Raw genomic sequence first — 71,878 nt, forward strand, 5'->3', positions numbered from 1 at the left:
TGACTAGGATGAGGAAAAACCTCCAAAACACAGAAAATATGCAGAAAATAAAATAAAATATGTCGTCTCCAATCATTTTAAGAATCCAAACTGTTCTCGGACTTGCCTTAAAGTGCATCTGAAATTCCAGATAGACAAATTCTCATTAGAATAAACTGGACGTGAGCTGATTATCATCCAATTCAGTTTCAAGATGTAAGTCACATTCAATAACAGTTTTATTATATGACATGCTTTGTAGTTTTAATTGCTGTTCTTTTACCATATTTTCTTCAGATTAAGCAATTTGTAATTTGCTATATGAATAATGTTTATTAAAGGAGTGTCACAAAGGATGGAAACAAGCAAAAGTGCAAAAATGGTTATAGTTATCATCACCGCAAAGTTTTCTTTGCAATATTTTCTGCTTTTGTAATGTTTATTATTATTAATAGATTTTCTTGCCTCACAAAGATTTCATCACTGTTACAGCACGAAGGCAACAACACATGATACAGACGTGAACTAATCTTCCACATTTAAACTCATTATACGTTTTTGTTATAAAGGGGATAACAAGATGAATGTTTACTCCTCTGACTGTCTTCATGTGTTGAAACCGTACAGCTTCTATTGGTCTATAGGTTTAAACCATGACTGTATATAGAAACTGTTTAAACATGCTCTAAACAAGAAACTATGATGTAACAGACAAGTCCAACAGTGGTCACCATGTGGCATCATTTTGCTCCATCTAGTGGCAGCTCTGTATTCTGCACAGCCATATAAAAACTGGATGTTGCTGTCATTTGTTCTCATCCACTTGTGGTGAATGCAACTGTACAGAAATAATAATTCTCCATAGTCATATTTAGAGGTATTTTGAATGTGTCATACACATGTTAGATCCAGTTCACATGAGCATCACTATCAACTTATTCAACCTCACATTGCAAACAAACAGGTCCTCTGTCCAGAGCTTGGCAAATCAAGTTTATTATAAACGTCCATCCACAGGAACCCAGTGTTGTTCATAAATTAACAAATAATGAACAGTAAGAGGACTTTTTCAAAAAGTCACCAAACCAAAGCTGATAATCCTCAGACTGATATTACGCTTATTTATTACTGTTTTAGAACTTTCCAGATATTTTCATGGTTATTATTAAAATCATTTGATAATTTTGCTAGTGTTTTCAGTTTCTATTCTACTCTAATCTTTTTGGGGCTTTCTATTTTTGCTTACCCTTCCTTCTCTTATTTTATTGATATTTTTCAATAGTATTTTTAAAGATGTCAGTGTTTGTGTGGACTTCAGGGATTAAGATTAAGATTCCTCTTTATGGTCCCACACACAGCATGCAACATGCAAACATGGGGAAATTTGACCTCTGTATTTAACCCATCCGTGTGAACGGAGCACACACGGAACACAGTCCACACAGTGACCACACACGGAACAATTGGGGGGTTCAAGGGCACCTCGGCATTGCCCAGGAGGTGAACTGGCACCTCTCCAACTTCCGTCCATGCTGGACTTGAACCTGCCACCCTCCGGTTCCCAAGCCAAGTCGCTATGGACTGAGTTACTGCCTCCCCTAACACTTTTAATACATTAGACAGCATTTTGTGGCAGCTAATGAAAGTAAATAACAAAGAGAAACTGATATCAGATGTTTAATGATGCTTAAAGCAAAACAAGCCAACTCTGATATTATTTTCTGACTATGTGCAACATCACAGAACTACTTAGAATACAGATGAATATTGGGGTGACAGGTTGTTCTTCTTTTTCTTCACGTTGGTGGGAATTGATTAAATACTGATTACACTGTCTTAAATGTTCAAATGTTAAAATGAGGCAGGTAATTGCAGTCGATGCCTCCAGTCCTACCAGACTCAACCTGTTTGTGACACACCCCTCCTGCCATAAGAACAGGTTCTGTTGCTCTGCAGCTTATCAACACTGAACCTTCATGGACAATATGCTTTACAGTCACATGAACCCACTATCACCTGCAAACTTTCTACATCTTCTGCAAAATCTCTATAATATTGCACACATTTTCATGTTGCACATATCTTTATACATTTTTTACATTTATTTTTAAACACTTCATTTTTATTATACAGCTTTTATCACCGTATTGCTCATGCACCTTATCTTTCTCAGTACTTGCTCCTTAATTTGCTTTAACCTTCCCATATGTTCTACTAAATTAGTTTTTTTGATCCACAAAAGACCAAAACAAATTCCCTGTATGTTCATAACCTACTTGTCAATAAATACAATTCTGATTCTGATCGACTTGGTTGTAATTGGCCTGTCCTGGAACAGATGCAACATGCCAAATGACATGTTGTGACACTGAGATCAGAGAAGGCCAAGGTGATCCTTTGGGATTTTTTATAGTGTCTGTACACACTTTCTGGCCATTGTTTTTCAAGAGAAGACCATGAGCACTATGTCCCTTTTCACATTGCCTACTTTCTTCCAAATGAGCAGTTCTCTGTCACCAATTTCAGGTACTGGAAACCAAATCTTGTGTAATTTGCTGACTTGTGTGTTTGTTGAGTCTTATCAGTGGCTGCAGAGGCCAGCTACTAGGCTCTCTGCAAATGATCCTTCAGCTTCAGCTCATATTATGAGTGGTTCTCATTTTTCATCTGGAGATGTTCCAAAACACAGCTATACAAGTCTATCTCTTGTCATCCTGGGCCAGAAAAACTCTTCACCAGAGTGTCGCTGGCTCAACCGATGAAGTAGTCCATCCTTCATGATCAACTTATCTTTTTCTCATTTACATAGAATGTTGACTTTGTGTATATTACGTTTAATGTAAAGTGTTTTTGTCAGGGACTGAGCAGGTAGGCCAGAGAGCCACAGTTTCTTTGAAAAAAATGTATTTTATTTTTGTTTTGTTTTTAGTAGCAAAAATGCAAAGAAATAGACTTCACACATTTGACCCAATAAAAGGTCAACTAACAAAACTAATCTTAGATAACAAGTGAAGAAATGTTAACAGCACAAAAAAACCTCCCCTCAACTGACACACAGAGGAAACATATATAGTGGCTGATCAAGCCACTCAAACAGCGATAACTATGCATGAGTTTTCTTGTAAAAAAAGAGCTGAGTTTGTATTTGTATGTTCAATACGGTGAAGACCACATGCACAACTCCCCCAAAACCGTTTAGGTTCTTGTAAAAGCAAAACGAAGTTAGGCCAATTTGGAAGCGCCTCAGAGCGTGCTGACCTTTGACCTCCAACAGACCGAACAAAAAGCGACAAGAATCATCCTCATACAGCGACTACGCGGTTTCATCTGTTGCAACACATGCAGATTTTTTGTGGTTGTGATCGAACTTTCACAACTCTTTTCTCACAGATTTCTGTTGATGGGCATGACAGTTACAGCAGCGTGCAGAGTCTTGTCAACTATGCTTCATGTAAACCCCCTTCGGGCAAAGTGCCTCTTCCCACCAAACAGCAAGAAATATTTTTTAGATGCAGGCACATAAAGTGCTGCAGGGACAAAAATCAGATAAATCAGTTTGTGTGGCAAAACAGGTTTGTTGCTTTTTTCCTAATTCTCATCTCGTAACCTTTCAGATTTATCTTGTGACACGACTGAGACGTCCTGGGTTGGGAACAACATGTACACATGGAAAAATCCAAGTAACTTGTACTTAGTTACAATATCTATAGAAATTGTCATAATACAGCATTACTAATTAATTAATATTATTGTATTTTGGTATAATATATTATTTTTATTTTATACAGGTATAGTTTTTGTATAATCTATTATATATGTATATTACATATACAGGATATATAATAAATTAAATCTGAAGTGTGTATCTATCTATTACTATGCCTATTTGATTTATTACACACACACACACACACACTCAAATATATGTATGTATATATATACAGTTCAGCTTTGACCAAACCAGCAAACCAAATTTCATTAAGATCTGTGAAGGTGCAGCACCCAGAAGACTCTGCACTAAGTTGACTCAAAATTTTGAGTTTTAAAAACCTTTCCATTTGTTGCAGTGAACACTGACCTCTCAAATGAAAACTATTTTGCATTACTTTTCTTCCGAAGTGAAACCTGCAATGCAAAGCTGTTCCACATATGCTGCACCACAGATTATTGAGCAATTGATTTGATGGCCCATCTTGATCCGACTTTAGCAGGGTGTTCAGATATGTTACACACTCCCCCTCCCGATGGGCGGACTCAGAGTGAGTTTAAAAAGGCACAGTGACTCATCTGACTTCACCCCTTTCCTGCAAGGATCCTACAACTGCCGTCCTTCTCACTCAGTACCCAACAGCTGAAATGGCTCTGAAAGGGAAAAATGCGGTGGTGACCGGGGCAGTGATGGGAATAGGAAAAGCAATAACAGAGATTCTTCTGCAAAATGGTGCCAAGGTAAGGTTTTGTCAGTTGTTCAAGAGAATTTCTAAACCGAACTGTTTATGTAATGTGACTTCATACGAATGACAATGTAAAGAAAAGACTTGATTTGTAATTTACTTCTCTCTTGAACCCAGGGTTTGCTGCATGGTCTGTAATGTAAGAGAGAATAAAATCCTGTTCAGCAACATTCATCCCCAGCCACCATGAATGTGTTTGAATATTTACTGGTGTTATAGCCAGTGGGCATGCTGTGACAACAATGTGCAGACACATGACAGATTCACTTTTATTGGGGACGTTGAGCCTTGATAACTCACAGGGGGGGGTCGACTGTATGGCCAACGGGGTCAGTGTTGGGTAAATAATAGCATGGTTACATTATTTTCTAAACCACTGATGGAGAGATGGGGTCCAACATGTTCTTCTTGCATCCATCCTTGTATTTGCATTTCCTTTGCAAACTGTTGCCTTACCTTTTTGAGCATGAAGTGATCCCTGAAATTTGTGTGGATCAACATGATTATGTGGAAGATAAAATATGGAAGAATACTGTCCTCCAGCTGTGGCTGAAACTGCTAATGAAAGATTCATGAGTGTTCCTGGTGCTACAGAAGTCAATGACCCAACTTGCTTCAACCCACAATTGGCAGTTGACTGTTGGGTCTGTGTGTTGGACCAGTTTCTGTCCCAAATGCTATCCGGGGACAACATGACTATGCATGGATGTTGAGTAATGCCCGTGGCTTCTGGCTTCATGATGGAAAGGGGAGGCGATTTTATGCTGAACCAGTTACAGTTTACAGTTACAGCTTCTCTCAGTGCCTCAACAAGCTTAAGAGGCAAACGTTTTTAGTAACGTGGGTATAGACTGAAATAAATCTAAACAGATACTTGATGATGATGATGATGTTTATACAGTCTGGTAGTTTTCTGTGACTGAGGAGCTCGACTTCTTAAAAAGACTTTCCTCCAATTTTACACATTTTGTAAAATATCCTCTCTTTGTCAATCCCTTAATTATGTAAATACTGATCATTTTAGTACCTCTTTACATTATTTGTTAAAAAAAGGAACCATTTAGGTTTACGTTGCCATGTGGATTTTTGGTAAAACCCCAGTCAGTCTGCAGACTGAGATACAATGGTTTATGAAGGGAGGCTGCTGTTTGGTTGTTTTTGGGGCACTCTCAGGTCTTTTCTATTGAGTGTACTAAGGGGTGTTTCAATTTTCTTGTCCACTTCATTTATATCGATGGGGGTTGCATAAATATGACCTGTCAATACAACACAGTACAGTTCAACAGCACCATAAACTACAGCCTCCAGAATGATCATGAGGATGAATCAAAACATTTTCAATAAAAACTTGCATTTATTTGTTTGTTGTGACTGGATAAGAAAACAGCAGCTTTAGATAAGTGGAGCTTGTAAACGAACTCACCTTCACCTGTGCAGGTGGCTCTCCTGGACGTGAATGAAACTGCAGGAAAGAGTCTGATGAAAACCCTCAGTGAACAGTATGCACCAGAGAATATTTTGTTCCTGAACTGCAATGTGGAATCAGAGAAGGACATTAAAGGTAACACACACAAACACATACGCACGGTTTAGGATTCTTCAAGCATTGTGGTCCTGAAAGCAGCTGGCAAACGGAATGAAATTCATGCGTAGAAACACATGAAGTGAATCAATCCCACCCACACGTTATGATTTGTTTTGCCAACAGATGTTTTTTCTCACCAGTGTGAGAACATTACATTACCACATCTGTTCTTATTTTAAATACACCCACTGATTATTTTCTGTTTAAATCGTGAGCATTTTCATCAGAAGACTTCTTTTGTCCAACATATTTTTGAAAACATAAAGATTTGTTTTTTTTGATTTCTATCTGGCAAAGTGTAAAAACCAGAACATATCCAAGTGTGAAAAGATGGAAGCAGCCAAAAATCGTTTTTGCATTGAAAATCACTTAAAGTGGGTATTCAAAATTGTTGCAGATAAAATATTTTTTGATCAACTCATTAGTTTACAGCTTTACAATGAACGCTGTCACTAACTATGTAAAGAGGCTGCATAAGAGCAGGAGCTCAACTTGGTTGTGAAATTGAAAGATAACTACTCACTGTTTGTTTCCTGCTTAAAAGCCGCCCTTCAGAAAGCTGCAGAAACCTTCGGAGGGATAGAAATCATGTGCAACAATGCCGGTATCCTCGATGAGTCCACTTGGGAGAAAATGGTCTCCATAAACCTTGTAAGAGGCCAAAACAGCAACATACACATTGGTTGTTATTATGCTTTATTTACTTTGGTGTACTGGAATGCACCACCCCCACAGGGGAAATGAAACTGCAATGTACAATTTTCTCTGTCTACATATGTACTGCAGCAAACGTACCAACCTAAATTGTGCATCCTCTGTTTAGTTTCTCAACATCTGGAAAGAATAAAAGATTTCCGCTGTTACAGTCGACACCAAAATAAACTGTGTGCTCTGTGTTGCAGATGGGTGTCATCAGGGGGACTTACCAGGCTCTGGACCACATGAACAAGTTAAAAGGAGGTCGGGGAGGGGTCATCATCAACATATCATCTTTGGCAGGTAAGGTCCATGTTATCTGACATTTCATATCAGAATTAGAAGAATAAGCTTTTTCTTTTCTTTTCTTTTTTAAACAATAAGAAAATGTAAAAACAGGATTAAAGCTTTTTCAGGAATAAGATAAGATAATAAAACAAATCTTATAACCTTATAAAGCATCACAAATCATCAGTTAATTCATTTCCATATACATAAGAAAAGATATAAAATATGGACAGGAATTTTGTGCAGCCTCATAACATTTTGAACCTTAATTTGAACTGATGGGTTCATATCCTATAGGAATTGGCCCTCTTCCGAGCTGTCCGGTCTATACAGCAGTCAAGCATGGAGTGGTCGGCTTCACTCGAGCCATGGCGGTAAGAAAGACTTTCTGTTAATTATATTTATTCATTTATCAATTTATTTCAAATAGAATTTTTTAGGTTCATGTAACATTTGTGTCAAGACAATTATAAAGTTTTCTTATGATGGAGTCAAGGAGGAGGTAGAAAACAATTTACACTGTCACAGTTTCATGCACTTGATAATTATTGGCACATTTTTTAAATTCACAATTACTAAGTAAAGAAGTGAGTAGCTGAAGATGAGTGTGAAACATTTATCAACAAAAAAAACCCAGCTAAAAAAGCTGCGAATATTATATGATGGGGAGAGAATAAAATGGTAATGTCACCATGAGATTTCTGAAGGTGAAACTCTATGGTTTGGTATGGTCTTCTGTCCCTAAGAGACCATAAAGAATCAATAAATGCAGCTTTAAGAACTTTGTATGAATGAGTGAACAAAAAAAGAAAATAAATCAATGGTCTGTTTTCTTTGGTGCTCACATTACAAATACATGAACAGCTGAAGTCTAATTGTGTGTGTCTTTTACTAGGCTGCCTCTGCCTCATTAGGCTACGGTATACGGTTCAACACTCTTTGCCCAGGTTTCGTCAAAACTGAACTCTTCTCCAACATCCCAAAGAAACTGGGACTCTTCTCCGAACTCACCGTCGTCACCCAACAACTCGTTGAAAATTTCGGGGTTTTAAAGTGAGTCTTTGTATATTATCATCATGTATGATAACATGCATATGAACATTCACTGATGTCACTGTACCTTTTTGTTTCAGTGTGTCTGAGGTTGCTGAGGCTTTCCTTGAGCTGGTGACAGATGAGACAAAGAACGGTGAGGCTCTGCTGGTCCTCCCAGAAAATGAAGAAGGGAAAGGAGGAAATAAATACATAACTTTCCCTTCAGCCCTTCAACAGTAGCTCTTGGCAGTGACAAACTACAACAATTCTGACAGTTCCAACCTTTAAACTGAAACCTGATACCTATTTCTTCATTCTCAAATGTGCACAATAAAGAAATAAATCCATTAAAAATAAAGAATTCAACTAATGGGGGAAATAATTATATTGTTGATTTATGTAATACATTGTTCAAGTTAAAACTGCAGGGTTTTTCATCTGTGCTGACAGCAACTGTGAGCAGAGGATAAACAACAACCTGGAAAACCTGTTTGTCAATTCATCATAAATACATCTGCTCCACTCTTATGAACTTGAAATTACCATCATGCCTTGAGGGACTCTCTTTAAATTTGGCACAATCGTTTGCTCGGACTCGCAAATTAACTGATCAGAATTCAGTCATCTAAGGTCAAAGTTTCGAGGTCATAATGACCTCATGATACATTATGTCTGGTGAAGACATTTTCTCAGCAATGTCTTGAAATTCTGTGACTGCACAAAAAAACGTGCTAATTGTGACAAATTATATTTGATAACTTTTATTAAACTCCTTTAAGGTCTTCTCTGTGTTTTTGGTTGTCCATTTGTCCATATGTACATCCATAGGGTTGTCCCATTCTTTAGGACTCATCCATCATCGCTCCACTGATTAGTTTTGAGGTCAAAGCTACTGTAATTTGACTTAACAAAAAACTTCTTTGCTCATAGCTCAAGCATTCATATTATAATGATGAGAAACAAGTTATTTTGTGAATCACTCATTTGTATATTCTAATTTACCCTCACCTGACTCCAGGCTCTTAAAGACTCAGTTCATCCAGTTCACCTTGTTTTTCTCAGCACTTAAGTTGATTAAGTTGTTATTTCACCATATTACCACATGTCGTTAAAAATATAGGCTCCTATCATGAAGTTGTAGTTTCTCAATAATATCATTGTGCTGTTGATTTTTTTTTTCTTTTACAAGGAGTTGATTATCAAACAGGAAAACAACATCAATATGAATTTAGAATTTCATCTCATATGTTTAATGTGTATTATAGAAATGTTTAAGGGAACACACACACACACACACACACACACACACTTCAGGACTAGAGACTATCCTGGCACTATGTCCGGCAGGAGGGAGTCTTAAACTATCAGAATCAGAATCGGAATCAGAAATACTTTATCAATCCCCAGAGGAAAATTCCAAAAGTCACATAGCTCCTGAGCAAGCGATGAAAAGGCAGGTATAGCAGTAAGAGTAAGAATCAAAAGCAAATCAAATTAAACAAGTAGACAAAAGTAAAAAGTAAAAGATGTGCATAAGTAGAATTAATAAGTTAAAAGGTACACTGTGTAGAATCTAGTGGTGAAGTTACATGTTGCAGCTGAATACCCCTCACCTCACCCTCCCCTTCCAAACATGTAGGAGAACCTGTGAGCTTCAGTTGTCATAAAAACTCAAAAGGTGTTTAGTTTGTCCAGTCTGGACTAGTGTTAAAAACATGGCGGCCTCCGTAGAGAGGACCCCCTTGATGTAAATATAAAGTATTTAAATATAAAGGGCCTGTTCTAGGATAAAGAAAACAACAATTCGTACAATTTTGATTAAACACACTAGTAAAAACATTGTGAGGATTATTTTATATTAAATTTTTGCCAATATATCCCTTTCATCTAAATCTTAAACACTGACTAACTAAAATTACCACATCAGCAGCTAGCAAAGTTGACAGATATGATGTTCTCTCGCATCGCTGCCTTTTGGAAGGTTTTAGCAGTCTGATAAAAGCAGGCCTGCTTGGAGGTGGGAGGAGCTTGGGTAGGGAGAAGGAGAGGTACCCCTCTCCTCCAGGAGGTGTTAAGAAAGAGAGGGAAACTGGGGTTTTATTGGCCTGGTGACCTCATGGGTTATGAGGCACACAGTAACCAATAGTGGTTGAAAGTTGTGTCCAGGGGCAGGTTTAACACCTAGGTGTGAAGATGAAGCACCCTGGGAAACTCAGTTCTGGAACCCCACCTTTGTCCTGAAGACAAAGGAGAGGTGATCAGATTTTGGCTAGACATGTAGGTCCATCTATTGTTCACCAATTGTAGGTCCAAACATCCCCCCTTTGGTCTCAGGGTCGCACTTGACGTGCGTTTCTAAGAGGGGAACTTGAACATGTGTAGTCCACAGCTGGAAAAGTCTGTTTTTCAGTTCATTTGGGTTGTATACATTTGGGCATTTGTCTATACTAACTGTATTGGCTAAGCAAGAGTCAAGTTTGACATATAATTCAGATTACAATGTCATTACACTCTGAATAACCATTGTTCTTTGTTATTCACTGGGTAACTGAGAAAAGGGAAGTTAGACATGTTAATTGTTAGGTAAGATGCAAAGAGACTGGAACCTACAATAATAACGCCCTTCTTTTTTGTCCAATAGTTTTGTGATCACTCATTGGATCCTACTCAATCAGAATCAGAATCCTTTATTGTCAATGTTTAACATTGTCACCAACATTAAAACAGTGAAAATTGTTTTAGCAGCTATTCTTGTTACAGCAGCATTTATCAGATTTTTAGAAATCAGAACAAGAATCAAGAAGTAGAAATCTAAATGTACATTTTTTTAAATAAAAACACCACTAAAGAGAATAAACAGTGCAATTTGTACAGTAGGACAGTCAACCTGACAGTCCACCTGAGTATTAGTGCATAATGATTCTGTGCAAAATTACAGCTTCAGAAAAAAATTCACAGTTAATTTTTTCTCATTGGGTAGGCTGAGCGTGTGTGTGTGTGTGTGTGTTGTTTAAAATAGTTCTTGGATAGAATGGGAGAGGGGGTAGGTGTGTGTGTTTGTTGTTTAACAGTCCTTGGGAGGTATGGGTGGGGGTGGGGTGATGGCTTTGACGGCCTGGGGGTAAAAGCTGGCTTTGAGGGAGAGGTATCTCTTACCAGAGGGGAGGGGGGTGAAGGATCTATGCTAATGTTACTGGCCTTCTTGTGGCCAGTGTAAATGTCTCTGAGGGGGGGCAGTATGGTCCTGATGATTCTCTCAGCTGCCCTCACCACCCTCTGCAGGTCCCTTAGCGATGCAGCTGGCAAACCACACTGCACAGCAGTAGGTCAGGGTGGTCTCTATGGTGGCCCTGTAGAAGTTGACCATCAGGGGGGGGGGAGGTGACCCTGCTATAGCTTCCTGAGGTGTGGACAGACCAGGTGAGGTCAGTTGTTATGTGGACTCCAAGGAATGAAGCTCTGTAGTACTCAGCATGATCTGACAGACTTAATCATTTTGACCTTAAGGCAGGGTGTCGTCATATTTTGTGACAATGTGCTCATGTCCTAACATGTTGTGAGAGGACATATATGGACTACATTATTATTACTACATTATTAACGGAAGTAAATGGTCCAAACGTATTTACAAAGTTTTGACCGAATTTTGGTTTTTGGAGTTTGCTGCTGTTGATAACAAAACAGTTTGCCTATTAACTGCAAGAAACTTAATATACACTGTCAGTACATGGGTTGACTGTGTTGGTTATGGCCGTGAGAAGCGAGCTCTGGATCGCCTGTGCCGTGGCTCAGGGCTGTAACACTCCAGGGAGCCAGAGTCAAAGAGGATTTCAGAGGCACTGTCTGTACATGTGTGTGTGATGTTTTGGTGCCAGATTGGAGGAAGTAGTTAGTTGCATGCAAAGAAAGCATAACAGAACTAACATTAGCTTTCAAAAAACTTTATTCCAAATGATCACAACACAAATAAAACTTATATAATTAATAGAATTTAACAGTCCTGTGCATAGCCTTTAGTGTAATTAGCCAAATTCTGTTACCTGTTCATGAAAAGTGGGAAAAGGCCCAAGTGCTGTTGAACAACAAGATTTATTTTACAAGAATTGCTGAAAATAAAACAGATAGGTGTGTTGGTAATAAATTAGTATACTAGGATAGATAGACTTTTTTAAGAAGTGATTTAAAAGGTGTCAATGAGTCTTTGACATGAGTATGATGTTTGTCGTTCCCATAATCTATTGGGTTAATGAGGGGAATGTCCTGTATTTCTTGAAAATGGGTGTCACCATGAGGGCCTCTCCATTCTTTGTCTCATCCAGCACCAGCTCCAGAAAACACTCGGCTACCTCAGACACACTGAAACAAAAAGGTATAGAGAATCCCAAGTGCTTAATTTGAATCAAGTGAGGCGGACTCTGCCAGAAACAATAAAAACTACTATATAAAGAGAAAAAGCCTAAAATTTTATAAAAAGACTTACTTTAACACCCCTTTGTCTGCAGATGTTCTCACTTTATCAGCCAGGTGGGAAAATTGTCCTAATCTGTCTAACATGTGAGAGAAGAGATCGGTTTGGACCAAACTTGGGCAAAGGGCATTAAAACGTATGCCATAGTCAGAGGCACTAGAAGCAGCCTGGTAAAAACATACATACATACACACAGTTAGTCATCAGCTGCTCAGGGGCACAGTGTAAAATACAAGCAACAAAGTAAAATGAAAGTAAAGAGTGTATTTTTCATTATCAGAAGAAATCCTTCTTTACCGCCATGGCTTGAGTAAAGCCAACCACTCCGTACTTGGTGGCCGTGTAGACAGGACAGCTCGGGAATGGACCAAGACCTGTAAGATGTGGGTTATATCAATTATCATGGAGGACATTTTCCCAGAAACTTTCAAAATCCTGACAATAATAGGGATGAACAAAATCATTTCCTGCTCCCAAATTTAAAGCAGTGGTGAACCAGCACCAAACAGCTTTGTTTGTTATGCTTCTGTGTCAGCGAAAGTCAGTGACCGGAGGTTGAATGTGTACTGGTTTTTCGATCGTCTGTACATATGTCTATCCCATTCTCAAGAACACAATATCTTGGTGGGAATTTCTTGAAACAAACATTCACTTGGAAGTAATTCGATGTTTGTGGTCAAAGGTCAAGATCACAGCGGCTGCAAAAAGCCAATTTTTTGCCATGTGCCTTTATATTTAGCACAAACATTTACTTGGACTCAAAGATGAACTAATACAATTTTGGTGGCTGGAGGTCAAAGGTCCAGTGTCATAACAAAACAAATGTCACAGTGTCCTAACAAAACACATTTTCTGGAACATGTGGACACATGTGTTCTTCAAATTTGGTGAGCTGAACTGATTATATTTTAGCACTTGAAGATCAAAGGTCAAAGGTAACTGTGATCTTACACATTACACTTGGCACAAACATTCACTGCAACTCAAGGATGAACTGATAGAGTGAGGGTGGTCAGAGTTCGAAAATATTTTTAACTTTTAAATTTTGCATAAATGTTCACTTATTCATTAACTGATTAGATTTGAAGGTCAGCAGTCAAAGGTCACTATGACCTCATATGAGTCTGAAAAAGAAAACTTAGTTTGTAGACTGAAACTGCACTGGATGGCAGAGGCATACAACCATAGTGTAGTAATTCTAGTTTATTTACACAATGCATCTTGGGCCATACCTGCCATGGATGCAATGTTGATGATGACTCCTCCACGACCTCCAGTCATCTTGTTCATGAGCTCCAAAGCCAGGTAGGTTACTTTGATAACACCCACCTATGTCAGATGATTATTTTGTTGTTAAGTTTTACAACAGAAAACACCACAAAACATTTTTCTCCTTCTGTACTCATCAAACAAGTGATAGTAATGACACAGCAGAAATGAGGAGCTTTGCCTGATTGAAGATTTTATTAATAATAACCTGAAGGATGACATCAGATTGTAAATTCTTACGAGGTTTATGGAGACACTTTTCTCCCATGCACTCTCATCCAAGATGCCAGCATTGTTGCACAGGATGTCCACTCCTCCAAAGGTTTGCACAATTTTCTGAAATGCAGCTTGACAGCAGAAAAGTATTCAATTTTGCTTAGGTTGATTGTTGAACCTCCACTGAGGAAGTTATGTTTCCACTGTCCACATTTAAGACACAGATCCAGACAGTGGCTTTTTTTTGTTGACAATTTTACTGTCTCTGATTAATTCATGGATTTTGATGGGAAAAAAATCTGGCACATTCTGGGCATGATATCTATGAGTGTGTGAAATTTGGTGCAGCAGGATTTAATTTAATGGGACTGGGCTTTGGTGGAGGAATGCACTGTCTTTGTTGTTATGTCCTGCCTTTAATTACTGGACATACTGTAAATCATTCCCTCAAGGTCACATCTCATATCAAATTTAAAGCCACAGGGCATTAGACTAGGTCCCAGGACTGACTGAGGACTCACTATGCCCACAGGTAATTGTTAATCTTGGGAAGACTGCCATCCAGTACTTTGGACCAAAGAAAATGTGAAGAACAATCATTTCTTAATTAGTTAAAAATTAAAACTTCTATGAACTCTTCTCCAAATTGCAGCACCCAGACTCCTCACCAAATCTGTTAAAAGAGCATATAACTCTTTTAACTTTTATTGGCATCCAGTAAATATGAAAATTGATTTTAAAGTTTCTTTCCTGACTTTTAAGGCCTGTTCTAGACGTGCACATTTTTGGATATTTTGACAACATATGTTCCTGGTCAGTGAAGGCCCTACTCGCCATTACACAGTCCTGGCTGAGAACTAGAGATGAATGGGCCTATTCTCCCTGAGAGGACCTGCCTGGCAAACTAGAGAGGACCCAATCCCAATAAAAATATTTAAACATAAAGGGCCCATACTAGGGTGAAGAAAACAATTCATACAATTTAGGTGATAATTATTTTCATTATTATTATTATTAATGTGTCCTATGTTTGTTTTCTCTGCTGTCCTTAAGTGTCCTTAAGTATCTCAATCTCAATTAAGTAACTGATTAATCATTTCCATGGTAACAATGATAGATGAGACTCAACCTCTGTCTTGTGAGTGTGTGTGTATGTGTGTGTTACCCTTGAGCTGCTCCTCTGACTCAACGTTACAGTTCAGGAACAAGGTTTTCTCTCGTCCGTACTGCTTGTCGAGGGACCCCTTTAAACTCTTCCCTGCATTTTCGTTCACATCCAGGAGGACTACCTGTGCAGGTGGAGGTCAGTCAGGGAGCTTGCCAATTTTTTCGTGGCTCCATTTTCAACTGTTTGCATAGATCGGCTAAAATATACAGTGGTAAAGCTGGCCGGACAATATGCAGAAAGATCTTACCGTAGCACCATTTTGTAAAAGTATCTCTGTTATTGCTTTTCCGATGCCTAGTGCTGCTCCGGTTACTACTGCGATTTTACCATTCAAAGCCATTTCACCTGTTCGGTCTATGGTTCAAATAAGTGAGGAGGAGGAGGCCAGCTGTAGGATCCCTGTGAAATATACAGTATTAAATCCAGAGGTGCGCTTTTATATTGACAGAGGAGAACACAACATGTCTGTCAAAACCAGCTGACAAGGAGGGCACAATATGTGCAGCTATTAAACTGTCCTGAGTTAAACATCGACATCATTCAAAGGTTAAGAGGTAGCAGTAGTGAGTAAATGAATGAATTCCACTGTAAATCATCATCCTTTTTCACTGCTATATTTGACAGTGACAATATTGGTAGAGGACTATTCGACTGTAAATATGCTAGACATGGTGCTGTCATATATGAATGATTCTGACATTCTCGGCCTTATCACCAAAAGGTCTCTTGAGGTCTTCGTCTGTGTTTCCTATGTGTGTGGCACCGCTTTTTCATCCTGAGATGTATGTATCCTCCTTGCTTTGTTTTTTAATTTTTGCATCTGCCGTGTATTAGAAATGTCATCAACACACACACCCAGGGTGAATCCTGCGGAGGATCTCCTGTTGTATCCTTACTACTGACGGGAGAAATTCTGGAGAAGGTCAAGAACTGCTCACTTGGACATTTAGAATAGAATAGAATGCCTTTAATGTCATCACACAATGAAGCAGCTACCACTGAAAGGTGCTCAGTGTTCTGACAGCCCATGAATAGAAGCTGTGACTCAGTCTATTGGATCTGCATTTTAATGACCTGAGCCACTTCCCAGACTGCATCAGGTTAAACAGTCCATGGCCGATGTGTTGGCTGACCAGGTGAGGTCCTCATCGATGTATGTCCCCAGGTACTTGAATGAGGCCACTCTCTCCGCGCTCGCTCTGTTGATGGTCAGTGGAGCATGGACCCCACTCTGTCTACTGAAGTCAAGGATCAACTCTTTTGGCTTACTGGTGTTCAGCTCCAGATTGTTCATCGAGCACAACGCTGCCAGCTGCTGTATGTCTCCTCTGTAGGCTGTCTTGTCACCCACCAAGATCAGACCTACCACAGTGATGTCGTCAGCGAATGTGATGATGGAGATGGAGGGGTGGATGGGAGTACAGTCATGAGTGTAGAGGGCGTACATTTCTCACATACAGAACCTCGGAAGTTTATGTCTGAAAGCAGGTTGCGTGGGAGCAGTGAGACCGACCAGATTATCTGACTGCAGTAACAATACAAGGACTTGAAGAAGAAGTGACACAGAGATGATAAATCTCTGGAATTTGCTTGTTCACCTATACTGCTGCAAGAATGCTGAATTACTCCCTCAAAAAGAAACAAATCTGACAAAGAAGAGAAAGACAATGAACAGAACAACATTGTGCTCCTTGTGTGAAAGTTGCAACTGGAACACTCCCTTAAATTGGGATTCTGTCTATGAGCTCTGAGATATAATGGAAAGCGTCATTGACACAGGGTAATTCAAATAAATTTCTGCGGGGGACACTTGAAGGTTTTAGAACAGCAAGGAGGCAGAACGATACAAAACATAGGAATTCAACATAATCATCACTGCTGCATAACAAATATGCCAATACAGATTTTTATCGATGTCTGCAAGGTATTGATGAAACTTGTGGATTTGGGTTCTGATACACTGTACGATGGTAGTTTTTACCACCCATTTCTGAAACTTTACTCGCTTGCTGTTCAAACCTTTCAGGACAGTCTGGAAAATGCCCCTCGCTCTCTTCAAACTCAGACAACCGATTATCTCTAAAGTGAGTCCATCCATAAAGTTTTTCACCATATGCGATGTGTCCTTGATAAACTTGTCGCTGACGCCCAACAGAGCACCATGTTTTTTTCTGCACCTTCTCTGCCACTGCTGTGATAAATAGCTTTCACCCTTTCCACAAGATCAAAGGCGATGTGGTACAAGGAAATATAGCATCAAAGGAAATATAGCATCAGAGAAAAGCTAGGGAATTTTTCACACACACACACACACACACACACACACACTTCAACTTCAAGTAAAATTCCTGCATTCTAAACCTCACTTGAGTAAAGGTGTTTGAATATTATCAGTAAAATTGTAACATCTGTACATATATTTTATTATTTAATATTTTCAGTTCATGCACTTCTTGTTTTAGTTTGTAACTCACCATGTCTCTCGTTTCTTCACTTCCGGCCTTTGTTTTTTTCCTGCCACATTGATTAGCTGCTCCGCCCTCATTACATACACTTGTATCTTGTTAGCTCCCTCACCCACAGCTTATAGCTTGCCCTCTCCCCTGGTCTTCCTGGTCTGACTGATGTCCTTCGTACTGAACCATTACTGCAGTAAAGACTTTGAAAACCTGGAACTGTGTGTTGTGTCTTGCTCTTGGGTCTACTCTCTCTACTCTAGAAATCTACCCACTCGTTCCACAAACTGTCTGTCTGTATGTGGAATGCATATCTTGCAAACTGTGTGTCTTATCGGCTTCACAGCTGGCATGTGTATTGTAAATGGCCCGAGGTAGAGCAGTGTCGACTTTGGTGCAATAAACACTTGCCATATGTTCAATATTGATAAAATAAATCTTAAACAGGTGACCAGCTCTCTGCAACAGTCAGTGGTAGCAGGGCAGTGCCTGCAGACAGCAACTGGGATAAATCATTTGACCGGCTGTTTGATTAAGAATAGTAATTTTCTATAATTCGTGTGTGAAGAATCAGCTGCTTAGCAAGTTGTCCTTAAAGTAAAAGTTCAACATTTGTTTTGGTTAAGGTTCCTTTATCGTTCCCACAAGATAAATTTATTTTGGAATACAGGTGCTGCTGCATCAAACCAGACATTAAGTAAAAACATAAAATACATTAAATAAAGGCATAACATTTGCTTGAGATAAAACAACAAAACAGTTTAGTTTCAGAACATTCACACTGTTAAGTGATGTCCTAGATTTCAAAGACGTACTTGTCAAAGACATACACATGTCAATATTTAAATCACAGACAACAACACATCACACCTTCCACAGGCCTATAGGCTATTAGAGGAGCCTGCAGTTACTAAAGAGCTCCCCCTGCTGTTATGTCTGCTGTTCCCCTTGAGCAGCCCATAATTAAGTTTAACTGACAGTGGTACGAATGAATGTTTTTAATAGTTATGTTTACACAGAGGGACCCAGTACCTCTTTCCACAGATCATTAAAACATACTCAGAATACAACACATGAGAGGGGTCAATCAGTGGCGGCTGGTGATAAAATTTATTGGGGGGGTGCAGTTTTTACAGAGATCATCTTCACTGGTCAGCTCACAGTGCAATAACTCAGTGATGGTGGATGTACCTGAGACGGCATCAAGAGTCAATCAGTAACGCAGAGAGTTGCGTAGCATGGAAAATCTGCAACAACCAGTTAAAGAGCAGCCTCAGGTCCCATGGTTTCCAAAAGTATCAGGACCCACATTCACATCCATTTGGCCGGCATCCCGCACCAGGAATATTATTAAAATAATATTTACAAAGAAATTATCCAAATACAATTTGAAAACAACTTATTGTGGATGCTCACAGACGCTTGCGGTCAACCAGGAGCATTATACGAGTAAAATATTATTATAAGATAAAATTATGTATAACATTTTTTTACAGGCTTTTTGTCTCAGGATGTTGGAGTTGGTGGCGACCCAGCGCCCTGTATTAATCAGCTGCCACTGGATAACAGACATGTCAAAAAGGTTTTTGTTGCTGCAATGCTTTATATCGAACTGAATTATAAAGCATTAACTTTGAAAAGTTGTGACCTTGGGACTGAAGATTGTGTTGATTGCTTAAAACACCTCTGAAAAAGCTGATAAATAAAAAAAATCCCACGGGTTGAGTAAATCAAACTAACCCAAGCCACACATATGAACAGCAATGAAGCATATTCAGTTTCATTTTCTGAAAAAAAAAATGGACTATCACATCTTCATTGCAGGTGAACCAGGTGGGATGAACGCAAAGTTTATTAACTTCACTCTGCAACATAGACTGTTTATAAAAGCTCTGCCCATAAACAATAAAAAGTGACTGTATATTGTGAGGAGGACTCACTAATTACAAGAATTAACTTCAGAAGTAGCTCCAGAGCATCACCACAGGCCAAGAGAACAGAACATTACACACAGGCAGGTTCAGAGCAGGAGCTGCACTAATGAATTTAAGGTATAAAAAATTAGTGGAATAAAATGTTCCCTTGTTTTATTATTCTATCTGATGTTTTGGATTTATATAACTGAAACAGGCCTTCTGCATTGCGCTGCGGTACATGTTTGTGTATGACTTCACATGCTGGTGTGTAGTTCATCTCAGTTTGGCAAAACAAACAGAACAAAAAGAAAGAAATACGACTTCTTGGGTTCTAACCTGTGGGCGTGTCGCCGCGCTGGCGCAGACAGGAAGTCCTCAGATCTGCTGCGCATGCTCAGTGAGCCGCCGCTGGTTTGTGTGTAGATGTTATGGCCGTCGCGATGCAGACGGAGGACTTTCCTTACTTACCTTCGGGTCTGGCGGAGGGTATGGCCTGTTTCTAACCTCTTACCTAATGCTGTGCAACGCGGTGTTGACGACCCGGTCAAAGCCGAGACGCGCCCGGCTTAAAAATGCCAGTGTTGTTGCTAATTTCCCGCGAGCTAACTGTAGCCGGCAGCGCGACTGGAGCGCACAGAGCGGTTTTGCTAATCTATGCTAAGATAGCCGTAGCCGTTTCGGCTCCAAGGTCGACGACAGCATGTCTGCATCTGATTCAGGGTCCGAGTGACTGTTCAATCCCTGTGACTGTGCACCAGTGGAGACTGAGGGAGGCATCTTTAGGTTTGCTGCAGCAGACATGCCACGCTTTAGCTCAGACGTGGGTTGCACTATAATCCCGCTGTATCTCTTGTAGCTGGTGTTTTTTTTTACTCATGAAGTTTTGGATGTCAACCCATGAGCTAAACTGTGTATTATGAGTCGTCTGAATGTAATCCTTAAAAACAACCTCAGCCTTGTTTGAGTGGATCCTCCGTTTCTAGTTGACGGTTATGTTGCTACTACGACTGTGATGGTGGAAGTGATGCCAAAACAAAGTGCATACAAACATAATGTGATCTCAGTAGTTAATAAAGGGTCTGTGGCTTTAGATATGACAGATCAGATATCAAGTCACAATGCTCCACTATTCCCAAGAACAATTTAAAGTGCATACCCATTAAATCAAAACAAATGGCTGTGAAAAGAGCTGAACTCTTGCATATCCTACAATGATTGTCTATAACGGCCTGGACAAAAAAGTGCTTCATAAAGTGATAATGCACAAAAAAACACAACATAATACTTTGTTTTTTGTTACATTTACAATTTTTGAAAATTACGATATTGAAAACAAAATAAAACACAGAACATTCTTTGCTGCAACACTTCTTTATAAGGCTCAATGAACAGAACAAGCTTTACTGATCTAGAGTGTCTTGAGAATTTGTAGAATTACAGCAACTGTATTCTGCAGTTTTGGGGATTTTCTGGCAAAACAATCAACAAATCAGTCAAGATTCAAAGCCTTTGAACGCCTTGACTCGCACACCCAGGTTGCCTAATCTCTCATCAGTTATGGTGGACCTGAGGTAAGTTTTCACCATCTTCAGTGTAGAAAAACTCTGCTCACAAGAAGCAGCACTCACTGGGATCGTAACTGCTATTTTGCAGAGTCTGAAGAGCTCAAAAAACACTTCTTTGTATGGCTCAATTAACAGTACCAGCTGTACTGTACTAGAGGGTCTCTGCATCCTGGTCTGTATTTTCTTTTCTAAGATTCTTGCTTCTCCTTGCTTCTAGTCGGCTGGAGCAGCAGCCAGTGAAGGTGCACCACTAAGAGATCTGACATGAACAGTGGCGTCAAACTCCACCACACAGGGCCAAAATAAAGAACTGGGATACGTCGAGGGCCAAACAGGGTCAACATTTATTAAAAAGGATAGACAGGATATTGGATAAAGTGCAAAAAGAAAACATATTTAGGTAGGCTTGTCAGTGAGACAACTCCTGTGTGGGTTTTTGTTCATCACAGAGAAAAGCGTGTGAGTGAACTTGACGGGGCACAGACAGCAGCACACAGACACTGGGATCTCTGGAACACTGTAAAAATAATTTAATAACACCAAATAGTTGGCAGGTGGGGAGGGGCACTTGTTTTGTTCGGTCTAGCCGGGCATTGTGCACCGTGGCTAGGCTATTGGATCCTGTGCATGCCGCCTGGCTCTCTGGCCAGAACGAGATGGAGAGAGAAAGACATAAGGAAAAACAGATAAACATGAGAGACACAGTGAACTTGATGGGGCAGGCACTGGGATCTCTGGAACGCTGGAAAAATAATTCAATATCATCAAATACTCGGCGAGTGAGTGGAGAGGAGCACTCGCTCCACGTGCGTCTAGCTGGGCATTGCACACTTGCTCGGCCTATGGAGCTTTTTTTTTCACAAAAAAAGTCTGCGTTCTATTTAAGATAGATATATTTTTACCTTGAGTTTGACATCTCTGGACTAGAATATTGAGCCACACACATCTATTCCACCCTTCACATCAGCATCATATAATCACAAGAGAGCGATAATTTTATTATTATTATATATATTATTCGGTCGGAGGGTGGCCACAGGGGGATCCAGGCCCAGTGTTACAGAGGCTCTGACCCCTGATGGACCCCCTCCAAAACCACCACAGCTCAGTTGCTAATATAACCTCCTTGGACAAAGAGGAAAACTTACTAGGTTGAATACGTCTTTCGACAAACTACAACAGCTGGCAGCCTGCGCCCAATAATGTCTGTACCACAAGACCATTTTGATGATTTGATTATTTTTACTTCATTCGTATATAAAAAAAATTATGTTATGGACACCTATGTATGACAGGGAGATGTGACTTAACAATGCTGATACAAACAAACTCAGCAAGCTTAAGACATGATATGAGTGATGAAATTTAATCTCCCGAATTGATACTTGTCTTAATATTATCTGAATTCTACTTAATATTATCTGAATTATATCTCTACACGTAATGTCAAAATGTCTGTGAGTCAATGCATTAAGGTAAATTAATTCTGTAGACGGTAAGAGCCACCAACAATGGCTGAGACTCAGCAGTCAGGCCTGAAATATGCTTCTGTGTCTGAGTACGTTGCTCACAAATGTCTACACAGACATTAACATGTGCGTAAAGTCGATAAGATGCTCTTATGTTCTTGTTTCTGATAAGAGTTGTGGTTGAATTCCTGTTTGAACTGTTGCCATGTAGAGATCTTTCTTTTTTAATTTGCATTCTCCCAGATGATGTAACCTGATTTGAAATCTCCCCTTCCTCCACCTGCAGTAAATAAGATGATAAAGGAGCACGGTGACCTGTTTTCTGACTCCCAGTGTAAAGTCTGCAGCGCTGTCCTCAATTCTGAGTCTCAGAAGTTGACTCATTATCAGGTCAGTGAGCCCATAGTCTGCTGATGCTCTCTCCACATCGGTTTTATTTGATGGTGCTACTTTTCTCAGGGAAATATGGGGAATACTTACTTGTTATTTTGTTTATAATTGTTGAATGCACTTGTCATATTAGTGGCTTTATTACTTATACAGGAGTAAGGCAGCATACATGTCTTCATCAAATCACTACGTTCTACTCAAATATAAAAGACAATGATATTAATGGGGAACAACTAATCTTACATATTTGTCTTAAATGTCAGTGTAAATTTTGATATTTCTCTGTCGCCTTTTACTGGCTGCAAAGATACATACAAAACGTTCCCGTATGAAGTTTATAGCAAACATTGACTAGAAATTCTCCAGTGTTATCCTTTCATCCATTTTTGCTGCTTATCCAGGTGATCTTTGATAATATAATAACTTACAGTAGAGTTCCCAAATGCTTTCTGGAAACTGTAGTTTTGACTTCACATCTTTTTCAGGACAGAAAACCAAAATCAGCTCACTCACCAGCCACAAAAATATGCTTCTTGAAAATGTGTTTCATGCTGTGAATTGTGGTGATGATGTTTGTTTTCCACCATGTGATAAATGTTTGTACTTCTCTTTGCAGAGCAAGAAACATGCCAACAAAGTGCGACGTTATCTTTCGAACCCAAACGAAAAGGAGCCAGTGTCCAAAAAGTTAAAGACGACATCTGAAAGTGTGAGTAAGGATGTTTTCAAGCCAAATCCAAACAGCAAAATATCCTCAAACTAACATCAGGAAAAGTTATAGGTGAATGAAAAAATGTAGGCACACATGCGTAAATCATCTATTTTGTGTTTTTTTTTTAAATGACACATACAAAATGCACCTTTTTAAAATGTTAATGAAAAAGTGAGCAAACGTTTGGGTTCTGTACTAAGTCGGGCCATTGTGAATATGCTGAACTGGTTTTCTTTTGACTTAAAAAAATCGAATCTTCTGTGTAATTTCCCAAACTTGCGTTCAGTTGAACTTTATCTATTGTAAACAGACAGTTTAGACTTTTTGTAGCATAAATGATTCATGTTCCTGTGTGTGACTGTTTCAGGAGGACTGTAACAACAGAGATCGCTATAAGGCGTGTCATATATGTAACATGACATTCTCTGCTCCTGTGGTGGCTGAGTCTCACTACAACGGTAAAGTTCATGCCAAGAACCTGAGGTTGAAGGCAGTAGGTCCCCAGCCCCCAGGTATGTGGGATTCTATTCAGAACCTTTTTACACTTCATTTTCTTTATCTGTTTTGTACATTTCTTTACACCGAAAATAGAGAATAGTCAACTTAAAAAATTTATTAATTTGTGTGCTTCAGATTGAAGTATTTTTTGTTGGCAAACTAATTTTCAGTTTTTCTTTTATCGGAGTATCTTATTTAAGCATGAGTCCATCATTTACGTGTTTTTCAATTTGTTATTAACTGGATGTTTGTGAAGAACTACACAATTTAACAATTTAACCTTTTTAGAATTGTTTTTGTTGTATCGCCTCTTCAGCAGTCGCCTCCCAAACTGCACCAACGGCTCAGCCCAAGAAGAAACCTGCAGATGATTCGATCGCTGTGGTGGCAACGGGCGGCGGCAACAACAATGACCGTTTTTGCTCCATCTGCCAGGCCTCCTTCAACAACCCACTCATAGCCCCGCAGCACTACGTGGGCAAGAAGCATCGAAAACAGATGACCAAGCTCAAACTGATGGAGACGTATGGTCCCTCCACAGCACCAGGTCAGAGCGCAGAGTCAGGAATTCATCAAGCTGCATTTGGAGAACTGCCATTTTAATCGCTCTACTTACAGAAGTCATCTCTCCTGTGAAGATAAATAATGAATTATGTAATAATTCTATATTCTTCTATATTATGTGGTGAGATTTAGACGTACAGAATTTATGAAGATTTACTTTTCTCTTCTGTCTACAGGTTCCACACTAAAGGGCTACCCATGTACTGTCTGCAAGATTGAACTAAACTCGGTGGAGCAGTACCAGTCTCATATCACTGGTGCAAAACATAAGAACCAGTACGTATAACACATCTTTTTATTTTTAAAGAGAAGAATTTCCAGTTAATTACATGGAAGTGATGTATTGCTTCTCATTAAATTCCTTAATTCTGTAATACATAGGTGTTAATTTTAGTTTTGACCCCCAAAATCAGTATCTAGTGAGGTATGCCACATATGACTTGATTTTGTCTGACAAGTAAAATCTGAGTAGGGATCAGTGAGGATGAGGTCGTATTTAAAGGAACCTCTTTGGTGAGAGAATGGGCTGTGATTGGTGGGTGGCTGACGAGCACCCATAAACCTATCGGTAGCTGACAGCTGAGCACAGGACTGCGTGTCCTGCATGAACTAACACAATGCTTCATTAAAATAAAGATGTCTTAAATGTTTTTTCCAAGAATAAAGAAGTCAGGCCTGAACACTACAGAGAAACAACAAGCAGTAGAACAATCACAAGGAGGCAACAACCAGGTCTCCAGCGGAGATGGAGACCAATGCACTGCTGAAGATGACCAGTTTGCCCCCGTGGACGACCAGTATGCCGCTGGAAATGATCAGTATGCTGCTGGAAATGATCAGTATGTCGCTGGAGATTACCATTATGCCGTCGGGGATGACCAGTACACAGGCGAAGTAAACCAGTATACCCCTGAGGACACGCAGTACTCAGAGGAATACCAGTTCACCTGAGGCTGGACTGGGTCAGGACTGCTGAGGTTTCAGTCAGGACTTGGAATGACACACAGCAACCAGCCCCTTTAACACATTAACCAACCATCACCATCCACAGACCTCCAGCTCCAGTCTCTTCTCAGTAGGTTTTCACCGGGAGAGTCATCTAAACCGTGGGTTTGATTCCTGGAATTACCCCGTAGTATTAAGTCCTTGTGCATTTTCAGCTGGAACGGTTGAAGAAAGTTTTTTTTTGTATTGTTTTCTCATAATGAAAAAAGTTTGTGGTACAATGATGGTAAGAAGTTCCACCCTTCATCATGTGATACAGGGCTCAGAAGTGATGTAGCTCCACTTACAGTCACAATGAAGAATGTATGTGAGGGTTTATCTTCTGACTGAAAACAATTCTGCATTTGTACATTATGTCTGAGTATCATCTGAAATATGTCAATACTGATGCTGTTTTTATTTTCAGCACTTCAGTGCTGCTGTCAGACACATTTCAGCCAGTACCAAAAAAGTGCTGAGTTTTGAAACTCAGCCATGAGGTACACACACACACACACATATATATATTATATATATATATATATTATATATATATATTCCTATTGTCCCTTAATACCACAGGGACAATAGGGAGTCTAAATGCATTCATTAAACTTGACTCAAAGTTTGGTTTGTTGCATTAGTCACATACAATAATGTAATTTACTTGTTCAGCTTTTACTAACATCTAATCAGCACTAACAAAGTACAGTTCAATGAAACTACAGTTGGTTTACTGTCATCTCCAGTGAATGTATTTGAAACATGTCCTCACCTCAGTTCTCTGCTTTCTTTGTATTTGACTATTTCTAAATCTGGCACTGAAGATGGAAAGGAGGTGAAGTAAAAAGCCAGATCCGTCACTGTTGCAGTTTTGATGATGTCATTGCTGTCTACACATGGAAAAACTGTCAAAGGCTTTCTGTTAAGATAAATCTGTTACCAATCATTTTTCTAAATGCCAAGAAAAGTTTATTTTTATACATTTTCCTTTTATTTATATTTGATGCTCAAATATCTGGAAGTTTTTTGAATTGTTTTGATTGTTTTGTGTAAATCACTAAGTCACACATGATCGTTTCATTATTTTTCTATAATGTGGCAATATAGACCAGGCGGACTCTTTTCTGGAGGTCCAGACTCCTTTTAGTTTAGCAGTTTTTATTATTTGCTGCTGCTTATTGTTATTTTTATTATTTCTGTAGGTAAAAAGTTGCATGATTTTCTGCACCCCAGAAATAATTGTGACGATGGAAGTCTTCATCAGAAGTTTGTTAATTGATGAAAGATACAGATGACAGTGGAACAGTTTCAGGCTGTAGCTCACACTAAGCTGCTAGAACCTAAATTTCATCCTCTATGCCTTTAAAAACGTCAATGATTGTCAAAAATGACTATTTTCCAGAGGTTAATGGAATTTTTTTAAATATTTGTTTTAATTTTCAGGCATCTGGAAAGTTTCAATTACAAAATGGAGATTAAAGGGTTTTGATGAAGAATATTAACAGCATCCTCCCAGTGTAAAGCAGTGGATCTATAATAAGTTCTGGGTTCATGCTGATATTAACTGTTTTATACTGTTAGAGTTATATTCTTTGTTTTCTGAAGGGTGAAAGATTTTTAACACTTTGTCCTTAGAGCTTGTCCGCAATGGGGCTTTATAAACTCTAGCGGAGACTAATAGATGCTTTCTGAGCTCTGTCATTGCTGTCAATAGCAGAGGTTTTCAAAGAGTGATGTCAAATTAGGAAGTGATGTCAACATAACAAGAGCTTCTTTCTTTTTCAAATCTGTTTGTCTTCATAAAAAGACGTTTGAATATTTTAGTATTGAATGTCTTCAGCGCTCATGGCTAAGGAGAAAAACATAATTTTTGGATGTAATTTATACCAAGAGGGCTCACGCATACTGTATAGCACATGATGTACAAAAGACAAATGGCCATTTTATTTTCATCATCATTCTTTGTGTGTTCAGTGTTTTGTGATATAAGATTTACTTTCAGTATGTTATGTGTACTTGAGGGAAAAATGCCGTGAAGATGTCCATCAAGTAAAGAAATGTTTTACCAGAGTTTATTAGTTTTTCATTCAACAGAAGATCTGTGTAAACATGTTTTTCAGTGTGAACAGAAGAGCTTATTGCAGATAAACAGATGATGGCTTTCAATAAATATATCAACTGATAAGAAAAAAGGAATGTGGTAGTTTAGAAAGTATCCCATTTACTTTACAGCACAGACGAGATGGTTTTCCAACACTTTCGTCTGTATATACAGGGTTTTGTTGAGTCTTAAAATTTTCTTCGTCCTCAATATTAATGCCAGCCTAAAATGAATCAGTAAAGTTCAGGCAGTGCTCTGAAGGATTCACCAAACATAAATGTATCCAAAAAACAAAAGATCTGTGATATCTAAGGGCGTCATCTCTCCAATAAGTCAGTTTGTCTTTTATTTGTGCTGCTTGATTCAGTAGCTGTGTGTTTTCTAAGCACAACAAAACATCATTCAACATTCAAACCTCAGTCTTTAAGAAAACTTACTGATCCTCGATCTTATGTGTGCTGATCATTTGGTCCACATGGTGGAGCACTTACTCTTCCTGGTGCTGGATCAGCTCAGGGGTTTCTGGTCCCAGCTCATGATAAAGACTCTTCAGGGTCCAAACTCAAGTGGCTTTTTCCTCATATGACCCATCAACAATGAGCTCACACATAACTCCATCAGTTTTCTTTTTCATTTTTACATGACTCAATGTCTTTCTCCAGATTGATGTTGTGAAATGTTCATTTCCAGAGGTCACCTCTGATTTTCTGTTACAAGAAATACTCTTGAGTGCAGTGATAATAGAAAGAGGAAGAAAATAGAGGAATAAGAGGCAGAATGAATGAAGACAGAGATGTTACACTAAAAGAGTCCTGATCTTTGGAAAAAAACATTTCCCCAGCACAACTGTAAAAGGCACATCTGCTTGATGTTTGTGGATGAATTGCATAATTTCCTATTTATACAAAACAGTAAAATTGGTTTACATTGGTTTCCAAATGTGACAAAATGTCAACCTCACAAGCAAATAGACTTCACAGCTGAGAAACAGTGATGTCCCCAACCCTCAAATCTTAAACGTTTTTCTGTAACATGAGATATTCATTATTAAATTGAATTAATAATTAAACACATTAAAAAAAAACAATCCTTGCATGAAGAAACCACCCTCCAATTGATCAGTGGTCCACCCACATAAAACCAGTTAAAAGAGAAGACGCACAATAAAACTCAAATAAAAGTCATGATTGTGAAATAATCAAAACTATTTAGACTTTTTGTATTCTCTGTAGGAAACCATTGCAGAGGCTGACTGTGTTTTCAGGACAATCAAAACCTCTGTATATATGTAGATTTACAGACATGGGTTCTTCATGTGAAACACACTGAGGCCTTTGAGCTGCGTTCAGTGTTTATTCTTCAGTCTTTGCTCGAGAGCGGCTTGTGCGTGTTTATCCACAGCTACATTAATACAAAGGTGAATACATATAAAACACATGTGGACTGTTTTATCGTCGACACAGTTTGGACTCAGTCGCTGTGAATTTCCTGGCTGAGTTTTCGCCGCTGCTGAGCCCCTGACAGCCTTAAATCTTCCAGGTTACATCCCAGAACTGATGCTCTGGGTCACATTTAGAAAAGAGGAACAATGAATACTTTATTGTGTTTGTGTAACGTACAGAAGGTAGTTTGTCACACACAAAGACAGCTTGTTCCTTCTTTATTTTCTTCCTGGTCCCAAAGTGGAGGTCAGTGAGCCCAGTTTGGCTTCAACAAAAGCTCCTTGACTTTGAGGGGAAAGTAATTTTCAGACATGGAATGTTTCTGTTGAATGTTTGTTTTAAGTGAGTGTTTTGGATGTGATTTCAAGTCAACTATTCTTATAGGATGCAAAATATTAAAATTTAATTTGAATTGTTAAAATTGTCACACGATTGGTTGTTGCAGGGATGTAAAGATAAAACTAAACTATGCTAAAGGTTATAGTAGAATGGAAGAATACATGGAATATAAATATTGTTTTAACATTTCATTCAAAGTGTATCTCATTAAAACTAAGAATAAAACTTTGACCATTTGATCATTAAACAATGAAAATCCTTGTTGAGAAATTTTGGAAAGTGGTTTTGTTTGTTGGTTTATTTAAAACAGGACATTGAATAATAATGTAATGCACATAGACTGAATTAAAGATGGTTAAGTTAAAACCTGTAAATATAATAACAAATAATCGCTCTAGATTTCTGCATTTCTATGCATCAGACTATATACCTTTTTTATCATATAAACACACACACACATACCTCACATTAATTCCACATATTCTCAAGCAGAGTTTCCCCCTCTTCCTTCTCAACCCTGCAACTAGGTAAATAGGTGCTTTCAAAACTTATAAAAATACTTCCATATCTCATTGAATTGTTTCGAATCAGACTCAATATAAAACCAGGAATATAATGAAAATAGACACCAGGGATGACGGAAAGAAACTTGAAAAAAAAACAACTTTGAAGTGCTCCAGTCACTTTATTTGTTAACGCAGAGAATAAACAGGACTGTGGCTTATGAAATCTTTGGCAACTGTATTTCTTTTATCAACACTCGGCATCGTGCTCATAAAAGCGTCCACAGTTCATGAGTGCAGCTGTGTGTGTATCCAGTGTGTGCAGCGCACAGGGTGACATCAGGATACTCTGTAAGAGCAGCCACAAAAACACACAATTTGTCTTGGTCCTCCGCAGGTTGAATGGACTTCACCGTCATTGTAATTCAATTAAGAAGATGAGTGTCAGTATTAAAATGCTCCCAGTCTGAGCAGCAGTGTCATCGTACAGTCTCTACTAACAAGTGAGAATATATTGTCAGTTGAATTTGCCTACTCGTCTTGAAAACAGGTTCTGGTTGCCAGAGCATGTTTGTGAGTAACTGCTGTGAAACACACAGAACTCCATATTTCTCATTGTCTGCACGTGAACCTCGCTGGACTGTGATGTGACGTGTAATAAATACAGAGGATGTATTGTATCCAGATGTCTTTTTCTCCTCTTTCCTGATCCTTAGAGGAAAACAGATGCAGTGGATCATTGATTGTGTTGATAAATGCACTGGTTCGCTTTAAATGAAGCATGTGCTGGATGGTCAGTCTGAAACCACGTCCACTTCAGGTGTGTGGGGGTTTGAAAATAAACTGTCAACCTCTCTCTCACAAATACATCTTCATGTGTTCAACTCTCTGTATAAACAGATGGATGACATGATGGCTCCCCAAAATGTCTCGATCACCCCCTGGTGTCTGGCTGCAGTATAGGTCCCGAGTCTCCTCTATGTAAGTGGATGGGACATAGGTCCAAACAAAAAATATCAACTTCATGTCAAACACATTTTTCTCAAAGATGGTTTCTGTAATTTCAGGTGGTTCTTATCACTGTGATTGTTTGTTCAGGTTAGTTTGTTGGTTATCTGATGCTACAACAACGGGGGTGAAACGTCATGATTGACAGATGAGAATGGCTCGGATTGGTCGAGTGCGTGTATCGGTGGGACTTGGATATCACGGCTCCTTCCCCTGTAAACTATTCTGCGCAGACTCTTGTTCCACATGCACAAGATGACAGCGTTTGTATCTGTTTTAAATTTAATAATGGAAGGAAGTGAAGACGTATCGTCCATGAATCCTTTTGAGGAGAGACTGTCCAAGCAGGTAGGATTTACAACCCTCTGTCACCTGTGGCAACTCAAACTTAATACTTATTAATTTCAAGCTTAGTTGAGCCTATACTTTTATCCAAAATGACTATTTGCCAACACTTGACATAGATCGTAAAGGAGGAAATACCACAACTGCCACAAACTTGCCAGATTTGCACATGTTTTATCATCGCTGCCATAGGGGATTATATTTTCACACATGTCCATTGGTTTGTTTGTTGTTCAGCAGAATTACTACACAGATTTGGACAAACAGGTGGATTAGTGGACATCGCACCCCCTGAGTCAGTCTCTGAGTTGGTGACCCACAGCACTATGGCCACCTATAGGTGGTCATTCAATCAGAAAAGTGTTCAGCTTTTAGAGAGCACAGTGCTCAGTCAAGCCAACACTATATTGGGTATTGGGTCACGAGGAGGAAGCACAGAAAAGTCCATAGCTTTTCTTTACTCTGGTGTCTTGTTCCACTTCCTGTACTTTGACTGCAGCCCATGTGTTCAGAGGATCAAAAGGATCAATCGCATGAAGTTACTGGAAGTTTTATTGCATCTGATCTTTGTTTAATCTGTCTGCAGAAAAAAAGAGGTCTCTGATTCACATCTCAAATCTGAAAGAAAACACTGCAAGGAACCGACATTGCTTTATTTAATCACACAGAACAAAATGCTCAGGAAGGAAGGAAACTTATAAAACCTTAAACACCTCATTCAACTGAAGACATTTGAGCAGATTTATAATTTTTTGAAACAGTTAGAAAATTAATAAGGTCTATATAAAAGGTCTTTCCGTTCACATCCATGTTGCCTGATTCTTTGCATCTCCCTTTGTTCGCTAGGGTTTTCTCCGGGTCCTCTAGCCTCCTCACACAGTCCAAAGACACGCATTCAACAGACTGTAGGTGTGAATGTGACAGTGAAAGGTTGTTTGCCCGGCAATGGACTGGCGGCCTGTCCAGGGTGTGCCTTGCCTGTTGCCTAGTGACCGAAACCTGACGTTTTCATGACGTGTGGAGTTGTCATGTTGTATATTCTACAATTATTCCACTGCCAGCTTACTGGACAGAGAGAGAAAGGAAAACATGAAAACAAATAAAGGAAGATAAGAGAAAGGGTAAAAAAAAAGGAAAGGATAAAAACAATGTGGTGGACAGACAAACACTGTGACATCTTTCAGGGAGATGGTTGTCTTGAAATAGAGACATCTGGAGGCCAAGGCTTCTCTGTGTTTGACCAAGGAACAACACAATGTCCCTCTTCCTCCTCTTCTTACATGGCGGCACAGGGGGCTCAGCTGCAATGCAAAAAAAAAGAAAACACTGTCTTAGCACTTGGCTCCCACAGTGATGAAATAATTGTTTTTTCCTCATTCAACACTCTCAGGACTTTATATTTTATTCCCACCACTGCTGAGGCTCTAATAATAACCAAGTATGTTTTAGGTTTTATCCAACACTGTAATGATCTGCATAGTAAAGCAAATCTTTTTATACATGCAGGATGTTGAATAAATTACACTCTGACAGCATCTAATTTATCACATGATAGTCCCACAGAGAGCGATCACAGATCCTTTCAACTTGTTCTGGTTCAGTTCCATCTTCAGACTCATTTCTATCAGCGTCGGAAGAAAACTCTTTAAAAGACTTTACACTTCCTGTCCAGCACCAAACAGCACATACACAAAGTTAGTAACAAGCGAGGCCTCACTGGAGACTGTGTTGTGCCCCCTTCAATTTGCCTGAATGTTTCCAATTGCCACCTCTTCCTGTGTTGCCTCCAAAGTTGTGAGCTATAAAAGGTACTAGCTGTATGAGCTATCATAAAAAGTACACAACATGTACACTGTTGGTGAATACATTTTAATCACTGAATTCTTAATGGAAATTAATACATTACTTATTGGTATTAATATAAAAAAATGTTGTGTATGTATGTATGAAAGTCTCAAAGCATTAGCCACTATAGAACTTCAGGAAATCCAGATGAATGATGCTTCTTCAGGGGCGTTGTAAACCAAGCAACGCCTTGGGGCCCAAAACCAATGTTGGCCTTCAGCTTGGTAACTGGTGAAAATGTGGCCAAATAGAACAAATCAAAATTCGGGCCACATCTGGGTAATATGCAGTATTGCTATTGCTTACTTATGGCCCAGATCTGGCCAACAGGAGCAGACTAGTGCCATGCGGTATGTGGGTTGGCAGTGGATGTGGCAGTGAGACAGTGTCAGTCAAATCTGGATCAAAACAATTTTGCGATGTGGGTAGCAACAATTATTTTGTGAGTGCCCCCATTCTATCTACAGGAGACCTGATGAAGCTCGGTGCCACGACCTCTCTGCAAAAAGCTTTTAGAGGTTTGGTTGAAGATTAGAACGCCTAAATGTGCGTATTAAAGAATCTCAAGGCCCTCTCTGTGAGATCAGGGTGGGAGGAAGGATCTACCTGTCTGTACTAGGGGAGGAGTTTTAAAGGGGAGGTTATTTAAGGTCTGGGTGTAGCTGGGAAAATCTCTTTGTTTGAGACCATGTGGCCGATGAACCAGTAAGTTTGTTGTGCCAATTGTTTGAGAATTTATTTTCAATCCTTTGCATTATGTTCCTCTATTATGCACCTTAACTCACTACATGTTTCTGATTAAGATTTCAGATGCTTTGTTAGCTAACTGGATCCATAGTTTATGTAATCTTATGTATTTATATTCATTTTATTTTGTGTAGTGATGGTATGTTAACGATAATTAGTTAATTTGTTTGTTATCCAGAAAAATCATCCATCCATCTTGTGGCCAATAAAAAATGGTTAAATGGCTCTTGTATCCATGTGTCTCACTGTGCACGCCAGCTTGGAGATCACTGACTCAGTCACCTTTAAACTATTTGAACTAGACTCAGTAAATTCAGGAAGTCTACAATTTAAACTCCCATTTTTTGAATTTTGAATCAATTATGAGTCTATGAGAAATCAGTTTTATTCTATTAAACTTCTAGTAACAGTATAAGTGGCCCCAACACTGCAGCAAACCAACGGCCAGTCAAAGCAGGCAGGAAGATCAGGCTGTCATCAGCTCATTTCCTTGGCTTACAGCAGGCCCATTTCCCATCAGCCATCAGTCAGTGAGCCACTATATTACTGACAGGCGGCCTGCTAGGAAACGCCAACATCTGCTTTATGTGCTACCTGACGGCTGCTGCAGGTGTGTGCTGGGGGAAGAGATGGAGCGCAGCGAGTGTGTGTGTGTGTGTGTGTGTGTCTGTATTGTGTCTGTTCATTATTTCATCACTTTGCCTCATCAGTCATGTCCTTAGATGTGTGTGTGTGTTGATGTTTTGTCTCTGAACGTATGAATGTGTATCTTATAAAGGTTATTGGATCAGTGGCGTAGCAAGAAATACTTCAGTGGGTGAACCTTTCACTTAACGTTGTGGCACAAGTAGAAAGTATAATCTATATATGTATATTTATGTATATATGAATGTATATTCATGTATGTATGTATATGCATATTTTTATTATTAAAATTGTATTATTATTTTAATTTATTAAAGTGAATGGAAAGCAAAGGGCCACCACTCAACAGTCTCATATTTGTTAGCGTGCCCTATAGCAATTGTCCATTATCTCTGTAACTTGTGACAAATAGTGAACACTTGTGTACATTGATGCCTTTGTGTGTTTTTCCTTTTTTCTGTTTATGGTGGAAAACTACTGGAAAAGCTGATATATCTTGAGAAACGTCAATCATTACTTCAATCACATGGATGAGAAGTTCCTGCATGGCCTTGTCAATCACTAATTTTGAAATAACAGATCTAGGACATTTTTGTCCATTCACTGGCATGTTATTGTTTACAGGGCCACCACCTGAACTGGATCCCACCTCAGATGCATGTCATTGGGGACACATGTGATGGATGATCTGAGGACATTTCACTGTGAGTGGAGCTGTGGAGAGGCTGCTTCCACTGCGCAGCTTAACAGGTCAGTTTGAGGTTTGGCCTTGAGAATGTTCCTAGTTTTCTCTACGGTGCAGTTGTATGAAAAGTATTCTGTCTTACTGTCTGTACAGAGAAACGTATCACACTGGTTACAGGTAAAAGACTTCGCCAGTCTTTTACCTGTAACCAGTTCGCCATTTTGAAAAATTATACTATATATTCAAATTTTTTGAAACCCTATATAGTGCTTTCATTATTTCCTGCAGTACATTGTGAAAAATATGATAAAACCAATTCTCATTAACCGAGCAATATATACCTTCATGCATATTGCGCTTGTGGTGGAGAAATGAGAGGAGAGAGGGCAGCAGGACCAACCTGACCTGTTGTGCAAATGCAAATAAAAAAGCAGAGCAGCACAAACTGCAGCAAACACGTTCCTTTTTTACTTTTAAAGATGTTCATTCAATCTGCTGCTTAATCAAAGGTATTAATACTGAGTGTAGAATAAACATTTATGTGGGATTTTCTACCAGCAGATGTTGTTGTACGTCAAAGACCTGCGACAATGACGTATACTTACAATCTCTTATTGTGAGTCAAGCTGTTCATAATTTTGCTGAATGAAAAAACATGGTCAGTGAGAGGCAGCAGAAAAGCAGTTTTATAATTCTGTCAAAGCTTGTGTAAAACCCACACATCTCAAGCTGCTGATTTCTGTTAAAGCTTAGTTCTAAAAATTACTTTTAAAGGTTATACGACTCACATTTTGTCAGTATGAAGACTCTAAATGATGCCAGTGTATGTATGTTTTCAAAGTTGCTTATATTATTTTGACGTCCCTATGCACATCCTGTACAATGATTTGGTAGAGGGCCGTCCGAAATGAGAGAGTGAAAGTGGGAGAGAAGGAAAGTGGGAGAGTGTGTTTCCTCTTTTTCTTTGTGTTTCTCAGCCGTCTATACTGCAGGTGGCTGGGTGGTCGGGTTACAACCCCAGTGAAAGTACACACACACACACACACACACACACACACACACACACGCACACACACACACCTCCTTCCATGACATCTGAAAATTCCTATGGATTATGGCTAGGACAAATGGTGGTCTTGTGTGTGTGTGTGTGTGTGTGTGTGTGTGTGTGTGTGTGTGCATGACAGAGCAGCTGGGAGCGCGAGGTAAAACCTGTATCCAACAGACTGCTGGGACCGTCAGCAGACACCTGTTTGACCCCCTCCTCCTCTTTTTTTCCCTTTTCTGCCCCAGACACTTGATATGTGGGGGAGAGAGAGGGAAGGAAGGAAGGAGGGAGACAGAAACAGATAGAGGAGGAAGGGGGAGAAAGGGAGAAAACAGCTGGATCAACTGAATGTTTCCGTTTTCTGTTTCCTGTCTCAGATTTGTCGGGACTGTTTTTAGCAGCAGTCTTCGAGGAGTAATCAGTAACTTTTTAACTTCTGTCCCCCTCTGAGAGGTTAATGATTATCACTGACATGCTGGGATTGTTTTGTTTTAACAGATGTTCAAGGTTTGGGTTTTCACTTTTGAATGTATTATATAAAAATCTAAAAATTAGATGTTTAAATTTAAAATTTAATATGTGGCCTATGGAGCCAGGTCGTCCTCACTGTCCATCATCCAGTGTCCATGGTCTATGAACTGTTAACAGTTAAGCCCAACATATAGGAATTAATCATTTATTTTTGCAACTGTTTAGATAATCAATAATTAAATATATTTACAAAAATTAGCTTTGGCTCCAGCCGGTAGACTGTATATAAACAGAAGGTGACAGCTCCCAAAAGTGAAGCCAAATCATCTTTATGCTTCCTGGTGGCTGGCTGCTCCTCCTTGTTAACTGATTGGACATGGAACTAAAAAGTTAATATAAAAGTTGAATACATGTTTCTCAATGATCATTATTTTAGGTATTTCTCACTCTGATGTATGTCAAGTGGCCATGTTTCTAGTAAATTGGGTTTGAATAAGTAATTTAATGCTATAAATAATGGGCTGAAACATCATGATTGACAGCTGAGTGATCAGCTTGTGATTGGTCCAGAGGATGTCGACAGGACCTCAACACCCAGATCAGAGTTACACAGACTCTGGGTCCAAATGACATCATAAGCACAAAATGGCAGCACCCGTGTCAAGGATATTTTCGCTTCATTTCAGGAGTAAATGTAGAATATCATCCAACTTTGCATATAGTTGATGTTACATTTGTGAATATTTTCTGGTTTCTTTTAGCGATATTCAACTGAATGGATTATTTCTATAAACTGCTTGTTTTGTTCTGACAGACGGTCCAAACTGAAGCATATTCACTTTCTCAAACTATTCTCAAAGATATCAGCTTAAAAACTCAGTACTGAACAGGCTGAATATTGAAAGCTGGTTCGTGTGAACAAGTACTGTTTAGTGGAAACAGTGGTTTGTACATTTTGAACAGTACATTATGTGTATATAGTTTACCAGTGTTTCTCAATGAGAGTCAGTAATGTTAACATATCAGGGTTTTATTCATGTCCCTCCAGAATAACTGAAACTTCTTCTTTTGTTCCTCACAGCCTGTACTTTACCTGGTCTTTAGTGTTGGTGCAGGTCGTCGTCATGATTTATTCAGTGTCAAAATGTTTGCTGGGAAACACGGGACAGACGGAGGTTAGAGGAAGCCGGGGCGGCCTCCTGACCGCAGAGAAACAGTGCCAAAGCTGCAGTCAGACAACAGGTGAGCGGTTACGCTCTCAGGCACGTCTCATTGATATTCTAACCTATTGCACTTTCCCAGGGAGAGGAGTCCCCTGTGGAAACACATTACTGCCTTATAGCTCCCCCCCCTTCAGGCTTTGATCCTCTCAATGTGAAGCAGATCTCAGGCAAAGCTGGGCGGCAGTTAATACGACCAGCATGGCTATGAGATATGTGAAAGTATGTGGAGGGCTCAGAGTGTGTGGATGTTTGGAGGAGAGGAGAGAGGCGCTAACTTAATCAACATGTGGTTCTTAAAGGGTCAGTTCAGCCAAAAATTTAAAAAAACATTGTCTTACTCTTACTTTTCTAACAGTACCTGGTCCTGTAGATGGATATCTTTGGTTTTTATTTTAATAGTTTGCTCCTTCTGTTTTTTAACGTTTTATTTTCTCTTTCATCATACAAAACATTCAGTAGAAAATAGGCCGTAAAGTTTAGTAAGTCGTGAATACTAATTCATGAAAGTTATTCAAGTAAAGTTTTGATGAGACTTTACATTTGAAAGCCTTCAATAACTTCAAGGAAATACGTTAATATTATTCGTCTTGCATCTCAGCAGAAAATGGCCGATATAAGTGATGAAACTCACCTGAACTTACTGTATGAGCACTTACTGGGGTCAGCAGGGACCAACCAGGCCTTTAGACTCCAGATATAGGTTCATCATTGGCTGCATGTTTTGCTATGATCCTGTTTTTTTACCGTTTTTAAAAAACCTCCATTCGACAGCTCGTTGCCTACATGCTGAAAACAATCAGGTGCAAATCAACAATTAATCGGGTTCAAACAGAACATAGTGTTTGCAGCACAATCAAAGTGGTTTCACAGTTTTTTAAAGTTATTTAGAGAGACCCTGACTGATCTCTTTGAGAGCTATCAGCAGCTTTTTAATTTTTTTCCCATTCAAGGGAACTGGCCTTTAAAAGAAAGTGAAAACAGTGAGAAGGGGAGGGAGTGAGGTTTCCAGAGTTCTACAGTACAATGGCTTCCTCTCAGCAGGCTGCAGGTCGGAGCTCGGCCGAGCCCTGAACATACTGTGTTGAACCCCCCCCCCCCCCCCCCATCTAAATCCAACACCTCTGTTTTGACTGACCTCTGGGCATTTAGGAAGAAACGGGTCACCGCCCTCCTCCCCCCTTGTAGGGCCATAGCCTGTGGACCTCTGCTCACTGTGCTGGGCATCGCCGCCTCACCTGAGAGTGCGGGGGGTGGGGGGCAAAGGATTACACGGTTTGCAAAATACCTGGGGAAAACACCAAGGAAACAGAGCTGCAGGTTTATGACTTACTTTTAAAGGTACAGTGTGTAGAATTTAGTGACATCTAGTGGTGAAATTGCATGTTGCAGCTGAATACCCCTCACCTCACCCTCCCCTTACAAACATGTAAGAGAACCTGTGGTAGACTTCAGTTGTAGAGAGTACCCCTTGATGTAAATATAAAGTATTTAAATATAAAGGGCCTGTTCTAGTGAGACCATCATGAGGATTATTTTATATTCAATTTGTGCCAATAGATCCCTTTCATCTAAATCTTACACACTCAACCTTTAAGGAAACTATAATTTTTCCACAATATGAGTGATTTAATAAATCAAAAAATACATATAAATTAAACAGAATACATGAATATTACATTTGTTGTATAAAAACCCTGTTTAGTATTATTTGGCTTAAAGAATGAGGAAGGATCACACAAATATTTCTCCGTCGACTAATTTTAGGGTCATTGAATACTTTCTAAACCGTTTTGATGACAACAATACAATTAATACACAATCGAGAAAAGATGTTTATTGATTTCTAAAAATATGAAGATACAAGGGAGTTTAACCAGCAACAATTATCTACAATGTGGCCCTTTGTGGATTCCAGCAGCCACAGAGCAGGAATCTACTGCTATTAAGTTTGTGGCTTCTCACAACATGAAATTTTACGAACCTTTTTGATGGTATCTCCTTGTATTTTAGTGTATTTTATAAAGCTTTACTTTTAGGACGATTATAGTGCTTTGGTGGCCGGGTAAAGTAAGCAGCTGTGGTTCATGCAACAATAGAAGAAGTGGTGCTGACATTTTGACTGATCTTCTCTCCCAATTGTAAGAACATGAGATTCAAGTTTATACACTGACAATAAAATCCAGGACACCACTGGGACCAGTCTTGTTTCCCCACCCCAAGTGTTTCCCTTCTCTTTCCCTGCCCCTGGGGTTGGAGCTGAGCTTAGGCTATGCTGAGCTGTCCCACAGATATATGGTGGAGGTTAAGGTAAGACTGAGTTTGGATTGAGCGTAAATCATAAAAGAAAATGACGACATAAGTTGGCCTCAGGTTAAGGTTAGGGGGGAACAGTTGAGAGGGAAACACAAAACTTAACAACAAAAGTTGAGTTTTTGTCATTTATCTCTTACGGCTGAACAATTGTCAACAATCAGTTTTAGTTTAAAACAAACCTACATACTTACAGTACTGTACCATTATAATAAGGTTACAAATAGATGTCAGTTCCATCAAAACCAAATCAATAACTCATCTTGGATTTTTTCGTATGTATGTTCAGTTAAGTCTAGACATTTCTTGAAGTTTTTATAAATATAGGAAACAATAAATGTGTTGTGCATCCAGCTTTTTTAAAATGTTGTCATCTCTCTAAAGCTGCTTTCGTAAATTAATTTTCTGGAAAAGTTCTGGTGGTGCTGTATGTGAGGATGTAAATATCCAAATCAATTGCTTTGGACACAGAATTAATAATTCATGAATAATGTCTGCTTCCATGAAGTATTTTTTTGTACCTTTTTCCACAACTTGTTTCATGTCTTCACCTCTCCCTCAGAGTCATGCTCATGAGTAGCTTTTGTGTTTCAAATCAGGAGGGATAAAAGAGCATGTTAGGCTTCAGAACCTTGCTCGGGGGTTTTAAGAATGAAGGGATCTTTTGCCTTTGGTGCTGATAATCGGCAGCTTCTCTCGTTTCCCTTCAGCACAAAACCCTCCTCTGTTTTCCTCTGTTACTCTCCGAGGGAGAGTTTTCACCTCCCTGGGGCGAGACTGAGCCACCTATAAGGCTGCACTTATACTCCAGCAGGAAGAAAGTGCTCCGTTTCTTTTTTACGTGACCTAATATGATAAAGTGTTGTACTTTTCATAGGGAAACAAGTCTGGATATCATAGTTTACACACGGTGGAAGTAAATTACAATCTAAATTCATCCTGTATATAGAACAGAAATGCAGCCCCGTCCCCTTCGAAGCCAGATGTGTGAAAGCAATACATTTTAATCAGTTTGTGAGCCACTCAGCTTCCCCTGAAGCCCGTCGATAAGAGGCTTATGTCCCGCTACAAAGAAGAGGAGGAAGTGAAGGATGAGGGGATGGAGAGAGGAAGGGAGGGCAGGAAGGATGAGGGAATCCCTGATGCTGTGCTCCTCAGGAGATCACAGGACTCTGAGTGAGTTTACAGGAAATCAAAGGTGAGGGGAACAGTGACTGAACTCTCAGCAGGCAGTGATATTTTGTATTAGAAGTGACATTTAAATGAAAAATGTCTGACTTGAATATTGAAACATGCTTTTATTAGCAGCATGGTTCTGTGGAAGGTGATGTTCTGTCAATAAGTCTGAAATTGGGTAGAAGCATTTGTTGCCCCCCCCTGGAAGAACTGTTAAAACTTGGGGGATCCTCTATCTTTTCATCCAACACCATCATTTGGTCAAAACTTTAATTTGAACAAGCCAAACTAAACTGCACACACACATAGATATCAGTCCCCTAAATATGCCAGATTATTTTCTCAGAATTATTCCCTGGGAAAATGTTGAAAAATGCCCCCCCCCCTTTGACCTGATCCACGCCAAACTTAAATCAGGTCTTTCTTGCTCCTTGTTCGATCGTTCCATCAAGTTTCATGGCCTGCGGAAAAACAAATGGAAGCTGGCAAAAACATAACTTCCTCATCGGAGGAAATAACACATGGTTAACCTCAGCATGTGGGGATGTTGCCTCTCGGAACTAATGGCTGCTCTCGTCCAGAAAGATATTTCCTGTAAATGTTATTTGATTAAGATGAGTTTATCAACAAAGTTTACTTAAAGGTACGAAAGGAAACAAAACCTTAAACAATTCGATATGAATGCAAAATTTGTTTTGGCTTCTCTACAGTTTTCATCGCAACTTGTAAAATTATACAACAGTTATAAGAATTCTAACACGATACTGGTTATGATAAATCTTTTGACAGCAGCTAGAAGTCAGATCATGACAACATCAAACTGTATGTCAAACTGTTACAAACACTTCAACTTGAATATATGTTAGGTGTTGACCAATCAGGGCTATAATAAGACTTCATCTGTGCAGTCTGTCCAACCTAAGTTTAGATATTCAGCACAAATTCTCCCTAATGCAATGAAACAAACGACAAGTTGCACGATTCATGTTTCTTCTTTATGTTTAAAACTGTAGGCAGCATCTTTAACCTCGTCTTGTTTGTGTGGCTCCCCTCCATCCTCCCCACTTCCTCTCACCCCTTCCTTCTGCCCTTCAGCTCTTACTGTCGGACCGACCTTTACGCTCCCTTCACCCCATTCTCCTGAAAACCTCAGGGACAAGTTGTGTGTCGAGGAGTAGATAAACAGAGAGCCGGCGACAGACAGTCAGATCCAGGGTTGAGATGTCAGACAGAAAGCTGCACAGGCCGGCCGACAGTCGGGACCGCAGACAAGCCGGCGGTGGGCGTCTTTCCCTTAACGAGGCCTGACAGCTTCAATGCGGACTCATGCGACAGTGAAAGGGAGGATCGGGTTTGATTCTGAGTGTTTGATGTCTGGGTAGCGCTGGTGTTTGAAGTCACCGCTTGCTTTGCCTATGTTTGCTTTTTTAAGTCCTGTTGTGTCAGACTGGCCGAGCTGCCTGGCGCTGGGGGCAGTCAGACCCTTCCAGTAATTCACAATGGCAGCCAAAAACAAACGAGCTGGTATCTGCCTGCTAACTGCCCATTTCAACCGTAAACTGACACCAACACCACTTGTCCGGATTTGGGAGGTTACCCAACATTTCCGGTTCATACAAGAATTTTATTCTTTGTCATGCGGCCGGAAGGGTCTAATCGTTATTTATTTATTTATTTTTATTGTGGTGTAAGCCAGGAAATCCAGGGTTGGCGTGCTGGACTGGACGATGCAGTGTCCATTGTCTGCCTGCTCGCTCAGTGCTTCCATTGATGCTCTTCATCCAGCTGTAAAATCTGGTGTGGGGTGGTGAAGTGTGTGTGTGGAGGTGATGGGGGGGGATGCAGTCCACTCTGAAAACAAGATGTTGCCCCCCCCTCTGATGGGTCAGAGCAGAGTAAGAGTGCGGCGACACTGAAGGGATAAAAAACATGCCGTGTTTGCTTCCTGTGTGCTTCCTCTGCACTGTATCCTCTCTCTCTCTTTCTCTCTCTCTCTCACCGGACCTATAGGTTTTCATGGTGCATTCTCTCTTTCACCGCGGACATTCTGCAGTGTTTAACAAGGGGTTTGGGGGCAAATTAGCATTACATCCTCTGCAGGAACCCTGTCAGCATTAAAACTACTTCCTCTGGAAGTGGTTTTCTGTATAATCTGTTCCTCCCACCACCTCCATCACCCCACAACTCTCTCTCTCTCTCTCTCCTTTTTATTCTCTTAGTAGCCCCTTTAATAACAAGAGTCTTCTTAAACCTACAATATGTGATGCACTTGTACATTTATATTGATATTGAGTGATAAGCATTCTTGATTTTTAAATACACAAACTAACAATGCCCTACGATTAGTACAATTCCCTACACATGTTTAAGAATATCATCCCAGATTATGATGCCATTCGACTGCATGTAGTTCCATTACAGAACTATATGAAATACTGTAACTTTGGATCTGTTCAATATAGAATATTATTATTTGACAGTAGATCTACATGCAACACTAAAAATAGCACACTGAAATACTTTTGTATTTTCTGTTGTGACATCAATGAATGAGGTGAGTTACAGGAAATTGGAAATCTCACTGTTACTGTAATTTTCACAGACCACAGCACTGACAGATGTGCAACACCAGAGGAAAGAGGTTGTTTGTGGAATGTGTCTCTTTCTCTGTTTTCTTTTCTTTCTTTCTTTTTTGTATGCCCACCAAGCACGAAACCTGAAACCACATTTAACAGAAAAACATTTGAAAGTAAAGCCAACAAAAACACAAGAAGCGAGCACAGCCTTTGTTCTAGGATATTTGAGGCAGATCAACACTTTTCAAAATTTCAACTCTGCCAAATTCCACCACAAAACCCCTCCGGAGGATGATAAGACAGACTCTTCCGATAAAAAAAACGTCACTTGTTTTGCTTGTGGAGTCGTCCGTATTCTCATGTTCCCACATCCGGACCAGGAAGCAGCTCTGAGCAGAAGGAACAGGTGGATCTACAGCACAGTCAGCTGGACTCTGTGATACAGTCTGAAAGCAAGAGGAGGCCTCTGCATTTAGCCTGTTGTATACGTCTATGTCAGACAGACAGTATGGAGCACCTCACACAAATTGTCCAAGCTGTTTTCTAAGGACGTAATATTCAACCTTACATCATTCTGACTCCTAACGGCTGCCATGTGTACGTCTTGAACAAGTGATTTAGGAAGCTAATGTCTGCGTAGTTTAAAACTATGTGCAACACAATTAAACACTGTCTCTGTAATGAATTCAGAGCGCTCATCAAATAAATGTCTCTACCGTGTTTAACTGTTGTTTTATTGTCCACTCTACTCAAGTCTATTAACTCTCCTTTCTTCAGTTCAGCCCCTACCTAGTCAACCTGACTGTATAAAAAAGATGGATGACGCATCTCCACTTCCTCTCACTACCTAGAAATTAAGCCATTTTGCACTTTTAATGTAATTTGGAGCCAATATATCGAGGTTCCGCTGATCATTAACGAGTCGGTCTCAGCTTTGCAGGACTAAAACTAAAATAATGAACACTTGAAGCTACGTACTGTGATTGAGAACTATCTTATTTTTTAACTAACCCAATTAGCAGATGTTAGCATGCTTTAATACTTCACCAAGTTGGCGGACATGATGGACCACCTGCTAAACATCAGCATGTTAGCAGGGTGGAGTAGAGCAACTGAGCAATAAGTTAGCATGAAGATATTTAGTAGACAGCAGATAGCGGCAAAGTAAAGCCTCATAGAACAGAGCAGAGTAGAAAAGAAAATGGTTGAATAGAGTAAAGCTATGTGGATGACAGAATAAAGAAATGTTCTGCTGTGTGCACTGAAGAATAGAAAAGGGCAGTCAAGCACAGTAGGAAGGAATAAAATGAGAAACGAGTAGTTTCACAGTCCCATATGTTCACAATAATAAATATATGCAGATCTGTACCCTTCCTCTCTCCCTCACACACACACACACACGCACACACACTCTTGAGGTGGACAGATAGCGCAGCGTGCCAGGACTTGAGAGGAAACAGATTGGAGAGACGGTCCAAGTGCATACTTGGGATTTCAGATCGGGTTGCAGCCTCTCGGCCCCGGAGCACCGGATAGATTTGATTACGGCAACAACCACAGGCCAAATCTAATTAGCACATTATTCACAGCAGGATGTCATGTTTCAGCATGAGCCTCAACATCTATACTGTTTTATGGTCACCAGGAAGAAGCTGACGGCCTCTTGGCTTCTTGCCTCAGACTGTTTGTGTTGCCTGATAAAATGATCAGGCAGCAGTGAGGTGAAAATATGACATGCTGAGGAAACCACACTCAACATGGGAAAGCCTATCGCAAAGAATCAGAGAAGACGCCAGTAAAGTTTGACTTTTATAGGAGTGCAGTAACAAAACCTTTGATTTAATGCAGAGTAAAATGACCAAGGGAAATTCAGACCCAGGGTTTATTCAAGATGATGACATCATGCTTTCTATCATGTTTTATAGACAAGACAATGCGTCAATGACTTGGAGTCCCACTTCTTCCGTTAGTAAAATTTCTAAAGAAATTTAGATTATGCTTTAGATTACAGCTGGCAACATCCCGCATAGAGGCTCCAGAGTTACACTATGATCTTTAATCCTCTTCCAGTTTAGTTATTACACATAGTAATTGTGGAGCAAGAGCTGGTTTACTCTCAAACAATGGCTTTTATTTCAAAATCTTGTTATTCTATATTATCTATTGTATAAAGTAACTTGCAACTAAAGCTGTCAACCAAAAGTATTGGTGTAGAAAGTATGGAAGAAAGGAAGCCAAACACCTCTACTTGCAATGGTAAAGGAGTTAATCACCTTTTAAAAACAGGTTTAACTGCATTAAAGTAACCCAGGTATACCTGCTAATTTTGGTGTAAAAGAGGTATGAGAAAAAGTTGTGAGGTTGTATTAGGTGTTGAGTGTAGCCTGTGTTGCTCCTGTTGGGAACAGCCTTGGGAAGATTCTTGGTCCTCTTCTTTTTGATTTGTATAGCCTTTGGCAAACAACATTGGACCTATCAGTATGTTTGACTTAAGAGGCTTCATTGGTTCTGACTGGCTGGTGGGGAGGCCCACGTATTTAACCTCTGTGGGGTCGTTATGCAGACCATTGATGTCACTTGGTTTCTTTAGTGCTCCTGGCTTTTGTACCGAAGGTTGTTAGGGTCATTGGAGTCACCTGAGGCCAAGTGGACTGACTCAACGACTGTCGTTACAACAGCCAGGAGCAGTAATGAATCAAATGAGCCTTCATAAAAACCACACAGAGTTTAAATATGTGAATGGAATCTGGAAAAACACACCACCAAGGTATATCAACTGTGTTTTAACAGTGGTTCAGGTAGTTTTTAACCTTTTACAATCCTCTTACATATATGCAACTTAACATTTTTACCAGTTCGTTTGTGGTGCCATCAGAAATGATGGCTGAATTATGTTCTTTGACACATTTTTGGAATGCATCATTTAAGTGCTGTATGTGTTAATGGCAGCAGTCTTCAGGATGGCTGGCAGGCAAAGTACAACACTTCCAATCCTTCTTATTTAAGCTGCAGCGTGCTCTATGTGTTTTAGCTGCATGATGATGAGATCAGAGTGGGTCAACAGCCTGTAGAGGATGATAGAGGTTGTTAACAGTGGAACTGCAGTAGCACCAAGCCGCAACCTGTAAATATCAGCGCTCTGTGTTTTTCAACCAGCTGTATGCAGCAGTGATCATGCACCTTCTTTATGTACCTTACATCTGTATTTCCACAGTTGCAAAGAGAGAGGAGGGTCCTATCACAGCACTGTGAAAATCTCACTTGGGGCTGAGAGTTTATGAATGGGGCTTAGACTTAACTCACTGGGCACAGTGGTGTAGTTTTCCTGCTTGACTTGGCCATATCCTGACTCAAAGACCAGGAGGAAAGAAAAGTTGCATCAGAGATCTGACACATTATGAGGATCTGTGAGGGATTTGGTTTTGTTCATTGTTCAACTTGAGCCCCGTGGCTTGACTTAACTGCTTGATTTGAACTTTGACGTTAGCTGCTGGTCACTTCCTACCAGTGATGCCCGGACCACCCAGACATTAGATTTGTAATGCCGCTGAGGCCGTGCTACGTCATTTCTGCTCCAAAGTGAACTGCAACATAAAATCCAAAGGTTTAAAGGAAATTTAGAAAGTGAACATTAATTCACTTGAGCAAGGCACTAAAATCCATCTGCTTCAGTGGAACTGTTCACAGCATCAAGTGAGGAAAGTCTTGGTGGGAAGCTTTGGGGGTTAAACGTGTTAATTAATTTGAACATGATGTAATGTCGAAAGATTCAGAGTTGTCTCTTTGATTCACAAAGATGAAAACACTCTGACAATAACATGTTTTGTAGTTCCTGTTTAAAGTATTTAAGTTTAAATGTGGAAATAAAATCCACCATTGAGACAATGCCTTGTTTGCCTCATCGAGCTAAGAAGTAATATCTAAACTCTTGACTCTTTGACAATTAATTTACTCATTCTCCAAGGGAACAAAAAATCTAAATCTTCTAAATGCCAGTGTCTGCAGACAGGAGTAAATCTTTTAGGGCAGACCTCGGCTTATAAAGACATGTGACTAGAGTCCAAGACAGAGGTGAAAGATCGAGGCTCGGCTCCCTTTGCCTGACTGACAGGTCTGACCTTGCCATCTATACAGCTCAGACTATTATCTACACTCCTGCAAACAGGAGGGTCACACTCAGATTTATTCAGTGTGACCCTGTTTTGCAGGTTAACCAGAGTTTATATGTTTGATTGACTTTGCAGCTATCAAGTAAATAATGAAGACGTATCTTACTCAAGCTTGCTCATCAGATGAATAGGTGCAACACAGCAATATTTATTTTCATCAATTGTAGGATTTTTGATTATAACAATTGTTGGGGGTGGCTGTGGCTCAGGGGGTAGAGCAGGTTGTCCTCAGAATGTCAGTCGCTAGATCCAAGTCTTCCCCACTCTACATGCCAAAGTGTTCTTGGGCAAGATACTGAGCCCTAAATTGCCCATGAGTTAATGTATCCATTCTCATAGAGAAAGTGCAGCCCATGAAACCACTGTATTTGTATGTGAAAGGTGAATGGCAAAAAACTGTAATATACCTCTAAAGACAATTTTGGCAATCAGATAGCATTTGACCACATGAAAATACAGGTGCAAACTGCACATGCATTCAAATGCTTTTTGAATCCATATGCAACATGTATATAAGTTTACATGCAACATGCAACAAGTATGTAGATGGAAATAGCAGTCGCACTGGACTGTTCCAAACCAGCAAGGTAGCAGCGGCCATTAGCCAGTAAATACAGCCAGCAGTCCTCTTCTCAGTCCTCATTTTAGTCAAGTTACATGTGACTGGAGAGAAGTTGAGTCCAATCAAAAAGCAAGAAAACAATGGCCCCAAATGAGGGGAAAAGTTGTGTTTTGTTGTCAGACTGAATATATGTTATAAACCTTTGCTGCCAGAAGGACAAGCGTCCTCCACTTGTCTGTTCCATTCTTGCCCTCTGTGACCTCTGTTTAAGTCAAAGGTCATCCACACCACATTCACCTTTCTCTGCTTCACAGGGATGATGGTGTCAACACAAAAAAGGAGAGTCTTGTTAGAACTAACACTGGCATAATAAAGCTTAAAAGTATGACATCAAAACACTTATTTCCAAATGTCAATGAACATCAAAGCTTCATATTCCAGGTCTTAAATGATTACAGTTTTCACTTTGCTGCATTCACACAGCTAGTTACATCACAGCTCTGAGGAGAAAAACTCCACTTGGCCACAGCTAAATGTTCAATAGACATTAACCACAAACAAACCATCACCTAAAGTATCTTTGCTTCCTTGTTACATTTCATTTTTGGTGTTGTTTTGTCTTGTTTCCATACTTATGTGACTTTGTTCTGCAAACCTGCAGTGATGCCGACGGGCTTTCTCTCGATACTGCCGATGGCCAATCTGATTGTGACAGACAGGTCAGTGTGTTCTGTGTGTGAGAAACATAGATCTTTTATGTTGTCTAAAAAAAATGTACCATTCTGATGCTGTGGTAATCTCCTACAGTCGGTAATGATGGGAAACACTGTAGTGATCTATACGATGCTGGGTATGCATCTCCCTGATACTTAGCTGTTTTGCTCCATTCCATAGCTCTTTGAGTCTCAGGAATGTATCCTCTCTGAAGAAGAAAGCATGGAGTTGGAGTGGATGGGTGGGAATGTTGGGACCATGTCAAGCTAGAACACTGCCTGATGATCTGGAGCATGACATTGTGCTCCTCAGTTTTAGACCTCCAAGCAACATTTTTGCAATAGCAACAGTTCTTTGCTCTCACTGTTGTTTGAGATGGAGACCTCCCAGCTGTCCTGTGTAGATTTGGGCCTCAAAAATGGCTTCCAGGGACATGTGACCTCAAGGTTCAATGGTCAAGGTTCAGCCATCCCGGACTCACCTTCCCCTCCCTGATGTTGAGGACAAAGCTCACATTGAGTCAAACCTCTGGAGACTGTGAGGCTCTGATAGTGTCTCTTTAGAATTTAAGTTTACAACTCTCAGTAAAAGCTTTGTTCACGTGTGGCTCAGATAGAAAAAAATACATGTTTTATTATGTGTGTGTTTGTAAATTAAATTGTGATGAAATACACCAATAGAACATAATGGTTCCATACTAAGCTGCATGTTTTCATCTAGAACTATAATCATGGCATAATTTTTTATTATAGCTTAAAGAAAGGAAGTTGTTTACACAGGAGATTGAATTCATATGGAATTCATCTTAAACGTCTTCTTGATCCATCTAACTGTGATTTTTTTGTAATGATAATAATTTTTAAATGAAGTGAACTAGAACATCTTTCTGTGTAAAACTGTGACCTAGCTGCTTTAAAAATACTTTTCTGCAGAGTAAAACCCTTCTTAATCTAAATGGAATCACCAATTATATAAAAAACAGATATTAAATTAAGATAATGAAAATGAATGTAATTAATTACTTTATTTAATTCCAAGTTTTGCATGAACCCAAGCTTATTCTCATCCTTCATTCCTTCAACACCTTGCACTAAACACTCAGATAACGCTGTGAACATAATCATTATACAATAATAAACATAAGTGATGCTTAAAAGTGGGTTGATGCACTTTCTCCTCTCTTTACAATGGCTGCATTTATCTGGACTGAGGACTGTGGAGGTCCTGCCTGGGTCCTGACCTGCAGACCTTCCACTCACAGCCTTCAAAACAACAGCTGGCATGGAGAAAGGGTGGATGATAAGGGAGGCCAGGATGGGAGGGGAGGAAGGGAGTGTGAAGAAGTGAAGGAGGGGAAAAAAGAGAGAAGAGGAGGGGAGGAGGATGGATAGACACAGGGGAGGATGGTGAGCGGAACTGCGTAGAAGTGAAGCCAGTGTATTGTATCTGCAGAGATTTTGTTGACCAGGGTTATGCTGATTTTCCCTCCAGGGATGTTTTAAGACTCATGAAATTACTCTGCACATACATATTTTCAGAAAGAAGGAAAAAAGCTAGTTGCAAAATCACTTGCTTGTTCTCATTCAAACATCCATAATCTACGAGTATGGAATTAATGTCAATTTCAAAGGTTTTTTGATGGACACTAGATTTCTCCTGTTTCACTGTTTCACTTGCAATGGGACCCTCAAGTTTCTGGTATAATGCGATGGATCGTAAAACTGTGATTTTATGGCGAGACCATATAAACATTCCTTTTTCAGTAGATACATGTTAAAACTGTCTAGTGTCACACTCTGAACCTCCATGATTCTGTCAGTAAATCTCAAACATTCGATAAAAAGCAAAATGCTTTTTTAAGTGGAAGTGGACTTTAAATAACAGAGAGAATAAAAATGTCCTCCAACATGAGAAGAATGGTTGGTCCTTTTTTTGCTCAAAAAGACAATATAACGTATTTTCAATTGGAGTAAGATTATTCTGAAATGTGCTGAGCATTTTCTTGCTCCACTGAAATCATGATGTTTATGTTCACTGTAAAAAAACAATATTTTACAAGCTTTGTTTGTCCCACAGTTTTGTGAGGTGTAGTAAAAGCTGCTCTTGCTCTTAGCTGTGGTTTAGTTCTCGTGAATATTGTATAAATGAATAGAAAACACAACCCGTACAGGTTCAGGGCTCTCCTTGGACACACACACACACACACACACATACACACACACACACACACACACACACACACACACACACACACACACACACACACACACACACACACACACACACACACACACATACATACACACACACACACACAGAGTCCAGCTCAGCTTTAAGATGTTTTCAGCTGTTGCTGCTGCTTGTATAAGTGCCTCTTTGTTCCCTAAGCGCTTTGGGCTTCTCCCCCTGCCCCTTCCCCTCCCCTATTACCTCCCCTCCACCACCTCTCTATCTCACTTTTTATCCCCCCCATCTACCTACAACCTCTCCACATCCACCCTAACCTTCACCTTACCCTTTCCCTCCCCATCTTCCTGACCCCTCCTCTGTCTTTAACTACGCCTCTGTCAAAATAAAATGTCCTTACTAAATGATCATTAGAATTCCCTGCAGATCTTGGCATCGTCAGTCCTCCATCTGGGTTGTGTTTTATGGTACTTTGGAGTACGCTTTCCAAATGAAAAAAAGATGCAGTGGGTAAAAATTTGACCTTATTTTGACCTGTACTGACAAGACATTATCAAACTAATATGTAATGTTAAAATAATAATGTGGTGGTGAGACGCTTTAGGCTGCTTTTTCCTTTTAACTCATATTATTGGTTTAACTGAGAAGACATTGCCCTAATCAAAGGATTAGAAATGATCAGTGTCTCTTTGAGAGACTGATGATTTCATTTTGTCACTCAAACATTTGTCAGAACTAGATCAACAGAAACCATCTCAAGTAAAATAAAAGCTCCACTGAAACATCTTCATGGACCTTAATACACAATTAATCAGTTCTTCATTTAACAACATTTAAACAAATACCCTTACAATGCTGTATATTTTCAATACCGTCAAAAACAATGTAAAAACCAATGTAATTTGTCCAAATGTTATAACGTCCATTTGATCCTACTGAAGGTATATATATATTTATAAATGTACATTTCTTTGGTTTAAAGTCTCAGCAATTAATTTATTGGGAACTATTTTAATAGTGGATTACTAAACATTTGGTGTATTTATAGCTGCAGGGTATTTTTTCTAGGACTGACTCAACTCTGTCACTCATAGTCACCGTTCATGGTAACGAATGCATTTGGAAAACAGGAGTCAATGGCATAAATAAAGGCAAGTCCACATTAGAGATGTCTAAGAGCACTATAGTTGCATAAGACTTTAGACACGCAAACAAACTTTGAAAAAATCTAAAGATTTATTCTTTAAATTTGAAAGAAAAAACAATTCTATGACGGATCTAGGAGTTTTTTGTGCATAAAGATCTCAAACATTTCAGTATAAGTTTCACTCTGGCACCAGTCTGCTCCTCCTACGAGTTCTAATTTGGAAGAAAACCAAACCACACTTCCTCTTGAAAGTGAAAATGCTCTGTGTGGTGGCATTCCAGCAGGCATATCTCAAGAAACCTCTGGCGCACTTACACATTCACAAAAACCCCAAACCCCTTTGTATGAATGTCCATCGTTGCTTCCAAGTAGCTGGGCCAAGTTGGGGGGTTTGAGGCCGTGCAATCAGATCCTTGGATCCCTCCCGGCGTTTGTTCCCCCGGCTTGTTTTCACTGTCAACACACCACTTGAGAGAATTAAGGAGAGCCAAGTACCTGGAGCTCAGGAGGTAATAAAGTAGTGAGCACAATTAAACCTTCAGAAACAAGTTGAGTCAAGCTTATTTGATCGCGATCCACAGCATAGAGATTCTGTTATAAAGAATGCACGTGTGCAATCATAGAAGAACACTGCATTTTTCTCCATCTCTATAATAAAAAAATAATTAATGAATTAATGAAGAAATGAAGGAATCTGGTGCAGGTTCTAATTTATACTTTTAATGTCAATACCTAAACACTAAATGCCTTGATTGCTATTTTTTATTACAAATCATATCTAACATTTTCTACAAGTTCTCACTTTTGTGAAACACATACACTGGTAACTAATAAACTACCATTGCAACTGCATCACAGCATCAATGGATCCAGCAAGTAGTGATTTTTTGTGTGTCAAAAATAGCCCAAAGTGACACCTTCAATTTTATAGAAAATCATCAAAATCCCACATCAGAACCAAAAGTGTGGTGTTTCTTTTTTTCATAAAGCACACATGCAGCAGTACAGTCATGCACAGTGTGTGTTTTGGTGCTTTTTTTTTTATCCCTTTCCCTCCTGACTGATCTTCTTCATCCGATGTTAAACCTCACACAGCGACTTACACACTCCCGTCAGATTCCTTCGGCTTTGCTCAAAGACCGACTGTATCTGGGTGGGAATCAGTTTACAGCGGTGCAGGATTCTGCCATGAAAGATGGTTTTGTGTGCGTCTGGATTTTTGCAGCATATATTTGTATATTTGTCTGCACTTAGACAGGACTGAAGGCTGAGAAAACATATGTAGCATATGTGAAAATATGAAATGTGAAAGATATCAGTTACAATAATTTAGGCGAAATGGACAGATTCACTTTATTTGAAGTCTTTCTAAAAGTGCAACATCACATGCCAACATCAACAATGAAAGAGTCGTCTCTAAACTGGTCAGGAGAGAACATTATGCATAATCACTGGAATGATGGGACTGTTATCTTTCAACGTCAGTCTTTTTAGTTATTTAGTAAAAAATATGTATTTTTGGAAGTGTTTGATACCTGCTTGTTTTTCTAACTTAGTCTACTGAAGCCTCATAATAGCTTTGGATGAACATAATTCATTACATATGGATGAGTATTGTATAGCTGTGATACATTTTAAATAAAAATAAATAAATAACTAATTTGTTGAGTCAAATCTCTGATTATGGTTTATTCTGCACTCTAACTTAACAAATTGGTTTAAAGCTACTAGTGAGAAACTTGACAAATCAGATATTTCCCTGCCAACACAACACATTAGAAGTTAAAACGTGAAGAATTAAATCTCGGGACTTGAACTTTTGCTGATTTCCAACTCTCTCTCTTTTGCTTTCTCTCTCACTTTACATCTGTCCATCTCACTCTGTCTGCAAATCATTACCACTATTCCATTATCTCCTCATTTTCTCTCTCTCTCTCACACTCACTCACTTATTGTGGGTGCTTGTGTTCGTTGTGGTTCTGGCATGAAAACATCCAAATATGCCCGGAGTGCACACAAACACACACATTGCATACATTCCACATACAGGCTTAATGAGGCAAATTAAATCGTGTTTTTGGTTCCGCAGGAAACGTGCAACGAGTGTTGTTGTGAGTAAATGAGATTGGGAGAGATGAAGCCAAGAGGGTCTGGAGTTACAGGTCTCATAGATCTGAAGAGAAAATAGTGAGAGAGGGAGTGAGAAAAGGCAAGACTTAAGATTTGTATACATCAGGGAGACAAATGGAGGAAGATTATCAGAAAAGACGAAAACATTTTTGATAATAATGATAATGGAAACCCTTGTACTTCACCTTACTTTGCTTGTTAAATCATCACACCCCATTGTTTGATATATTTCTTTCACTCATTCAGTCCACTTTCACGTGGACGTAACATCAAACTAAAGATTATAACGTCTCGCTGGGGTCAATAAGTGTGATCAGGAAAACTGACATACCAAAACAGGAATGAAGAGTCAGAGAATGAGCCACCACCGGGGGGGACGGTGAGTAAACTTTTAGAAAGTGAATGTCAGAGCTGAGAAAGTTTATTCATGAGAGAAATATCTGAGCAATGGGAGGGGAGGGAGGAGATCTGACCACGGAGAACATTCAGTGGTTAGTCACAGCGAGCACGAAGACACTGGCTGTTTCTTCTGATGAGTAAGTGACAAAGTGACTGACTCGTGTTTCTCCAGAGCCTAGAATAAAAACTACATCCACAATAATGCAGAATGACCTCAGCTATGTTTCAGAAACTATCTTCATCCATACTGGATGATGAAGTTGCTCAGTTGCAGAAAATGCTACAAATGAGAAACAGCAACGGTTAAAAGTATGACCAGTGATTTCTGTTATTGGACCATCAACAAGGTGGAACAGTTACAGAGTGCCAGTGTCAGAGATGTTCATAATCCATAACTGCTGGTGTGTGTGCGTGTGTGCATGCCTGTGTTTTTACAATGTGGAATCACTTGGTTCTATTGATGCAAAACTTAATTTTGACTGAATTTATTGATACAAGTCTGAGACGGCACTAATCTGTAGCTTCCTCCTGACTGTTTTCACTCTGCAGTCGGTGTAAAGAAATGACACAGAAACCACCTGCTCTGAGATGAGGTCATGTGAATTTCTTATTAGCTGCCCACGGATGTGGTGTTGTAATGGTATCCATGGCAACAAGCGTCACGGGGGCCCCCAGCATAGTAGGAGGATTTGAACAGGGAATTGGGGCCCGAGTGACCGTTTATAAGATTATTTATCAGTGCTTAGTGGGAGAATCAATCTGAGCACAGAGATTAATAACCAAAGGGAATTATGTTCTATATGTGAGGAAATCTGTAGCAAAAAAAGAAGAACTAAATTATCGGACCAAACAGTTTTCACTATGGTGAATGTCAGGAAGAGGAAAAGTATTACATGCAGAATATATAATGATATATAATAATATTTTAGTGTAAAACAATTCTAATATGTATATAAATATCTACTCAAATATACACAATTATATTAAACTATATGTAATAAACTATATTTTTGGTGTAAATCACCACCACTCCACCCGCCCCACTCAGTAATGTCTTTTGACGGGCAGTTTTGCCATAATTCGCCGATTAATGTGAGGCAGATGCGCGTAATGCTTCTGTGCACGGAGCTGGACGGCCTCAGAGGGAGCGGGAGTGCTCAGGCCATGAGATAATGCCAGAGAGAGGCCAGCATAGGACTAACGCTGCTGCCACTACTGCTGCTCCTGTGTGTGTTTGTGTGTGTGTGTCTGTGTGTGTGTGTGTGCGTGCATGCGTGTGTGTGCGTGTATGCAGTCACACAAAACCCTAAACCCCACCAGCGGATGTTTTACATCCCCTTTCCGCTCAATTACCGCCTCTCAAGGTCACAGATATCTGTCCAAGATAACTTTGCGTGTTTTCTTGGCAGAACTGTAGCCACAATTTTTTACATGTTGTTTTGCATCTTTGCATTTCAACAAAAATGTGAGTCACAGGAGACTATTTGTTTCCTCCCATAAAAGGCTATAATGAGCACCTCGTCTTCATAATGACTGGGTCTGAACCCTAATGCAGGTCGTAAACGTTACTGTGGTGTTCTTGGCTGCAGTCTGAGGCCCTTATTGTTTCTTGGCTCTTTCCTCGACGTCCTCACCCCGTGACTTTTCTTTATTAGATCCACGATTCAGAGAGTTTTCCCCGAGCTATTTGTGCTATTTGTTTGCTCATGATCACTTAATGGGTTTGATGGGGATGTGAGTGTGTGTTTAAATTGGTTGATATTAAGCGAAAGTGTTTTGGGTGGCGATTGTCGTCAAAGTGACTCAAAACCATTTCTCTTTGACTGTGTGTGTGTTGTGTGTGTGTGTGTGTGTGTGTGTGTGTGTGTGTGTGTGTGTGTGTGTGTGTGTGCACGCATTCCACCCGGCAACTCGTCCGGTCTCTCCGGATCTCAGCACAGCGCGTCGCTCTAATCCTGCCTTCCTGTTTTCCTGCAGGAGAAGTGAGGCGGAGAGGAAGAGTAGATTAGATAATTAGTCTGATAACAGTCAGTTTACCTGGAAGAGAGAGAGGGAGGAGAAAGTGCAGGAAACAGTACATGTCACACTGGGTAATGTTTCATTTTTCAACCCTGCTCATGAAGAGGGGCCGCTGTTCACCCCCTGGATGAAACTCAGAATTCGTTAGTGTTTGTTAGTGTGCAGGTCGGAGTGACATCAAACATTCCAGGAACAAACCAGCAGTTGGAGGACAGATATGCTGTTAGTTACAGTTTTAACATGATTTGACCTATTTGTGATGTGCTCAACTTTTGGGGGGTCATCTGGGCACATTAGGAAGTTATTCCAGATGTTTGACTTTTTCAACATCTGGCCAGCACTGGAACTTGTAAGCCTGTCACGTGGTCATGTACCAGTGTCCCACCGTCAGTGTTGGTAATGTCACATGACAGCTGAGACTGATGCACAAACACTAAGATTGATTATTCTTGTCTCAGAATAACTATTAATGTCACTCAGTGGAGAATATACCTCCACCAAACCCCAACAGTCCCCTATGAAGCCACATTTAAATTAAAACATGCCTGACTTTGTCATCAAGATCCTTAAATTATTCTTTGAGAAATCAATGAATATCTCAAAATCTTGCAATGTTAAAGAAATGTTCAAGAAATTGAAAAAGAAAAATCCTGGATCAATCCATGATCCAGATCCACATCAAAGTATAACGGGTTCTCCCATGACTCATACCGCATCCCTCCACCAAGTTCCGTTAATCTGTCCAGTAGTTTTTGGGTAACCCTGCAACAAACAAACAGATGAAAACATAACCTACGTGGCGGTAGGGAGGTAATTGACACTGATGCATGATGAATAATGTTGGATTACTCTTTTTTTATTTCATGGACTGCTTGGTAATTCTGTGGTAATGTACTGTGTGTAAAATGGTGCATTCAAGAACTGTTAATGCTAAAAGCTTCGAAGCTGTGACGGGTTCAGGTCACCTCTATCATACTCTAACAGTATATAGTATATAATTCCAGAGACTTTCATGTTGAAGGCAGATTCAACAAAAATCTCCTGTGTCAGTGGATCAGACATGACCTCAGAAGAGGAAACACCTACACACTGTAAACACTTTAGGTATACCTGAAGAAAGTCTGAATGACTGAAACGGTGCATTGAATGTTCTTCATTAGGATTGAAATTGAGAAATGACAAGGACACACTTACATTTTCCAAGTGAGGTGAGTGTGCAGAGAGGTAACCTAAGAGCACTGTATAATTTTCATAATGAGAGACATTTTATCTTTTAAATGCTTCTCTATTTCCTCTCTTGAAATCCAGAGAATATTTTGGCAGGTTACATCTATAACTCTAAACATTACTGACTGAATAAAAGTCTATTGAATTAGAAAAGGTGAAAGGAAATACCAGAAATCAATATCTAGACTCTTTGTTAATATAACTTTGCGTGATCGGACTGACAAGAAGATCAGTTTAATCACAACACAGTCCTAAAGTGGTTTTGGATCCGGAAAGCTGAAATATCTGAGCACCACAAAGTGCTGACCCACTGTGTTTTCCATGTGGAGCCTCATGTGGTTGAGTTTATACATTAAAATACGATAATAGATTAAAATATTATACCTGAAATATTTATATATATGCCTATATATAGACCACAGATTTTTCTGATGTAGATTTTATTTACATGTATCTAAAAGTGGAAATTATGAGATCAGAATCTTACAGACTCTAATTGAAGCCCATGTTTTAACTCATCATTTATTTTTGGTTAAAATAGTTTTGGATTGAATGATGGAATATTTTTATTTGTGCAGGGCTGAAGCCAAAGGAAATGTTGTAAAGGAGCAAACAACTTTGAGGTTTGATGTACAAGCAGATAGATATAAAGATCATTAAAAACAAAACAGAAAGTTAAACATTTCCAATATCAGAGCTTGTGGGCCATCATCTGAAAAATTAGCCTTAAGGGACAACAGCCAATATTTTGGGGCGTCTGGTGTAGACAGCGGATATTCAGGCAGTGAAACACAAGCACCGATATTTTTCATTTTAGAACCAGAGGACATTTTGGCTGATCTCTATAATCAACTAGCTGCATATGAAAGTAGATCAATTAAAAAGCAGATAGCCATCTCCTTCAATGTTTTCCCTTTTTATCTTCCACAGACAAGATTGGTCAAACTAGAAACAGAAACCAGGAGGCTCCTGTCTCCAGAATCTTGTCCCTCACCTACAGATTCTGTATATTCACATGCAGAATCTGTTTGATTATTCGTCCCCCAGTTTGATCCATCAAAAATAAATAACAGATCAAATTTCATTTTAGTGATATATGACCAAATTCCTGCAAAACTTAAGGCATCAACCATCTGCCCATCTGTACCACTTGAGTTGAGAAGAGATAAATGGGGGAGAGGGAGAAGAGGCAAAGAACAGGAAATGTTGCATAAACTGTTGTCTTCAAGCACAATCAGTGGTTATTGTAATGGTAAATAATGATACTGATGCTGCAGCAGTAACAGCAGTAAGAAAAGAAGAGATCTAAGGGAATAGTCTTGTTTATATAAAGAACTATAGAGCTGTAACTATTCACTATTTCTGCAGTGAATAGTCCAACAGTCTCCACAAGGGCGCTGTCCTCCTCCCACTGATTTCTTATCATTAATTATAATCCACTTTTGATGGAGAGAACAAGGCGAGTGCTGGATGGATTGTCTCTGCAGCTCTGACAGTAATGAAGTGTCTAATGGGAAACTGTCAGCAGCTCAGAGAGACTAGAGACCTCGAGACTCTGTGGAGACAAGGGGCTCGTGCACACACACACCCACACACACACCCACACACACACACACACACACACACACACACACACACACATAGTAGACACAGATATTATATACATACAAACACACCCACTTGGTGACGCCTGGGCAATTACCTCCCACCACATATTAGTGCAGCTCACACATGGTCGCGGCTCCGAACCCTCTCGGCCATGTGTGCATCGACCTGTGATGTGGTCGCTGAAGCACTAACAGACATGAAGCTGAGTTCCTTAAAAACCGCTGAGCGAGGGCGTCGCGATGCTTCAACAAACCCGAAGAGGCACGTGTGGACAAACCTGAAGCTGAACAAATGTTATGCACTTAAAAAGTCTTCAAACTTTTCATTATTTACACCAGTTTAACCTCCTTTTCTAATTAATGGGAAATCAAAGAAAACATCAAATATATGGGAAGTTTAAGGCCTTCCGTTATATATGAATATTTACTCTTATATTTAACAACAGCTGTTGTGTAGTATAAGTGGGATTTACTATTTACTCCATCTGGACTGTTTTACAGATTTGTCAAATAACTGGTCACATAAACAGAAGAGAAGCATATGAGGTGAGAAGTTTTTTAGCCAATTAGTTTGATAGAGAAAAGTCATACTTTAATATTAAAAAGTTAAACAGATCAGAAATTAGAAGTTATCCATGAGATGCCTGAGAATTATGAAATGATGTTTCAACAGCCACCACAAAATAAAAAAATGAAGAATCAGCAATGTGTAATTTTGCAGATTTGGCCCAAAAACAACTCTCGTTTTTTGGACTTTAGAAATTTAAAAAACTGCAGCTCTGTCTGTCATTATCTCTTCTCTCTCTGTGTCGTCCAAAACGTGTAGCAGTAATGTCGAGCATGACAGAGGAGACAGACAGACTCAGCGAGAGGTAATAAGTCATCTGGATGGGGAGGGATGAGACGGACCCCCTGCCTGGTTGACATCTGCTGTCTATTTTTCTTTCACACCTTTGAGAAAAAACATCGCCGCTATCTGTCTTCTGTCTTCTCTGTCTCTCCCACAGTATCAACCATGGCTGTAAACTGAAAAACCTCTCAAACATTTTTTTAAGTCAAAGAGAAGGTGGAATTTTTTCAAACCACAAGAGACGAACTGATCGTTACATTGGAGCCTCAAATCTGGGGTTAAAAAGTTTTCACACTACAATAAATTACTCTATCATTCATTTGTATTGTATAGATTTTGGACAGGAAGGGAGAGATGAGGGCGACGTTTAACCAAAGTCACAGGCCAGAATTATACTGGGGAGTCTGTGATCGTGTGTTGTGCGTGTTAATCACTACCAGACGCCCTGTACGACATACTACTGGCCCCTTCATTTAACTTAGGCATATTCGTGCAACGCAACATTTACAGCTGGCTGTCTTAATGGTGAAACGCCAGATATCATGTCCCAGAAACTCCGGTCGGTCTAGAAGCACATGTGCTCATGTAAAGTATAAGAATTGATATCAACATTGTGCTTCAAATCAAACTCATCTAGTAGTTTCAAGGCTCCACAGACAGAGCTTCATTCACAAAAAAAGCCCCAGCATGTTTCATTATGTTATTAAATCCTTTATTTTTCCACCTAAAGAGACGTTGCCCTGAGCGGCAGAAGAGTCTCGCCAGCACCAGCTCGTCTGGGTCCAGATCCAGAAATCTTTTCCCATAAAAAGGAGGCAGACGTTTCGTTCAGGGTTGGTTTGGATTTTTCTCATAGTTTTGTGCCTCCTTCAGTCTCTGTCTTTGTCAGACACATTTTAATTTATCTCTCCCTCCTGTTGAAGACGATGGTTTTCTCCTCGGCTGTCTCCATCACTTTCTCTTCATGCCTCTTGTCTGGGCACCATCACTCTCTTGCAGCAGATGATGAAGTTATGACAGTTGTACAAATTTGTGAGACATCCTTACTGGCACATTACAGTGTGGAACTGGGTTGGGGCTCATCCTTGACATGCACTTTTATTCATCAAATCCAACATAACCAAAACATTAATTGTTATTTTTTATGTAAAATCTAAATTAAAGAGAAAGCTCTTGAGGGATACGGTTCTCATATCTGTCCATTGACACCAGCAGATGGTTTACTTAAGAAAATAAATCTTTGAAATAGAAGTAAAATTAGGAATAAAGTTTGATTATTTTTTTTATTTTATTTATCTCTTGTACATAAGTAATTACCATTTGCTAAAGCAGTAGAGAAGACTTGCATATAGCCAACTTAATCATGCATGATGAGAATAGGTAAGCAGACAAGTTGTCACAATGAACATGTTTTTCATTATGACAACTTGCTTGCTTAAAGTTAGTTAAAAATTTCCTTTTTAATTTGATAAAAATATAAATTTGATAAAGATTTTATGAATAACCTTTTCTTTAGGATAACATGAAACATCTGTCCAGGAACCACAAACTCACATAAACAGCAACGTTTAATCAATGTCCACGGTCCCTGTAAAATAAATCAACTGAATGAAACTAAAGAAGATCATTGTGTCTCGTTGTAAAACTAATATTAGAGAGATTAGTGTTAACGTAGACTCCAGCAGAGGTGGACTGTGTGTCTCCTCCAGTCCTTTTCCTCCTGCTGTCCACAGGCGGCCTGAGACAGTGTCCCCCCTGAAAGCCTTCTGCTGATTTCCCCTCGCAGACACTGGCGACTGGCTGTGGCCTGGACACACAGTTCATTGATGCTTTTTACATTGAGCTACTGACCTTCACTCAGTGTTGTTTGAGGGATAATTTAATTGAGCCCTCATTTTCTGACCTGAAACCACTTAGCATGAAGCTATAAATCATAGAAATCTAATGCTGACCTAATGTCGTAGCTAAAATGTTGCTTAGTTTGGCTAAAAAGACCATGTGTGTCTTCGTAACACATTTACTAATAATTACATATACGAAATGTTTCATTTTCATTCGTGCTGACCTTTCTAAAGCAAATGGCTTTATCACAATCCGGATAGATGTTGTTTTCATTTTATTACAAATGCAGACTGAAACATGCTTGATTTCAAATTATCTTTAAATACAGAACAGATTTTACAGATATTTCTGTTGTAATTGTTGTAGTACAGCTGTGGTCTTTTTTTCTTTAGGTGAAGTAATATATTAAAAGTTCCACAAATGTTTTCTTTACTGAAGTTTTGTGTGAATGCTCAAAATGGTTAAACTGTTATATTTTATTTTAAATTTGAAAATGTTTTTATTGTGCAAATTATGATTGATTTGTTTTTACTGCTGTTGTTATTGGTTGGTTATTATTTGTGGTAACATTGTTAATTATGTTAAAACGATATGAAATGCACTGAGGTGAAACTTAACTGTTTCCCTTTGCATTCAAGAGTTTCACTAATTTTTCAAGGACCGTTGTGTTATGTGTGTCATCTCACCTTCTCCTGTAGAACATGTAATCATTTAACCATCAAGGCGAGCAAACAATCAGCCTGATGCCTTTGGGTGTCATTGTTGGTCACATGACCCTCGACTCAGAGCGACTCCCAGTTTACAGGCCAACTTAATGGTTTAACTTTGACCCACTGTACTAACCATAGCAGTGCACACATGGAATTATTAGGGACATTTTGCATGTAACTTTTCAGATAGATACACTGCTATGACTACTGATAAAATAATAGTTCTGTTATAACCTGATGACTCTGAGCAGATCGCTCTAAGGGATATTCTGTGATCACTTGGCCAATAAAAATAACGGTCACAACGTGCTCTGATTTCAATTTTATTCCCATTAACATTATGTAAGAGCATCAACAGGATGATCAGTAGGTATCAGAACCAATAACTAAAATGGATAGCAAATTCAATTAAATCCTGACATGTCTACATACATACTATATCTACAAATTAATTATTGTATATATTGAAATCCAGAAAGGAGAGTTTTAAAACTTGATTTAAGTTCAGAGAAGAACAAACATGAACCAGCAGTACATACTCTGTTCTACTGTCACACACACTCATCCTCTCCTCTACTACTTTGTTCTTTTATATTCATCTTTAATTTCTCATCTGTCTCACACAGACGCACACACACACACACACACACACACACACACACACACACACACACACACACACTCTCTTCCCCCCTTCGTCTTAACCTCTTGGTTGCCTGACTTCCTGTCTCCCTGTAGCCTGAAAGCTGAGCCAAATCAATTAGTCTGCAGAAATTACAGAGCAATAAATAACGAGGGCCAGTCGGCAGCAGCGGAGACGGGTGGAGGGCGAAGCAGAGTTATGGGGCCCCTCCTGTCTGTCTGCATGTGCAGCTCAGGATGCTGGGGCTTCCAAACTCTTACAATATCACAATAAGAGCATTTTATGCGCCTGGCTGCATGATGTTTACAGGATAAATCTGTTTGGAGTATTTGGTTTAATAGGGGCTAGAGACAGAACTTTTTCATATCATGTTTTTATTTCTTTCATTTATGGAAAGAAAGTAAGAACTTAAGCCCATGGAAGGAATGATGTGTACAGAGCTGTATTCTTCTCTGTGTGCATTTAAGGGAGTAAAGTTCCCTCAGTATATTTTTAAAATATAATTCCATAAACTCCATATGCCTCTGTTTTGACTCTGCGGGTAACCTCAGACGCCAGGCGGGGGGTGTCTACAGTTTCGGGGTGCTGTGTCTTCTGTGACCTTGGTCTTTGCTCTGATACCTGATCCTGTCTGTTGCAAACTAGTCAAATCATCTCTCTTTGTCTGACACACACACACACACACACACACACACACACACACACACACACACACTGAGACAAATATATAGAAATGCAACCCTGTCTCCTATAAATTACATTTACATACTAAAAGAAACGTAATTCATTTTGATTATGCTTCTAAACAAGGGGTCTATGTGTAAATCAAAAATACCCCAAAAACTACATTTTTTTGTGATAAAAGAAAATAACTTAAAAAATAGTCGACAACATGCTAATCAAGATGGCCTCTTCTGTCTGTATGTTCTTTCAGGTCATAGCTGTTGTCATCACTGACATATAAGAAAAGAAAAAAATAGAGATGGAAAAGGAACATCTTGAGCTGTTATGAATAGTATCAACACTATCATCTGCCATCAGATATCTATCTGTCTATCTGTCTATCTCTTTATATCTCTATCTCTCTATATCTCTGTCTCTCTCTCTCTCCTGACTGTGTGAGCAGACTCTGTTGTGTCCACGTGGCTGCCTGTTGTGTTACGGCTGCCTCTGTGTGCGATAAGCTCTTCTCATGTTGTCCCAGTGTTAATTCAACATCCTGTGTCCACACTCTCTTCCTGGCCTTATCACACACTGTGTGTAGACAAAATCACAAATACTTCCGGATGTCAATAGATAAAGTGGACCAACAAGTGTGTGTGTGTGTGTGTGGTCCAGGGTTCATTGTGTTGTATGAAGCAGTTAACCTTTAAACGGTGATAAACAGGAGTTGCTCCATGTCTTTAGTCGATCTCCACATTCTGCTCACTGCCTGATTTGTACATTTCAAAATGTCAAATACAATGCAGAGGTGTGTATACAAAGGTACACACACACACACAAACTTACATTATCTCTCTCAGGTAACTAGGGGATTTTGAGACCTGGGGAAATTGTTGAAGTTGGTATGATACCATTTTTGGCACAGAAAAACTTAAATATTTAGACAACTGCAGATGAGTGTATTACTGTTGGAATTTCTATGACGTTATAAGGATGACGAGTTGAGACAGACTAGATAGATTCTGTCAGCGGAACACCTTATTTTGCCTCAGAGAGACATTTTTCTTGCCTTTTCAAGCATCAAAGCATCTCGTCTCAGTGCTTCCATAACAGTACGATCCTTTGATTATTGAAATTTACCTAGTGATGATAACTGCTGTTGATTTAACAAACAGGCTGGAATTTACTGAAAATCTATCTGGAATACATTTTCCTTTCTGCCTCGTGAGCAGCTCAGGACGTGGGTTTAAAACCTCAAACAGTTTGACCTGCAGTTAATTTAAAGTCTAGACTTTTACCTCCATGTTTGGAAGATGTGCGTAGATAAAGACATGATGTGTTAATGAAAACAACTTAAAAACACACAGGAACAAAAGGATGTGTGCTTCAGCTGTTCTGTCTCAGGGTTCTTGAAAAGAAAAGCTGAAGAAAGAACATCCAGCAGAGTCCAAGAAAACAACCGGCTGGTGCATCAGCAACACGATCAAACATACAGGGAAGCTCTAGTGTGATGATCAGGTTATAATTGTTTCTTTTCATCATAATAATGAAAACATTAAATTTGTATTAACATAATTATTGGGTCTATCCTTGCATTTTTGTACCAACTCCAAATGAAGTTCAGTTAACTCATGTTTAAGTTAAGACATGTTTTAACTTAAACGTTGAAAAATCTAAAAATATTTCACAGCATAAAGTGCTCTCCACTGTTTGTCTTTTTGATAGTTATGATAATGATACGGCTTTGTGTGGTTGGAGGGAGAAAAACACAGACTCAAAGATACAATATCAACTTCAGCAGTTGAAATGCGGACATACTGTTTATTTATTCATTTGTGGTATTTGAGAATGTGGTGTTTTGGTTCCTGTTGGTTGCTATCCATTATATTTGTTCAGCAAGACCCAAAAATATCACGGAAGTTAGTCAAACTGGACTGAGTTTCCCAACAGCAGCAGCAGCAGCAGCAACTTTTCATTTGACTAAAACAGGAGATGGATTAGTCGTCCCACAAAAAGGCCGGATGCCCGCTGACTAATCAGAGTAGAGAAGGAAACAAGTCAGCAGATAAACTGCCCTTTGAGTCCAACACTGCAGCCATTTACATTCACAGACCCAGCAAAGAAACCACCAGCACCCCGGAGCAGAACATTTGGAGGAATAAGCCACAATATATCCACAGTGTTGAGTCAGTGGTGGGTTTAGCAGCAGAGCAGGGACACTGAAATCCTCCTAATCTCCCTTTATGATCGACACACACAAGTCCAAAAGTGTAGCAGCAATTTTGAAAAGACATGGACATGGACTTAGGTGAAATGAGCAGGATTGTCAACTACATATCTAAAATCACAGCAAAGTATCTATAAAGTAATTTCTACAACTTAACTGATGGAAGTCACGCTTTATAGGAGCAGTTCAACTCTCTGGTAAATGCACAAATATTCAAAGACACAGATAAGATGGACTGCTCTCATATCTGAACTGAATGAACCTGGTGAGCACAGCAAAACATAAATCCAGGGAATCCAGGAAAACACCTAAAACTGACTAAAGACATTTGCTTGTTAGGAATCCTTGAAAAACCATTTCCATTTTACTGCAGTTCTGGGACCAGTAACTTCCTTATCCTGTGTTGATACAGGATACGTTACAAATGGTTAACTACTGTACGTCCACAAGTTGTCGGGGTAACCAATAATCTACAAGAGCAGCAGCATCAGATATTATGAATGACTGAAATTAAATGCACACACACACACACACACACACATAGTTAGGCAACCTCAACATGTCGAACAGCCTGTTCTTTGGAGATAAGGGAACCTTGTATGTAAACGATTCTCATGGTTGGCCTTGTGTGTGTGAATCTGAGTGTGAGCATATAACATAAGGTATTTTTAATATTTGAAGGCATTCAAGTGATAAAATACACACACACACACACACACACACACACACAGACAGACAGATCCCCAGCTGAGACCATTATCAGTTCAAGCAAGGAGGCAGCTTAGAGAGACTTGCTGAGTGATCAAGATTTATTGTACATAGGAGATAAGACACAGCCGCAGACATACATGTACAGACCACACACCATCTACACAGGGGATAAAATACACAGTGAAACATAATCGTGTACAAAACACACACACACACACACACACACACACACACACACACACACACACACACACACACACACACACACACACACACACACACACACTCACACAAAGACACTTCAAAAGCTGGTGCTGGCTGGGATCACTGCTGCCCTCTCCTCCCTCCTCTTGACCTTTAACCTCCATCTCTTCATTCTTCCGTCTCGCCGTCTCTCTGTGCTAATCGGTCTCACATTCGTTTCAGTCTGTTTGATTTTTGCTTTTTCACTGTCTTCGGGGGTGTCCACCTATTTTTCTGTCCTATAATCTGGTCATTTGAGACAAATTGTTGTGGTGATTGCGTCAGCACCAAGCTTCTGTCAAGTGTCAGTGCAGCGCACACATGAGTCCAACGTAAAACCTCAAACTGTGGAAAACCATGAGGACATACGATGTTTCTTTCATGTAAAAGATTGAGGATTATGTTAGTCATTGATTCACACAGATTCAATGTGTTTATCATCTATCAGATAATTATGCAACAAGTTATTCGTTATTTGTGTTTCCATTGATTCCATTCATTTAGTATTATCGTGTATATAATTACTTTTATAAGTAGTAGTAGTTGTTGCAGTAGTAGTAGTAGCAGTAGTAGTAGGAGTATTGATATTTCCACCTCAGACAAGCTTACAAACTTATTCGTGGTGCTTTGACCTTTTTCCCCAGTGTTCTGAATGCAAACCAAAAACTCAGTGGTTTCAAATAAAAACCTCAGTGTGGCCAATATTAGCTGATGAGAGCGATAACAACTTGCCCTGAATCAGGATATTTATTGGCTTCTGCACTGAGTCTGGTTCTTTTCCAGCCTGTCAGACTCAGCTGCCACTTCTTTAAGCAAACACAGAGGCAGAGAAACAGAGCAGCTTTGTTTTAAATTATACTTTATTTCATATAAAAACACAACAATAAACAAATAAATTAGATATTTCTAAAATAATTCTCTTGAGGAAATGTTTAAGAACATTGTGATTGTTTACAATTTTGTATCTGGGATAACTGGAATGTAGAGATGCACGTGTCGGGACACTTTGTGTAAATGTAAAAGAGCTTCATTCCAAAATGAGATCTCCATCAGCAACACCAGCTGTCACGAGGTGACTGGCAGCATAAAATGCAAACAAAATGAGCAGAGTATGTTAATCCTTCTTAAACAAAATGCTTGACTGGGTTTGCACATGGTAAGATTACTAAATGATGAATGTAAAGCATCTTGGAATGAAAACCTGAAACTTTCCACCATCTGATAGGAAAAAAGGAGGAGAGAGTAATGGTGCAAGTTGTGATGGCGAGATTAGCCAAATTAAATTTCTGTCGGGAGGCTGAAGGAGGTTTTGTTTTCACCAGCATTGAAAGCAACCAAATTTCAGACTGAAATCAATTAATTCAAATGAGGCGTTACAATTAGTGAATGTGCTTCTTTGTGTTTTCCACAGATCTGGACACAGATATTGCACAATGTCAATTTTGTCAATGGTTATTGTGTCTGAATTGTTGCACCAGGTCCAGGAGGCGGACTGGGACTCAGTTGGCATTTTACACCACAGGGGAAATTGTTGCAGCTGGTCCTGGCAGCAGTGGAGGAGCAGCAAACGTGAGTTAAGATTTGTAATTTAAAAGATGGTGGCCTTGGATAAAGATAGGGGCGTTTTGGGAGAGAGGAGGAGACATTACCATAATAAGAGCCTCTTCATTTGCAAACAAGCCCAAGCCATCCCCACACCGCCACCGCCCCCCAAAAACTCCCTCTGGTCCGTAGTCGCACCCATTAAGCCTGCAAAGCCTTCATTGTCCGGCCAGGCTGCGGACCTGAGGACCCCTCACCAACAGATTGGGTTGGGTGAGGGGTTACAGCCAGACAAAGGAGGCTCCCTCCCCCTTCTCCTCTATTTGAAATCAATCACACTGGCTTTCACATTCAGTGCCCCCCCCTCCCTGATCTCCTCTCCTTGTTCAGCAGTGACAGTGAGCCCGGCCCAGCTCCCCACAGAGTCCTCACACAGCCGAATCGTCAGTCCTCCATTCAGGACGAGTCCCACCACGGACACACTACTGTCTCTGACAATGCAGCGATGTAGGCACAGACTGAGGAAAGCTGTTAGAGGAAGACCGCAAGACCAGTTCACGTGGTCGTCTTTACTTGAAAAACGTGTCTGTCTCGTGACCTTTAGGGGTTTGGAGACCTGATCCAACCTCATTTCAAACACTCATGAGAGAAATCTTTTTTACTTCATGTCCAAATAGTTTTAAAATGTTGTGGTTTTCATCCGACAACAGCAACAATAACTGGGCTGGTTCTGATATTTACCCGCAAATTGTTTTCTTGGGCTGGAGGCCGCAGCATTTTAGTACAAAATCATAAATGGGGGGTTTCATTCCAAAAACTTTAAGCCACAAACATTTGAGGATGTCAATGGAAAAATTTGGTAATTTTGTTGACTTAACATGTAGGGCTGTTTTAAGACAATGTAAAATGAATTTCAACATCTACTGTCATGATTTGGGAGTGACCCCAATGTTGTATTTAGATTTCTTATTTTCATTTGCATTTCATTTCTGCAAAAATTGAATTAATAATCAAAATGTTTGAGTTGAGAAATTGTGGTGTCATTTTGGAATGAAACCTGAACATAGACAGTGACAGAGGTGACAGGTTTGGCACTGGAAACACTACCTCTCTCCTTTTTGCCTCCATTAACCTTCATTTCTGTGTCATTCAGAATAATTTATAAAAGGCAATCGTCTTTCTGCTGTTGATATGTACATACAATATTTTAATATTCTAATATCTTCACAGGAAAATTATAACTTCAGGCACTTTGCTGATGCAACAGCAACTTCTTAGCATGAGAGATCCTGAGATTTAAGACCGTTTTTCTTTTTAAATAAGCAACACAAAAGTAAAATAATCTTATATAGAGAGATTTATATTTAACAATCCGTTTCTTCTTTTTTATCATAGCAAAATAAATCTTTTTTTTTCGTTAAAATGTCTTTATCACCGGGGTTTCAAGCCCTGGTTTCTGGTTGAGTTTGTGTGAGGAGATCATTGTCCTTTGCCTCTCTAAAGGAGACTTGATCATAGAGAGCATTTCAAGCCTTTTTGAGTACCAGGGTCTCTTCGGTTGTGTTTAGTGCCGCAGTTTTCCAACCTTACAGCTGTTCTTGGGCACAGTGCCAGAGCTGATAGTCCAAAGTACCATAATTTGTTTGTCTTCTGCTCATTCTTCTGCCCATGATGAAAGGTTTTCCTACTAAACTCCACTAAGTAATGAAGCCCACCGGCCTCAGTGCTCCATGTGCACCCGTGTGTATCTGTGTGTGTGTGTCTGCGTGTGTATTTGTGTGTAACAGATGCCCACCTACATCTAAGGGCTTTGTCTGGGGCCATACTGGAGGTCCAATGTAAAACCTAATGAGAATAAAAGCTTGGCCTTAACTTTAGAAATGATGTAGTGGACCTCCAGTGTGGCAGCCAGATGATGTGTTGCTTCACTTGAAAGCCCAAAGTCGTGTTCCCGTCTGTAGTGTTCTGTTCATGTGTGTTTATGTGCTGTTGCCTATCGGAGTGCTGTCTTCATATCTATCCGGGAACGCACATCCTGGTAGCCCAGGAGACAGGGGTCAGTGGACAAGGCATCATGGGTAAAAACGGAGTCGTTGTCAGAGGAGCA

General features: G+C 39.6%; 4 protein-coding genes and 1 long non-coding RNA gene across 8 annotated transcripts in view; 3 read left to right on the top strand and 2 right to left on the bottom strand.

The window, feature by feature from the left end:
• Positions 1 to 4,240: 4,240 nt before the first annotated feature.
• Positions 4,241 to 8,819, top strand: LOC109628377 (15-hydroxyprostaglandin dehydrogenase [NAD(+)]). Its single transcript, XM_069539969.1, has 7 exons — positions 4,241 to 4,428; positions 5,871 to 5,994; positions 6,563 to 6,669; positions 6,921 to 7,017; positions 7,300 to 7,376; positions 7,898 to 8,055; positions 8,136 to 8,819. The coding sequence occupies exons 1-7, from the start codon at positions 4,336 to 4,338 to the stop codon at positions 8,275 to 8,277; spliced, it is 798 nt and encodes a 265-aa protein (XP_069396070.1). The 5' UTR covers positions 4,241 to 4,335; the 3' UTR covers positions 8,278 to 8,819.
• A 3,143-nt stretch (positions 8,820 to 11,962) lies between these two features.
• On the bottom strand, positions 11,963 to 16,105 carry LOC109628509 (15-hydroxyprostaglandin dehydrogenase [NAD(+)]-like). Of its 3 annotated transcripts, none has more exons than XM_020085619.2 (8): positions 16,014 to 16,105; positions 15,406 to 15,557; positions 15,156 to 15,279; positions 14,015 to 14,121; positions 13,738 to 13,834; positions 12,803 to 12,879; positions 12,518 to 12,672; positions 11,963 to 12,393 (listed from the first exon to the last, which is right to left on the bottom strand). In XM_020085619.2, exons 2-8 carry the CDS (start codon positions 15,496 to 15,498, stop codon positions 12,273 to 12,275), a joined length of 774 nt encoding a protein of 257 aa, XP_019941178.2. In that variant the 5' UTR covers positions 15,499 to 15,557; positions 16,014 to 16,105; the 3' UTR covers positions 11,963 to 12,272. The 3 variants fall into 3 exon arrangements, with proteins under 3 accessions (XP_019941178.2, XP_069396072.1, XP_069396071.1); XM_069539971.1 differs by lacking the exon at positions 16,014 to 16,105 and adding an exon at positions 15,874 to 15,980; XM_069539970.1 differs by lacking the exon at positions 16,014 to 16,105 and adding an exon at positions 15,857 to 15,874.
• A 3,795-nt stretch (positions 16,106 to 19,900) lies between these two features.
• znf346 (zinc finger protein 346) lies at positions 19,901 to 27,785 on the top strand. 2 transcript variants are annotated; one of them, XM_020085549.2, is made up of 7 exons: positions 19,901 to 20,016; positions 22,851 to 22,954; positions 23,571 to 23,663; positions 24,034 to 24,178; positions 24,481 to 24,711; positions 24,905 to 25,004; positions 25,388 to 27,785. In XM_020085549.2, the coding sequence occupies exons 1-7, from the start codon at positions 19,959 to 19,961 to the stop codon at positions 25,677 to 25,679; spliced, it is 1,023 nt and encodes a 340-aa protein (XP_019941108.2). In that variant the 5' UTR covers positions 19,901 to 19,958; the 3' UTR covers positions 25,680 to 27,785. The 2 variants fall into 2 exon arrangements, with proteins under 2 accessions (XP_019941108.2, XP_019941109.2); XM_020085550.2 differs by having other exon boundaries at positions 24,484 to 24,711.
• A 6,191-nt stretch (positions 27,786 to 33,976) lies between these two features.
• On the top strand, positions 33,977 to 51,502 carry LOC138404828 (uncharacterized). The gene is made up of 5 exons (XR_011238592.1): positions 33,977 to 34,003; positions 35,315 to 35,440; positions 37,976 to 38,136; positions 49,572 to 49,629; positions 49,805 to 51,502. It is a non-coding gene; the product is annotated as an uncharacterized lncRNA (long non-coding RNA).
• Positions 51,503 to 69,071: 17,569 nt separating this feature from the next.
• fgfr4 (fibroblast growth factor receptor 4) overlaps positions 69,072 to 71,878 on the bottom strand; it is an 18,900-nt gene continuing 16,093 nt past the window's right edge. The window contains exon 21 of the mRNA XM_020085836.2: positions 69,072 to 71,878. This exon is cut by the window's right edge and continues 63 nt beyond it. Coding sequence (XP_019941395.2) covers positions 71,765 to 71,878 — 114 coding nt within the window. The 3' untranslated portion in view covers positions 69,072 to 71,764.

The sequence above is a fragment of the Paralichthys olivaceus genome, chromosome 15 (assembly GCF_024713975.1).
Source record: "Paralichthys olivaceus isolate ysfri-2021 chromosome 15, ASM2471397v2, whole genome shotgun sequence".
Taxonomy (NCBI): Eukaryota; Metazoa; Chordata; class Actinopteri; order Pleuronectiformes; family Paralichthyidae; genus Paralichthys; species Paralichthys olivaceus.

What these genes read in the sequence shown, in the direction of transcription:
- LOC109628509 (XM_020085619.2), bottom strand. Translation starts at nt 15,498, where the DNA reads ATGGCTTTGAATGGTAAAATCGCAGTAGTAACCGGAGCAGCACTAGGC. An exon ending in GTCAGAGGAGCAGCTCAAGG is followed by an intron (nt 14,122 to 15,155) that starts GTAACACACACA and finishes TCTGCTGTCAAG; the next exon opens with CTGCATTTCAGAAAATTGTG. An exon ending in GCAGACAAAGGGGTGTTAAA is followed by an intron (nt 12,394 to 12,517) that starts GTAAGTCTTTTT and finishes TTTTTGTTTCAG; the next exon opens with TGTGTCTGAGGTAGCCGAGT.
- LOC109628377 (XM_069539969.1), top strand. Translation starts at nt 4,336, where the DNA reads ATGGCTCTGAAAGGGAAAAATGCGGTGGTGACCGGGGCAGTGATGGGA. An exon ending in TTCTGCAAAATGGTGCCAAG is followed by an intron (nt 4,429 to 5,870) that starts GTAAGGTTTTGT and finishes TCACCTGTGCAG; the next exon opens with GTGGCTCTCCTGGACGTGAA. An exon ending in AAATGGTCTCCATAAACCTT is followed by an intron (nt 6,670 to 6,920) that starts GTAAGAGGCCAA and finishes TCTGTGTTGCAG; the next exon opens with ATGGGTGTCATCAGGGGGAC.
- znf346 (XM_020085549.2), top strand. Translation starts at nt 19,959, where the DNA reads ATGGCCGTCGCGATGCAGACGGAGGACTTTCCTTACTTACCTTCGGGT. An exon ending in ACCTTCGGGTCTGGCGGAGG is followed by an intron (nt 20,017 to 22,850) that starts GTATGGCCTGTT and finishes CTCCACCTGCAG; the next exon opens with TAAATAAGATGATAAAGGAG. An exon ending in TAAAGACGACATCTGAAAGT is followed by an intron (nt 23,664 to 24,033) that starts GTGAGTAAGGAT and finishes TGACTGTTTCAG; the next exon opens with GAGGACTGTAACAACAGAGA.